At 44.2% G+C, this 61,373-nt stretch overlaps 3 protein-coding genes across 3 annotated transcripts; 1 reads left to right on the top strand and 2 right to left on the bottom strand.

Moving 5' to 3' along the window:
• Positions 1-5,678: 5,678 nt before the first annotated feature.
• wfikkn2a (info WAP, follistatin/kazal, immunoglobulin, kunitz and netrin domain containing 2a) lies at positions 5,679-8,547 on the bottom strand (the record flags this gene model as incomplete). The annotated part of the gene is made up of 3 exons (XM_084189808.1): positions 5,679-6,888; positions 7,314-7,630; positions 8,329-8,547. 3 exons carry the CDS (start codon positions 8,545-8,547, stop codon positions 5,679-5,681), a joined length of 1,746 nt encoding a protein of 581 aa, XP_084045934.1.
• A 14,972-nt stretch (positions 8,548-23,519) lies between these two features.
• On the bottom strand, positions 23,520-29,798 carry ankrd40 (ankyrin repeat domain 40). Its single transcript, XM_084189807.1, has 5 exons — positions 29,574-29,798; positions 29,059-29,207; positions 28,136-28,744; positions 27,639-27,820; positions 23,520-26,534 (listed from the first exon to the last, which is right to left on the bottom strand). Exons 1-5 carry the CDS (start codon positions 29,705-29,707, stop codon positions 26,391-26,393), a joined length of 1,218 nt encoding a protein of 405 aa, XP_084045933.1. The 5' UTR covers positions 29,708-29,798; the 3' UTR covers positions 23,520-26,390.
• A 6,929-nt stretch (positions 29,799-36,727) lies between these two features.
• On the top strand, positions 36,728-50,470 carry luc7l3 (LUC7-like 3 pre-mRNA splicing factor). Its single transcript, XM_084189809.1, has 10 exons — positions 36,728-36,992; positions 40,949-41,055; positions 42,151-42,295; positions 42,451-42,531; positions 42,688-42,792; positions 42,964-43,125; positions 43,358-43,683; positions 47,015-47,175; positions 47,864-48,105; positions 49,813-50,470. Exons 1-9 carry the CDS (start codon positions 36,894-36,896, stop codon positions 48,070-48,072), a joined length of 1,395 nt encoding a protein of 464 aa, XP_084045935.1. The 5' UTR covers positions 36,728-36,893; the 3' UTR covers positions 48,073-48,105; positions 49,813-50,470.
• Positions 50,471-61,373: the final 10,903 nt, after the last annotated feature.

Below are 61,373 nucleotides of genomic sequence, written 5' to 3'. Positions count from 1 at the left end.
ATCAGAGACAACAATACTTCCTGTTTGGACAGAAACAAAGGACCTGATTGGACAATGCTGCCTTATCTAGATTAGGAAAGGAGAGGACAGGAAGGGAACGGAAGGGCAGAAGGAGAAAGGATGCTTTTTGGTATTGATGTGAGTGGAGCTTTCTGCAATAGCTGTTGCTATAATTCATGCTATATCAAAAGGTCCAAAATGCTTGATCTTTACAAGGACTTCTTACAATGTCAAAGATAGAAAATGTCTGCCTGTGATTCAAACATGATTAAATATGTAAAGCGCCAATCAATATTTGTCCGTTGCATCCGAGTCCTCAACATCTGGATGTTCCGGTTTTCAGGGGAAATGGAAAGAGAGCCTGTGACTCGACTTCCGCTGTTGGAAGTTAACAAGGCGACACTCCATCTTAACTCTTCCTCCACATTTACTGGATTGGTTGAACATTGCAGAAGACAACCTCCCCCAACAGTTTTCTTTCTTCTCGTCAAGACCAGTATGTAGGGGATCTAGTTTCAGGCTACGTTAGGCTAGCAGCACATAAACAATAAATAAGTAAGAGAACAATCGTGTACAGGACAGTATTCCTAAGCATAGTTCAGGACACATAAATAAATAACATACCGGTAGATAGACTGCTTGCATATTGTATGTTGCGATAATATAGGAAATATCTGAGGAGAACAGGATGTTCAGTAAATATGGCGCAGCTGTTTTGAGTGTTGGTCCTGTGTGAGAGAACAGTATTTAGTAGCCTATGGATAGATAATATTATACTGCCATCAAGTGGACAAGAGAACTCATTACCAGTTGGCTTGACTGTAGCACAGCTCACAATGTCCGTATCACAATGCAAGCCAATATTTTATATAGAAAGAAGCACCAAACCCAAAGAACAAGTCCGACTAGCTATCTAGAGGTATTTCTATCAATAAAGAGAGAGTGAGAGAGATAGAGATGTCTGATCTCAGTGTTGTGGAGTGCTGGTCTGTTTTGGAGGCCGTCTCAGCTAGCTACATGTGTTGATAGTCATTCCTGCTGTGTGCTCAGCGTCAGCCAAGATCAAACACCTGCATCGGAAGTGGGTCACGCTCTCTCTCTCCCTCTCTCTCCCCCCTCCCCCCTCTCTCTCCCTCCCGCTCCCTCTTTCTCTCTCTCCCTCTCTGGTTCCGTCTCTTGCTCCTCCATCTCTCTCTCTCTTTCTCTCTCTCCCTCTCTCATTCTATATCTTACCCCCTCTCACCCTCTGTCTCTCCCTCTACCCCTCTCTCTTCCCCGCTCTCTCTCTCTCAAGGTCTCAGACTCAGAACTGCCTGGCAACAGAACTCCTCTCACCTTCGACGGATGACATCAACACTTTTCAACAAATGGAACGGTGTGTGTGTGTATGCGTGTGTGTTATGGACCAACTGCAATGGCACCAAAGGGAACATCCAAACCTGATGAGCTAAACACTATTACATTAGGCTGGAGTCTGCTAGGGGGATCCAGAGCAGATCTGATGAGCTAAACACTATTACATTAGGCTGGAGTCTGCTAGGGGGATCCAGAGCAGATTTGACATCTTGAGTTAGGTTTTCTGCTATCACCGTCATTATTATGATGTTGCCAGGATTTCAGAGATCCATTGCTTCATATCATTGCTTTGACATCATTGCATGATACCTCACCATCCCTTCTGGCTGAGCAATTATGACAGAAGGATATATTTGAATATCCTTTGATAGCATGAGTCATGGGATGTAAATATTCCTACACTCATTATGTACGCATCAGTCAGTTTAAGAATCATCAGATGATCCAGGATGGATGTGATTCGTAAAAGATGAGCGAACCACATTGTAACACCTGTAGCAGTTCTGTGTTGTGGCCCTGACATGTAACTCCTCTAAGTCATCAACAGAGGTCAGTGTTTCTACCTAGAGTAAAGGAGAGAAGACAACTGCATTACAGTGTTTATGTTTTTAAAACTGTAGCCTATTCCCAAACACAATAAATATGATCTGTATATTAAGGAATGAGTAAAGGAATGTGTAAAGCATTTTCAGGCTGAAAGTAGAGATGTTCTCATCAGAGCATATAAGACTAGCCTAGTTAGAATGCATCCATCTTCAAAATAATATTTTGCCAGAAATATGTTTTCAAAGTTGCCATGATCACTCAGACTGTTTTTGTTTTGTTTTTTGTTTCCATATCTACCAATAGATGTGTGTGCTTCTAAGCAGAGCTTGTGTTATTATGGTCTGTTTGGTCTGTGGGTTCAAAGTGAACTTGAGCCTGACATCTATGTCTAGTTCCTGACTAGTTCCATACTTAACACTTGTCAACAGCCCTTAATGAAAGTGGTCTTTCCTCCTGGCCTCTTTTTCATTAGCAGCTTAGGGGGTCAGGGGTCGGCCCTGCACTGTGTGTGGGCCCGAGGGGGCAGACGGGTGAGGGGCCCACCCTGGGAAAACCATGTTGACTCTTTATCCTTTATTTCCCTGTCCCTCTTTCTGATCTAGTCCCAGTCACAGTGTCAGGCCCAGATCAAGGCCAAGCCCCAACCCGACTACTACCTACCTCCCAGTCCCAACCCTAACACCAAGTCCAGCCCCCAACCCAAGACTATTACCTACCCCAGCCCCAAACCTAACCCCAACTCCAGCCCCCAACCCTAACCCCAACTCCAGCCCCCAGCCCCCAGCCACAACCCCAACTCCAGCCCCTAACCCCAGACTACTACCTAACCCAACCCTAACACCTACTACCTACCCCAGCACCAACCCTAACCCCAACACCAGCCCACAATCCCAGACTACTACCTACCCCAGTCACAACCCCAACTCCAGCCCCAACCCCAGACTAATAACTACCCCAGCCCCAACCCCAGACTAATACCTACCCCAGCCCCAACCCCAGCTCCAGCCCCCAACTTCAGCCTTTTACCCCAACCTAAGCCCCCAGCCCTACATCCTAGCTCTAGCCCTTTCCCTTTACCCCAGTCCCAGCCCCCAGCTTCCAGCCCTGGCTTAAGCACAGCCAGCCAGCCAAGTCAAAAGTTCAAATTCTGCCTTAAACACAGCCCAGTCTCTGGGCCTGCCACCTCCCCCCCGCGTCGGGTCAGAGCGTGGCTGGAGAGAGAGCGCTGAGATGAGAGAGACAGACTGCAGGGTGCCCATCTGATGGAGAGAGAGAGAGAGAGAGAGAGAGAGAGAGAGAGAGAGAGAGAGAGAGAGAGAGAGAGAGAGAGAGAGAGAGAGAGAGAGAGAGAGGAGAGAGAGAGAGAGAGAGAGAGAGAGAGAGAGAGAGAGCGAGAGCATGCATCACTCCATCCCAACTCCCCTTCGCTTCCCGTCACCGCCCCTTCATCTAACCCCTTACCTCCCCCTCTCCCCACCTCCGCATAGCCCCTTTACACAGATGTGTCCAGCCAAGGGTGAGAGAGAGAGATGGCCTACATCCTCTCCTCCCCCTCTTCTCCCCCTTCCATCAGCCCCTCACACAAGAAAGATCTGAGGGCCAGTGGGTGGTGGATGGTGGGTGGAGGATGGAGTGCCCAGCCAGACCCAGACACAACACAGGGTCGGCCAGGCTGCTCTCCTCTCCGTCCCTCTGGGCTCAGCAGCTCTCCGCAGCTGGGCTGGAATGTGACCTGCTCCAGATTTAATGCCAGACTTGGACCTCCACGTGAAGGGGGGATGAGGAGAGGGGGTGGAGGAAGATAGGGGGCTGGTATAAACCATAAAACGACACGCACACATGCACAATTACACAAGTATGCTTGCATGTGAACATACAAATACACTCAGACAGACAGACAGACAGACAGACAGACAGACAGACAGACAGACAGACAGACAGACAGACAGACAGACAGACAGACAGACAGACAGACAGACAGACAGACAGAGACACAGACAGAGACACAGACAGACAGACAGACAGAGACACAGACACAGACACAGACACAGACACAGACACAGACAGACAGACAGACAGACAGACAGACAGACACAGACAGACAGACAGACAGACAGACACTCAGACAGACAGACAGACAGACAGACAGACAGACAGACAGACAGACAGACAGACAGACAGACAGACAGACAGACAGACAGACAGACAGACACAGACACAGACAGAGACACAGACAGACAGACAGACAGACAGACAGACAGACAGACAGACAGACAGACAGACAGACAGACAGACAGACAGACAGACAGACAGACAGACAGACAGACAGACAGACAGACAGACAGACAGACAGACAGACAGACACAGACAGACAGACAGACAGACAGACAGACAGACAGACAGACAGACAGACAGACAGACAGACAGACAGACAGACAGACAGACAGACAGACAAACAGAGACACAGACTGACAGACAGACAGACAAGCTGACTGACTGACTGACTGACAGACAGACAGACAGAGACACACCACCTGCTGTGCTTTCAGTCATTTTACAGGAATAGAAGCATAGGGCAATACAGAGATAAGAAGTGGATGTTCTTTAAAAGTGTCATTTTTATTTATTTACCATTATGTTATGAACATCCTTATCATTTGGATTTACAAAATAACATAAAATAAGTTTGTCCATTATTGAATTGGACGTATCTCTAAAAAGAGAGGATCAAATATAAATATGATGTTAAGAACAGAAGTTCATATACTGTATAAGCAATCATGAACTACAAAGTTTCTATGAAATCAAAGGGGTTGTTTGATTCCACTAGCTTTACATTACATAATCGTGAGCTCAAGTGCTCAGAATATATATTACAAAACGTCTCTTTCAGGATACCATAGATACTTTAAGTCAACATAATATACCATTCATATTAACCAAGGCACAGAGTTTAGCTATCTGACAGGCATTAGTACATTCATACCGAAATAATAAATTTGAATTTAAAATATTATTCAAAGAGCCTTTTTAGTTCAACTAAAATATTTTACAAAGCCTTATAACATTTCCCAAGGTAAGCGCTTGATATAAGTCCCCACTACAGTACTACATATGGACAATTAGCTCTCCTTTCAGAAAGTGAATCCACATAAAGTATAAGTATATATCTGTTTGTTGTTTTAAAAATATCTTCAGCCATTTACATAGTACCTAGGAGCCCCAACACTTAACGTCCAAACTTCAGAGTAAAGGACAGAGAGAGAGAATCTGTGGAATCAGCGAACAGCAGCCGTCATCTGAGAAAATCATGGAAGGAGAGAGAGAGAAAGAATCTGTGGAATCAGCAAACAGCAGCCGTCATCTGAGAAAGTCATGGATCTTCTAGATATCTACTGTATATGAGGAACATCAGAGTGAAGGAGATAGCCAGTGGAAAAATTGACAAAATGCCTACAAAATGTGACTTCTGTGGAAACTAAAGAGAAAGTCACGGGTAGGGAAACAGCTTGTCGGATCAGTGTATGGTTCAGTCCCTGCCTTGTGGAGAAGGAGAAAGCAATAATCAACAAAAGCCATCATCCGGCTACTAAATGGTAAGAAACTTTGAGAAAGTCCCAGTCTACTCTTCTAGATATCTTCCCTACTGGATAGTGGGGAAATATCAGACAATAGCTACTACTGGATGCTAGAACACTTTGAGAAAGTCTGTTTGCTTTTCTTGATAAACTGTAGAATGCTATTGTACAGGATAGTGGGGGTCTCTCAGAGAGTAACTACTGGTTCGTTGGGAACTCTTTGAGAAAGTCACAGGTCTTCTTCTGAATGACCTCTCGGAGCTTCCTGACCCTGCGTGCTGTGGAGCTCCCCACGAAGCTGTCGGGCTGCAGCACGGCCATGCCATTGTGGACGTCGCCCATGATGATGAGCTGCCCGTTGGCCATGGTGATGTTGGGGCACGGGCAATTCCAGTCCATGTTCATCAAGGTCACCTCCAAAGGTTCCTGGCCGAAGAACTTGAGGCCCATCTTCTCATCCTTTAGGATCTCCTCCACGGTGATCAGGGCGTGGCCCGAGTCCTGTTCTTCGGGTAACTCCGTCACGCGCCCCAGGATGATGAAGTCGCTCTTGCAGAAGCTGGTCACCATCTTGCCCCGCGGTTTACACATCTTACAGTTGTGGTTCTTCGGAAAGGGACACATCTCCTCACAGGCCTCTTTGGATTCAAAGTTGTTTTCATTGCCTCCGCAGCCACCCCAGATGAAGGACTGGCACTGTTTGAGGGTGTTGCTGTAGGCCCAGCGGGGCTCATAGGCCTTACAGGGTCCCTGCAGGCTGGGAAGGGAGCAGGGAGCCGACAGCTCTGCCCCGCACGACAACATGCACGTCTCGTAGCTGTCAAAGTGGTTGCGGTTCTTGTTGCACTGGCTGTAGGTGAAGGTGAAGCAATTGTTCCTCTTGGCTTCGTAGTACCAGCTCATGCTCTCCTCCCCACAGTCGTCACTGTCCGGCCCCTTCAGGCACTCCTCGGCAGGGAAGGGGAACGGGTTGGTGGCATTTCCTACCTCGCCCTCCTTCCGGCCCGTGTCTCTCTGGATCACCGTCAGGGGGTAGTGGGAGGCCACCACCCCCCCCAGGTTCTTGGCCGTGCAGGTGTAGATGCCGGCGTCCTGTTGCTGGGCATTGTAGATGACCAGCTGGCCGATGTTGGTGACCACTACGTTCCCCTGCACGTGATTGGGCCTCATCACCGTGTTCTCCTTGCCCTCCAGCTGCTTCTCCCAGGTCACCTCCGGACTGGGCTTGCCCGACACTTCACACAGAAAGCTGGCCGTCTCGCCCACGAACACAGCCTGCTGGGTGGGGCTGCTGAGCATCATTGGAGGGTGGATGTCGGCTGGGGGGGTGGTCTCCAGGAGGGCAGTGGTTGGCCGCAGGGTGGTCTCCATGGGCAACGGGCTGGTGTTTGGCCAGGTGAGGTGGTACCTGCAGAGGTGATGTCAGATAGAGAAGAATAGATCAGTTACCACAGTAACGTGGGTGTGTGATAGACAAAGGCAAAAACAAGGTTGGTATAAGAAACAAAAATGCATAAAACAAAAGCTAAGTGCAACGCTAGATTGCGGGAGCATTGCTCCCGTGTAACTACAGAGGAATAACGTATGTATGTACCTTGTAGCAGGTCTATACATAAATATCATACAAATACATAAATATAGGATTATTATGTTTACAGTTATAATTCATAATCCCATCTATTCCTTTTCAGTTCCAGTTATTTGCAGGTGACCATAGAGATGGATATCAACATAACAAAGCAGTCATAGTAGAACAAAATAGTAAACATTTCATAACTTTTCTATTAACATGTGATTCATATGGAAGTCTATACATAGATGTTTCCTGTTTACCTGCAGGTGACCACAGAGATAGAGATGCCCTTGGAGCAGGCCTCTGCGTCCATGTAACACTTGTTGTAGTAGGTCATACCGTCTGAGGCGCATGTGAAGTGGGGCTCTCTCTCACAGCGGTCCCGGCACTTACACACGGGCTGGCCCTCCCAGATGTCACACTCGGAGCCCTGCTGCGTACACATTAACTTGTCACATGTGACCCCGGTTGGCATGCCAACCGGCCCCTTCTTGCCCTTAATGTCCATGTAGCGTGCCGCCACACAGCTCTTGTTCCCACACACGTTGTTGCAGCATTTCTCAAAGGTTTCACAGTCCTTGGGAGTGATAGGGGATACATGGGAGGTGTTATGTTAGGATCAGCATGTTTCAGTTCATTGTGCACTCAGGGAACATATAGGATGTTAAGGAACATGAGAGTGATGCATTTTATAATGTAATGAAACAATACTATGCAATGTGAGTTTGGTATTGTTGCCTATCATTTTCACTTGCTTACTTCTCAATATCTCATAATGCAGAGTAATAACAGTTATTAGAGTCAATAGTCATGGGTGGCAAGTAGCCTATCGGTTAAGAGTGTTGGGTCAGTAACTGAAAGGTTGCAGTTTTGAATTACTGAGTTGACTAGGTGAGAAATCTGTTGATGTGCCCTTTAGCAAGGCACTTAACTGTAATTGCTCCTGTAAGTCACTCTGGATAAGAGTGTCTGCTAAATGACAACAAATGTAATATTGTGGGCATATACACCAGTGTCTGCTATTTCCAATAACTGTAGTCTATGAACAAAATATCTGACTGAAGGAGATATTCAATCTAATTCAAAGAGAAATGCATAAATAAACAACAGAGGCAATGTGGTCACCATGGAATTTAATGACCAAAAACAGTGCGCATGTTCCACTTTTCATCCATGAATAAAATTGCAGAAACTTTATGTAGAGAAACTTTTTACAGAATAAAGTGTCCCCTATTTGTCTCCAGCCCGCGAGGAAAACTGGTCCCACAAACTCACCCGGTCAAACTCGCACTCGCGCATGCAGGTGCTCATGGCGTCCACCCACAGGTTGGGGTTCATCTCGTTGGGGCACATGCCCGCGTGAGAGTACACCACTTTGTTGGGCATGGACATTGGCATCGCTTTCACCTTCACACAGCTGTCTATTACCAGGAGCAAGATGTAGCACTGTCCGAAGAGAAACCAGATCCATCGGGGAAACAACATCCACCACATATCCAGCGCGTAACGGGACTTTCACAAGGATCCCGAAGAAATAAAAAAAGATCCGAGGAGCGTCAAAGTTTGCTAAATTTTCCCGATGAGGGCAAAATTGTTAAATGGTCATAAATGACAAAGGCAAGGGGGAAATTAAATGTGATAAAACGGTCAGGATGACGTGTGGTCAGTTGCGGAGTGTTGCTGCAGTGAAGAACTCCGTCAGTCCGCTGGTCAACGTTTAATAGTCTGGAGATATTAGGTGGTATTTGAACCCTATTACTTAAGATCTAACTACATGAATTACAGTGGCTAGTCTACCCCGACAGCAAATCAAAGGCGAGTTACAGTTCTGATGAACATATTAAAAAGTCCACAAATAGTTGAGACCAACAACAGCAGCAGCAGGATCGAGCAGGGACCGCCGGCAAAATACCTGTGCTGTACGCGTCTTGTGCGCGAGGCGCGTGTGACACCTTTTCACCCTTTGTGTAAATAGTTGGACCACCTTTATTGTAGCACACTATGCAGTACTGTAGATGTGGAAAACATACTGTAGGAACATGAAAACGAATTGTATTCATACTGATATAAGTATTTTTATATCAACATAATATGTACTCTTATTTTGATACACATTTAGATATTTGGATAATAATATCTAAACACTTAACTATTTGGATCAATATGGCCTTATTGAACATCATTTCATAGTGCTGTTTTCAACCTTTCCCAGTGGTGGGTTTACATATTCAGAGATCAATTAGTAAAACCATATGGAATTAGCTTAATACATGCATAATACTTGCCTGGGGGAGGCAAAGGGTTGAATTCTAGGAGATCTTTGCTCTGAGACTTCTCTCCTGCTACTGTAGGTCATATGATACTCGGTGGCAGGTAGCCTAGTGGTTAGCGCATTGGGCCACTAACCGAAAGGTCGCTAGTTCAACTCCCAGAGCGGACAAGGTGAAAAATCTTAACCCTAAATTGCTCCAGGGTCGCCATAGACGATGGCTGGCCCCACTCTCCGAGGGTGTCTCAGGGAGAGTTGTGATATGAAAAACACATTTCCTATTCACACATGCATATAATATACACTTGTATGTGTGAAATAGGACAAATATAAGCACCCACCAAATTATGATTACTACTGTAGGTCATACTATACTGTGTGAATGGGTCTCCTGGTGATGGCACCATACCCAGTGATATTCTTCACAGTATTTTGTCACCATGGTTGGGTAGGTTACTTTCTAAATGTAATCTGTTACTAGTTACTGGTCCAACATTTTAATCAGTAACTTAACTTTTGGATTACCCAAACTCAGTAATGTAATCTGATTACTTTCCATTACTTGTGGATGACTTTCCCCTTAAGAGGCATTAGAAGAAGACAAAAAGGATCCATCAAACACATTTGGTGTGTCATCATAGTGGTCTCTGACTTGTGGTCAGACTCGTTCAGCTGGAACAAACTTAAACTTGCACCTTTTTTCAATGCTAAATTGAATGTCATTGAGAAAACAGATAGATGGCATAATGTATTTTTTTCACAAACATCCTCTGAATTTTTAAGTAATCCAAGAAGTAATCATCTCGGTTTTTTCAAAAGTATCTGTAATCTGATTACAATAGTTTTGCTGGTAATGTAATTGATTACAGGTCGATTTTTTTGTAATCAGATTACATGTAATTTACATGTAATAAGTTACTCCCCAACCTTGTTTGTCATCCCGGGGTCAGAGGTTTGTATTGAACACTGGAGAACGCTCACACATCTCCCTACTGGGCCACTGATGAATATGCCTCATGATTATGGAAACTTTAGCAACACTTTAATCCTCTGTCATAAGGCTTGCATAACACTGACAGAACATTGGCATTACATTTTACATTTTAGTAATTTAGCAGATGCTCTTATCCAGAGCGATTTACAGTTAGTGAGTGCATACATTTTCATACTGGCCCCCTGTGGGAAACGAACCCACAACCCTGGCGTTGCAAGCGCCATGCTCTACCAACTGAGCTACAGGGGACATGTTATAAACAGTCAACAGTGGACTATGAAAAAATTTGTATCCAATGTTTGGAAATGTCACAAAGGAATAGCTTACCTTAAAAATAACTCCCTTTCTGCCTAGTTTCCATTGTCATTCTACTATCACTGTTATGAACATTAGTTCCACAGGAGGCTTCTGAGGGGAGGACGGCTCATAACAATGGCTGGAATGGAGTAAATGGAATGGTATCCAACACATGGAACACAATGTGTTTGATGTGTTTGATACCATTCCATTTATTGCTTTCCAGCCATAACTATGAGCCCGTCCTCCCCAATGAAGGTGCCACCAGCTGCCTGTGGTTAGTTCTAAAAGAAAGAGGGTCCAGGATGTTCACTCCTAGAGAGGTACAATAGTATCTTTCCAATACAGTGGGGAATTTTTTTTATTTAGTCAGCCACCAATTGTGCAAGTTCTCCCACTTAAAAAGACGAGAGAGGCCTGTAATTTTCATCATTGGTACACGTCAACTATGACAGACAAATTGAGAGAGAAAAATTCCAGAAAATCACATTGTAGGATTTTTTATGAATTTATTTGCAAATGATGGTGGAAAATAAGTATTTGGTCACCTACAAACAAGCAAGATTTCTGGCTCTCACAGACCTGTAACTTCTTCTTTAAGAGGCTCCTCTGTCCTCCACTAGTTACCTGTATTAATGGCACCTGTTTGAACTTGTTATCAGTATAAAAGACACCTGTCCACAACCTCAAACAGTCACACTCCAAACTCCACTATGGCCAAGACCAAAGAGCTGTCAAAGGACACCAGAAACAAAATTGTAGACCTGCACCAGGCTGGGAAGACTGAATCTGCAATAGGTAAGCAGCTTGGTTTGAAGAAATCAACTGTGGGAGCAATTATTAGGACATGGAAGACATACAAGACCACTGATAATCTCCCTCGATCTGGGGCTCCACGCAAGATCTCACCCCGTGGGGTCAAAATGATCACAAGAACGGTGAGCAAAAATCCCAGAACCACACGGGGGGACCTAGTGAATGACCTGCAGAGAGCTGGGACCAAAGTAACAAAGCCTACCATCAGTAACACACTACGCCGCCAGGGACTCAAATCCTGCAGTGCCAGACGTGTCCCCCTGCTTAAGCCAGTACATGTCCAGGCCCGTCTGAAGTTTGCTAGAGTGCATTTGGATGATCCAGAAGAGGATTGGGAGAATGTCATATGGTCAGATGAAACCAAAATATAACTTTTTGGTAAAAACTCAACTTGTCGTGTTTGGAGGACAAAGAATGCTGAGTTGCATCCAAAGAACACCATACCTACTGTGAAGCATGGGGGTGGAAACATCATGCTTTGGGGCTGTTTTTCTGCAAAGGGACCAGGACGACTGATCCGTGTAAAGGAAAGAATGAATGGGGCCATGTATCGTGAGATTTTGAGTGAAAACCTCCTTCCATCAGCAAGGCCATTGAAGATGAAACGTGGCTGGGTCTTTCAGCATGACAATGATCCCAAACACACCGCCCGGGCAACGAAGGAGTGGCTTCGTAAGAAACATTTCAAGGTCCTGGAGTGGCCTAGCCAGTCTCCAGATCTCAACCCCATAGAAAATCTTGGAGGGAGTTGCCCGGGCGGTACATCACTGTGGGAAACAGGTGCTATACTGGTCTGTGTTGCCCAGCGACAGCCCCAAAACATCACTGCTCTAGAGGAGATCTGCATGGAGGAATGGGCCAAAATACCAGCAACAGTGTGTGAAAACCTTGTGAAGACTTACAGAAAACGTTTGACCCCAACAAAGGGTATATAACAAAGTATTGAGAAACGTTTGTTATTGACCAAATACTTATTTTCCACCATAATTTGCAAATAAATTCATAAAAAATCCTACAATGTGATTTTCAGGATTTATTTTTCTCATTTTGTCTGTCATAGTTGACGTGTACCTATGATGAAAATTACAGGCCTCTCTCATCTTTTTAAGTGGGAGAACTTGCACAATTGGTGGCTGACTAAATACTTTTTTTCCCCACTGTAGCTGTCAACCCAACAGTCTATGGGACATGGATTGAGTGGTCTGCATGTGTAAATCTACATCAGTCTCTCTCCATCCAGTCTCTTTCCAAGTGAAGCCCCTGCTGTGTCTAAGAGGCCCAGGGTTCTACAGCTCTAACCTCAGTCAGGACCTCTGGGAGTGGGAGCCCTCACTGACCCACTGACCAGGCACACTGGCAGACTAGCAACCTGCTGCTCACACACATAAACACACACAATCACACTCATAAATCTGCATACACACACACACTAACACACTAACACACACACTAACGTGCACACGGACATATAGACACACAAACACACACACCAGCATAATCCGAGCAACAGTACAAAGTGACCCCTTTTCTCACAACATACATTCAGACATCTTGGGTTTGATGCCTCACCCCCAGCCTCCCCCTCCAGCCCTCACCCCTGGGAGGTTGAGACCCCAACATTCCCAGCATAGCCAACAAATGAAGGTTTGAAAACATGTCACATATTGAGTAACGATTTCCAGAGAACCCCAGCCAAGCACTCTGACACCCTCCCTGCCTTCAGCCTATATGTCTTGTCTGCAAATAGTCCTTTTGACCTTCTGTGAGCACTTTGCAGCCTCTCTCAACCTTGTCCAAAACAAGCACAATGTTTTTTTGATCACTTATTTAATCTTATCCAAACCCACGCAATTTCACAGTATGGAGACATGATGATAAAAGAGTTGCATAAATATTCTATAAGTTCCTGTGTGTTTTGGTGTTCTTACAAAGGATTCAATTTTCTGTTAAAATAAACAGGGGTGTGAGGTGTTTTCTCATACTGTCTTTCCCTTGTTCTGGAAGTACTCCATAAATCTAAAAGCAAAAAAGCTGAAAGCCATAAACATAATGAAATATAGCTCACTGAAAACCAGCTAAGTAAACTCCCCAAATTGCATGATTTCACAGCAACACAATCACAACCACCACACAAAGCCACAAGTCCCTCTTGTCAACTCCAGCCAATAAGTTCCAAATGGAGTGATGTGTGAAATGTCCTCCTGTCATTCTGACAAACAACCTAAATCTAATAGTGAATTTGTTCCTAATCTGTTCAACATAGATTCCCTTCTCGCCACCTTGCCCTCTCAAATACGGGCACATTTTACACATTTGCCAGGACAAGATTAGATAGTTAATCGTAAATTACAGCAGAGGCTGTCAGAGCCACAATAACGCTCTATAGGGTTATTATAGGGTCACGGGACAAAGGATAGATTAGCATCGAATCAAGAACAGTTAGTTCAGTTCAACCACTAAAACCTCCAATTATTGGCATCTTTGAGTTGCAGTCTCACAGATGGGGATATTGGGATGTGCCAATGTAAGCTTTATGAGGGATGTGAGGGTACATTGATTTGTCCTGTTAAAGCATGAGAGCCAACTGCTAAATCAGGGGTTGATTGGAGCTTAATTGGAATGGGACTATCCTCTGGACGTTTCAGTTGTCTCCTGGTCACCAATGTACTACCACAAACTGTCCATTCCAAGGTAACAGAATTACTCACCAACCCCCCTCCACTCATGCCCGACTCCATCTCTGATTAGGGTGCTGAGGGTGACTTCCACACAGGGTGTTTGGCAGGATAGACGTTGCCCGGTCCAGGGGCAGTTGAACCGGGCCTGTTTGGGACCTCCTCTGCCTGTCGCCCCCCCCCACATACACATACTTGACGGGCTCAGGGGAGGCTGGGCTGTTGCTGCTGCTGATCTGACAAGGCAAGGCCAACATCTAAGCTGTCTCACACACTCTCCCTAATCAATGTCACAAGGTGTGTTTAGCAGTTGCACCAGCACAGTCAACCACAGCAGACCAGACTAGGACCAGACCAGGGCTCAACACTCAACATCTTCCTTCTTCAAATCAGCATCATTATCTGGACCTGATCAAACATGACAGATCAAACGTCACAGACATGACACAATCTGTTTTTTGAGCCTAGATGCCTGGGACATTTTTTCTAGTGAATGGGCACAACTTACAAGGAAAAATAGTTGATTGTGAATTGGGTAGAAATTAAGCACCAATTAAGTACCATAGCAATGTTCTGTAGGGTTGCCATGACCAAATGAGGATAGGTTGGCATTAGACTAACTGCTACTGCTACTGATTGACTCTAGGTCATCTGGGGCAGCATCTAAGCTGTCTCATACTCCTTTATAAATGTTGTTAATCAAAATGAACCTGGTCAAGGAGTGCCTCTGTCACAAGCCGGGCTAGAACTCCGGTCTCAGATGTGGAAAGCTGGGGGTACTACCCCTTAGCCACAGAGGAGGTGTTGTAGGACCCAAATGAAACACCCAAGGCAATACTCCAGGTAAGTTGATTTAATGTTCCAAAACAGGAGGCAAAACAAAACAACTCCACGAGGGGAGAAAAACAAACTAAAGATAACTTCGAACAGCTTACTAGGACAGACACGGTGGGACAAAGCAGGAGACACATAGTCAGGACGCAATAACCAAGTGAGAAACAAGGGGAAAACACACAGCTAAAATACTAAAGGGAAAACAAGGCACAGGTGACCTGGATCAAACTAATGAGGACACACGAGGAAGAACTAAGGCAGAGGGGAACACAGCTGACCTCTAGAGGCCCGGAGACAAACAGGAGAAGCAGGAAGCTGACAGGACCCCCTCCTCTAGGAACGACTCCTGACGTTCCTTCCAGAACACCCTGGCCCCCGGGTGCGAAAATCTCGGATCAACCCTGGGTCCAGGATGTCCCTGGCTGGAACCCAGGAGCGCTCCTCTGGCCCGTAGCCCTCCCAGTCCACCAGATACTGCAGAGAGTTCTGGACCCTCCGGGAGTCCAGTATCCGGCGGACTGTGTAGGCTGGCTGGCCGTCAATGATCCTGGGAGGTGGCGGGGGTCTGCGTGGGGGGGCAAAGGGAGAAGACAAGACAGGTTTAATAAGTGAAACATGGAAAGTGGGGTTAATTCTAAGGGAACGAGGGAGAACCAAACGATAAGACACAGGGTTAACCTTTCTAGCAATGCGGAAAGGGCCGATGTATCTCTGGGAAAGCTTCTTGGACTCGACCCGGAGGGGCAGGTTCTTGGTGGCCAACCAAACTCTCTGACCAGCTCGGAAACTAGGGGCCGTCCGGCGGTGGCGATTAGCCTGACTTTGGTATCTCTGGGAGGTCCGAAGGAGGGCACGCCTGGCCTTCTTCCAGGTCCGCCTACAGCGTTGGACAAAGCGCTGGGCCGAGGGAACACCAACTTGCGCCTCCTCCTCTGGAAATAATGGAGGGTTGTAACCGAACTGGCATTCGAAGGGGGACAATCCGGTGGCTGAGGACTGGAGGGTGTTGTGGGCATATTCAGCCCAAATGATATAGGTGGCCCAAGACGTGGGATTACTGGCCGCCATACACCGCAGGGTGGTCTCCAGATCCTGATTAATCCGTTCCGTTTGACCATTAGACTCTGGATGGAACCCTGACGATAGGCTGGCTGTGGCCCCAACAAGCCTGCAGAAGGCCCCCCAAAACCGGGACGAGAATTGGGGACCTCGGTCAGAGACCACGTCCAGGGGAATACCAAATATCCGGAAGACATGGTTCATGAGGAGCTCAGCAGTCTCCTTAGCCGAGGGCAGCTTGGGCAGGGGAATAAACCGGGCAGCCTTAGAGAAACGGTCTACCACCACTAGGATGACGGTGTTGCCCTGGGATAGAGGAAGTCCCGTAACAAAGTCCAGAGACAGGTGTGACCATGGCCTTCGAGGAACAGGTAAGGGATGGAGCAGTCCCTGGGGTCGCTGGCGTGTCGACTTTCCCTGGTTGCACACCGGGCAGGCCTCCACATAGACCTGCACGTCCTTCTTGATGGACGGCCACCAAAACCGCCGTCGGAGGAACTCCAGTGTGCGAGCACTGCCTGGATGGCATGTCAAGGGCGACTCATGACCCCACTGCAAGACGCGGGCCCGAACAGAGAGAGGAACGTACAGGCGACCGGCAGGACCACCGCCTGGATCGGGCTCATGGACAAGAGCTTCTCGTACCCCTCTTTCTAGTTCCCACTGAAGAGGTGCGACGATCCTAGACCTCGGAATAATCGATGCCAAGGGCTTCTCTCGTACCTCGGGAGAATAGACTCGAGACAGGGCATCCGGCTTGACGTTCTTGGTGCCAGGTCGGTAAGACAGGAGGAACTGGAATCGATCGAAGAAAAGGGACCATCGTGCTTGCCGAGGGTTCATCCGCTTAGCCTGTTGGAGATATTCCAGGTTCTTGTGGTCTGTGAGAACCTGGAAAGGGTGCTGAGCCCCCTCAAGCCAATGGCGCCACTCCTCCAAGGCCAGTTTTACCGCAAGCAACTCTAGATCCCCCACGTGGTAGTTGCGCTCGGCCTCAGACAGGCGGCGAGACATGAAGGCACAAGGGTGTAATCTCCCATCCGCACCCCTCTGTGACAGGACGGCTCCCACCCCCACCTCTGAGGCGTCCACCTCCACCACGAAAGGTCTTTCTGGGTCAGGGGTCACCAGAATCGGAGCAGAAGTGAAGCGGCGCTTGAGATCCTCGAAGGCCCCTGCTGCTTCCGGACCCCAGTGAATCCTGGTCCCTCCTCCCTTGGTAAGCGTCGTCAAGGGGGCTACCACCGAGCTGAAATTCTTGATGAACTTCCGATAGAAGTTAGAAAAGCCAATGAACCGTTGAACCTCCTTGACCGTGGCAGGTGTGGGCCAATCGTGGACCGCCTTGACCTTCTTGGGATCCATCTCTAGGTGCCCAGGAGTGACAATAAACCCGAGAAACTGAGTCTGAGAAACATGAAATTCACACTTCTCAGGCTTAACGTAGAGGTGATTGTCAAGGAGCCTCTGGAGAACCCGGCTAACATGCCCCTCATGCTCCTTCAGTGACCTCGAGAAGATGAGGATATCGTCCAGGTACACGAAAACGAACAGATTAAGCATATCCCGGAGAACATCATTAATCAGGGCTTGGAATACTGCGGGGGCATTGGTGAGCCCGAACGGCATCACCCGATATTCATAGTGCCCCGTGGGCGTGTTGAACGCCGTCTTCCATTCGTCTCCTTGCCGGATCCGCACGAGATGGTAAGCATTGCGGAGATCCAGCTTAGTAAAAATGGAAGCCCCTTGAAGCAGCTCAAAAGCAGTGGCCATGAGAGGAAGGGGGTATCGATTCCGAACCGTGATCTTGTTGAGTCCCCGGTAATCAATACAAGGCCTAAGACCCCCGTCTTTCTTTTCAACAAAAAAGAAGCCCGCCCCAGCCGGGGAAGTAGAGGCATAGATGAGGCCGGCTGCCAAGGACTCCTTAATGTAGGTGTCCATAGCTGCGTGCTCGGGGGAGGACAAGGAAAAGATCCGACCTCTAGGAGGGCAGCACCCAGGGAGTAGATCAATGGCACAGTCATACGTGCGATGCGGCGGTAAGGCAGTAGCCCGGGCCTTGCTGAACACTGCCTTGAACCGATGGTAAACACTGGGGACTCGGGAGACGTCAACAGACTCTTGAAACTGGGTACTAGGGGCTGAGGGACTCTGAAGCATGCAGGTGAGTTGGCAAGTGGGACCCCAGCTTAGAATGGTGCCAGTAGGCCAGTCGATCTGGGGATTATGTCTGCATAGCCAAGGGTGACCCAGGATAATAGGATACTCGGGAGAGTCAATAAGATAGAAGGTCTCCTCCTGCTGGTGTTGAGAGATGGTAAGTCGCAGGGACTGAGTCGCCTCGGTAACCTTTCCTGGTTCCAGAGGTCTGCCATCTAAGGCTGTAACGGCCTGGGGTTGAGGAAGTAGTTGGGTAGGGATCTTAAGTTCCTTAGCCAAGGTTACATCCAGGAAATCACCTGCGGCACCGGAATCGATCATAGCCTGGACCCGATGCTGGTGGCCCCCCCAGGACAGAGTGGCTGGAATAGCCAGGACAGCGTTAGTAGGAGGCGCTCTAATTCTCCCCATCACAGCCCTCCTGTAGCTGGGCGGGGACAGGCGTTTCCCGAAAGCTCGGGGCAAGTGGAGCGGAAGTGGCCGGCAACCCCGCAGTAGAGGCACCGACGCTCCCTCATGCGACGTTCCCTTTCGTTGGGAGAAAGCCTGGAACGGCCTAACTGCATGCTCTCCGGGGAATCCTGGAGCAGTTCAGGAGCCGGGGAAGCTCTGAATGACGGAGTCCAAACAGGAGAAACAGAGCTGCTCAGAGGAACTTGGGACTGAGACACCTGACGGCGAGCCGTTCTCCGCTCTCTTAGACGATTGTCCAGGCGGATGGCCAAGGCTATGAGGGACTCGAGATCTCCAGCTGGTTCCCGGGTGGCTAACTCATCTTGAAGGGGCTCAGATAACCCTCCCTGAAAGCAGACCCTCAGCGCTTCATCATTCCATCCGCTCCTTGCTGCTATGGTCCGGAACTCAATGGCAAAATCTGCCGTGCTTCGGGGGCCCTGACGGAGAGACAGTAGGCGCTTGGAAGCCTCCCGCCCACTGACAGGATGATCGAACACCCGCTTGAACTCTTCTACAAATGCAGCGTGGGAGTCACAACAGGCCTCCTGGGACTGCCACACCGCAGAAGCCCAGGCGAGCGCCTTGTCTGAAAGAAGGGTAATGATGTAGGCAATCTTGGAACGGTCTGTGGGAAAACTTGAGGGTTGGAGCTCGAAGGTGAGGGAGCATTGGGTGAGGAAACCCTGGCAAGAGCTTGGATCCCCAGAAAAGGGCTTGGGAGGTGGTAGTCGGGGCTCCGCCAACCGAGAAGGCCGGTCGTCACTGGGGGGTGACCTGGGGGAAGGGAGAGGACCAGGGAGGCGTTCAAAGAGCTGGCGGAGGGAACTCATCATTTCGGCCAGGAGTTGAGAATGACTAGCCATCAGCTCCTCTTGTCGGCTGAGAACGGCTTCATGGCGCTGGAAAGAAGCCTCATGTCGAGTGATCACCGCCAACAGGTCCTGGGAACTGAGTGTTTCTGGGTCCATGAGTGACTTGGTTATTCTGTCACAAGCCGGGCTAGAACTCCGGTCTCAGATGTGGAAAGCTGGGGGTACTACCCCTTAGCCACAGAGGAGGTGTTGTAGGACCCAAATGAAACACCCAAGGCAATACTCCAGGTAAGTTGATTTAATGTTCCAAAACAGGAGGCAAAACAAAACAACTCCACGAGGGGAGAAAAACAAACTAAAGATAACTTCGAACAGCTTACTAGGACAGACACGGTGGGACAAAGCAGGAGACACATAGTCAGGACGCAATAACCAAGTGAGAAACAAGGGGAAAACACACAGCTAAAATACTAAAGGGAAAACAAGGCACAGGTGACCTGGATCAAACTAATGAGGACACACGAGGAAGAACTAAGGCAGAGGGGAACACAGCTGACCTCTAGAGGCCCGGAGACAAACAGGAGAAGCAGGAAGCTGACAGCCTCAGTTAAGGGCTGTTCAAGGGCTTCAGTGCCTACACCGACTTTTAATTGAGCATCTAATTCTATGATTTTTATCCACCATCAACCAGATGATGACCTGTCACCAAACTATACAAAAGGGTTCTTCGGCTGTCCCCATAGGAAAACCCTTTTTGGTTCCAGGTAGAACTCTTTTGGGTTCCATGTAGAACCCTCTGTGTAAAGGGTTCTACCTGGAACCAAAATGGTTCTACCTGGAACCAAAAAGGGTTCTTCAAAGGGTTCTCCTACGGTTACAGCCGAAGAACCCTTTTACATTCTAGATAGCACCTTTTTTTCTAAGAGTATAGCGATGCAATGCAGTAATACCTGATCATCTCCTTGAAGCTATGACCAGTATAGCACCTGTTTCCCACAGTGATGTACCAGTCCTCAGAATTACACAGTAGGTTTAGTGAGGCATAGAATGTGCCAGAAATGTTTTTCCATTCCTGGCTTTTTTCTTTTTACAGTGGGTTTACAATGTTGTACGTGCATTTGTGCAACAGCTAAGTAGCTCTGTGCTTTATCCCTCGGTGAAGGGCACGAATTGCACGGAAATCATGGTCCAGGGCCACAGTCCAAACCCATCGCCTGAGGTACCTGCGAGTAATGTCGCCCTTTGCCTCCGTTCCTGCGGGGAACATATCCAAAATGTTTGACCCTAAATGCTCTTAGGAGCATTGGTCACGGAAGAGCTAGCCACTGGCTTTGCAGATGGTTCTGTCCGGGTTGGGACTGGGGGCTGTTAAAAAAAATCAATAAAGGTGTTATTACTGGTTCTAATCTTATTAAGGTGTCTGACACCAAGACAAAGGAGAGGAACGTGTCCAGCCTCAGCAGCAGCCTAAACTGATTTCTAGACCCTGACCCAGAGAGGAGGCCCGACACATTGTGGTTAGACACGGCACACGCGCACACACATGCGCGCACACACACACGTACACACACACACACACACACAGAGCATGTATGAAGGTCAAATACCCAGGTACATAGGCTTAACTACATGCGCGCACACACACTCACACAAACACCAGCCCGCCCTGACCCAGAGAGAAGGCCAAACAGACAGCGGTTAGACATGTAGCAAACAATCACACATACAGAGACCGACTTACCTACGCACATACACACACCTACAAGCACATGTAAGCACACAAATATCACTCGGTTAAGTGTCACTATTCAGCCAGTTGGTATTATGCAACAAGTGCCTTGATCTTGTATCAGTGGATCAGGCCTTAAAACATCTGTTGACCACATGAGGAATATTTTCATTCGTTTTCCAACCAGCTTGTGCACTTCACACATATTTGGGGGCAGTGTGGCGATAGCTTACTCACTGTTTGTGTTCTTTAAATTAGGAAGAGAACATAATAACATTCTTGCACTCTTAAACATGGGCTTTTATAGTACATGTCAACACTTATACAGACAGGGTACAGCATGTACAGGGTCAAGAGTGTGTGGACAGGCTGAAAACACAGCTGTACACAACTAGCTGAATCAGGAACAGCCAGTAAAGACATCGGACATCTGCTCCTGTCACCTGTAGGATTTCTGCTCCTGTCACCTGTAGGATTTCTGCTCCTGTCACCTGTAGGATTTCTGCTCGTCACCTGTAGGATTTCTGCTCTTGTAACCTGTAGGATTTCTGCCCCAAGTCACATAAGGCTGTTCAGTTCTTGCTTTTTGTTATGAGATTCCACTCCGACTAAAGCAGCTGTGTTATTTTGAGACCCTTCTCCCACCTGTACTAGAGGAAGCAGCTATGTTGTGTCGAGGACCCTTAGGTCAATCTACGCATCAATCTACACATCCATTCATCCTCTAGACTTCACCAGTGAGACTGCAGAGAGGAATAAGGTATACCTGCCACTGAGCCACGGTAGGAATTAAAACAATTCCCACTTGTTTCTGGTTACCAAAGTCACCAAAAGCCACATTTCTAGATAAAGGGACCTTGAAAAAACTTTCAGTAGCGTTAGTGAAGCCTCACTTTAATTATGCGCGCACTCCCGTCTGAGATTTAACTGTTTCTGCCAGTCTTAGGTTCAAACACTCCTATAAGGCTTGGTTAATGTTGAGATAGCCTCCTAGCCAAGTATAAACCACTCTGTGCTAGTGGAGGGATTTGTTAGATGTGTATATTTGCTTTTTGTATAGATGTAAATATTTGGACATTGTGTATGATTGAATGTATGGCACAGAGTTGCTGCCCATGCTGCCTTTTCCTACCAATAGAGGACCGAATGGAAACTGTTGACTTCTTTGTGTATATAATCCTCTACAATTTTGGTATATGTATCTGTTGCAACATTTGAATGTATTTTTTAATTGTTAAATAAAATCAAATACTTTTTTTTTTTTTTTTACCAAACTGCCACTGTCATTGGACTGGAGAAAATAGGAGAGATTTGGAGTGGTTGATGACTAGGCTGTTTAAAGTTGAACCAATTAATTCCTTTTTGACCCCTAAATTGTGTGTGAATTAAAGTGATTTATGTGCTTCTGTAGGTTTTCTACCTTCGTCTGAGACCACACTGAACTAGTCTTCTTCTCAACCCATCTGCATAAAAGCTTAAACCAGACAGAACCATGTTTTCAGAGGTATCTAAACTATACACTGAGTGTACAAAACATTAGGAACACCTGCTATTTCCATGACATAGACTGACCAGGTGAAAGCTATGATCCCTTATTGATGTCACTTGTTAAATCCACTTCAAATCAGTGTAGATGAAAGGGAGGAGACGGGTTAAAGAAGGATCTTTAAGCCTTGAGACGTGGATTGTGTATGTGAGCATTGAGAGGGTGAAAGGGCAAGACAAAATACTGAAGTGCCTTAGAACAGGGTATGGTAGTAGGTGCTTGGCGCACCGGTTTGAGTGGGTCAAGAACTGCAACGCCGCTGGGTTTTTCACGCACAACAGTTTCCCGTGTGTATCAAAAATGGTCCACAACCCGAAGGACATCCAGCCTTCTTGACACAACTGTGGGAAGCATTGGAGTCAACATGGGCCAGCATTGTGTGTGGAAAGCTTTTCACCTTGTAGAGTCCACGCCCCGACGAATTGAGGCTGTCCTGAGGGCAAAAAGGGGTGCAACACAATATTAGGAAGGTGTACCTAATTTTATGTACACTCAGTGTATCCTATTGTAATAACACACACCGACTCCCAAATCAATCTAGTTAAACAGTTTTAAAGCTTCATATAATCGTGCTTTTTGGATGAAAGGTAATCATGTTTCATTTTAAATGATTTACCTTGGGAGGAGAGCCAGGCAGTGAACAGTTACACCACTGAATTGGCATGGTTGATTCATGTCAACACTGACTTGTCTATCCCCTCTAGTGGATGTTAGCAGAAACAGATGAGGTTTCATTTCAGTTCTCTGCCATATTCATAATTACCATCTCATCCTTTGATATAACAACCAATTTCAGAGAAAAGGAAAGATTGATCAAGTAATCCACCATGCTTTATCAAAGAACAGGTACAGGTCTTCACAATCAAACAAGTTAAACAGTGCCTATAAGGAATTTATCAAAGGTACACAGGACATATAAAAATATCAGACTCTGAATGCATAGGTTAAGTTAGACTGTATTCTTCCTCTAGAACATGAGCAATCAATCAGTACAATTTTAGTCTTCCATTCGCACAGAACCAGTAACAATTCTGGAACATTCTAGAAGACTGTAGGTCTAGAACACCGGGCACAAAATGGCCGTAGGCATTTCAAACACCATCGCCCAGCTTCTTCAACCAAGTACCTCTCACTCTCGTGGCACATCATCACTTATAAAGCATTAAAAAGTTAGGAACACCAAATTCTCTCTTGATAGTCCATTTGACATGTTCAAGTTAGTCTTTCTTATTGTATTTCTTCAACATTTACACTAAACTCATTCCCAACACAGCAGATACTGTGGCTTTGCACTTGGTTTCATCCTAGCTGCAACATACCTTCACTTTCCCCCCCATTGATAAACGCTTTCCATACTTGTAGGCATCGATACAAACGAAAGAAATTGCTCGTTAAAAAAGGAAATTACCAATTAATAAAAAATATAGAATCAATAACATACTAAGACAGTCAGAGCTTAAGGTATACATTTGAACGGTAAACAATTAACAGCTTTGTTAGTAACTGACTTGATTGTTTATAAACTTCTGCAGTGGGGCACTGACTGTACCGTTGAACTGAATGTAACTAGCATGAAGAACTGATAGGACATGTTAGGGTCTTAGTCTTCTATGAGCAAATGTGTTTGTCATTAAGCAGTAATCTTTTCAATCAATGTACTCGGATTCAGCTTCAATACTAACATTTGCATTCTTGTGTATGAATCATCATTTATACTCAAACAAATAAGTAGCAAACACCATAACTTGACAAAAGTAAAATGTCAGTAGGTTAAACACGGGGACCCCTCAAGAACGAACATTTGATCTCTAGCTAGCTTACATGTTAATGTAGGTTATATGTTTAAACGTTCTGACAGAGCAGTATGAATTTGTGTATTATGACAAATGCACTGTACAATAGAACCAACGGCTTGGGGAGAATTGCTTGGGGAAAGTGTTATGGAAGCACTCAAACATAACAGCTGTGTCACAAACTTATGAAACGCAAACAATCCTTTCAAACTATCCTTTGCTACATCATTCAGTTCGTTCCGAAAAACAAAACAAAAACACATTTTATACAGCAATTCAAAAATAGAAGGACATTTATGATTGATAAATCTATTGTGGAGAACCAGACTATTTTTCTGTCTAGGTTTGTATTTGGTTTTGATCTAATCACAGTAAATGGAAATATCTTAAGTGAAGCAATCCAAAAATGGTTTAACATCCTCATTTTAGGGGAACCTCCACTTGTGCTGGGAATATACTTCCCCTAAAGTGCACCTAGCGGTTTCTGCTTAAATCAATAATACCTTAACTCTATAGGAACTGCCTACGATTCATTTCATTCACAGTTGAAAGTGTCAGTTGAATATTATACCCAATAACTGTTACATTAAAAATAACCCCTCACACACAAACATTCAACCAAATTGTAGAAAATATAAATATTGCCCCTGCACCAAATACATGTCAATCTCAATTAGTTTTGTTCCGTTTCAGCAAGTAAACGTTGTATAATAAAAAATAAAAATTGTTTGTTTATCATAGAGCAGGAGCAATGAATAATGTTTCCACATTGGGTGTTTGATTGAAATCCAGACGGTGTCTGTGGAGCTAGCTAACCATAGCATCTGTTAGAAGGCTGTTATCTTCCACCTAACAAAGACAGTTCTTTAAGAAACAGAGCCACTGTCTTAACAATATGGATGAAACTTGAAGCATCTGTTTGCTTACTGAGCACATAACAACAAACAGTTCAACAAAACTAACACAAACTTCTCAACTGGCAAGAGACAGCACTCACACCCACTCCCTCTTAGATTACTGAACCTCAGTAGCACAAAGCAACATCTCTATAAATAGCTCCATCAGGCATCCACCTAAGAACAAATAAACAGGGTAGTGTGATAACGTGGGCAACCATTTGGAAATATCACTGAAGTGTGGGAGTATGACTGAGTATGACTGAGTGTGTGTGTGTGTATACAGTCTGCAGAATGTGTGTGAATGCCAGTTGGAACGTCAGCAGCCACCTGTTATGTCCACCAAAGCAAGCGGCAGTACTGCATGTTGCTGTGTGCAAGTCAGCTGTGTCGCAACATTGTACTAAGCTGCCCATGTTGGACTGATAAGAGCAGTAGGCCTATATCAGAAGAGCTGTTCAAATGGCCTCTACTCTTATCAACCCCCTCATCATCCATGAGCCAAGTCCACAGTACATATATGACTAATGCCCAGTACAAAGGGATCCATGTACAGTACATAAGTTAAGCCATCTTGGAAGACTGTCACTGTCCCTCAACGCCAATGTTCCACTGTAGCCCGACACAACAAACTAGAGAGGGATGAGAGAGAGTGGGACAGGGGGAAGAGAGGAGGGGAGAGCGAGGGAAGGAGGCCCAAATTCTTCAGTATATAACTGAGGACATGATGCATGAGTAATCGGTTAGCGAGTGCTGCATGGGGACACAGACTGGCAGGGAGCAAGGCAAAGAGAGGCATGGCGAGGAGGACGACCACATTACCTAGCTAACACAACGGGATTTTGAAACAAACCTCAATAACGCTGGCTGAACGACACCGAATCATACTGCAATGAAATTGACTAAACGATAGTAGCTATTACGGCCAATAGAGAGTTAGTAGGGTCCACATGGACATCAGCGTCTGTCTGTGTGTCTGTTAGTCCTGTTGATCTCTAGTAGGTGAGTCTGGAGGCCTTCATGTTGTAGCAGGGTCTGTCGGTGAGGCCTCCCGCCCCAGAGAGGAGTGCCAGGCCCTCAGCCTTCTCCAGCACCACCTCTAACTCCTGGAAGTCCTGCAGCCGAGCCACGTCTTTGTCCTGGGAATAATAAAGTTACATTCAATAAAACAAATCTTTATTGTCCCCAAAAGGGCCAATTGTTTGTAGTGATTACGGTACAAAAACGAGTACATACATCGTTCATCACACACACGACTGACAGACATTAGGTGGGAGGATATAAGAGAAGTAATCTCTTCTAGAGTAAGTGTGTGTGTGTGTTTTGTAGGTCGCAGTCTTAGTCAGCAGTTGTTCTGGGATTACATAATGTGACAATAGCTCCCTTCATAACTGGATGGGTGACATTGTTTTCATATCAAATCCACCCATACATGGCAAGATGAGACTACTGTGTGCCATTGAACACAATGTAGCTCAAATCAATGAACTTGCAAACTGCATAATCAACCCAAAAGTTCAAAACCATTGTGACAACGTACATTTTCTCCACACACTGTGTGGCCCTAACTCATAAGAAAAGAATAGAGCTGTACACACACTCTCGCTCTCATGCATATGATTTATTAAAATGGTAATAATGGGTGACCATCATTCCATCATCAAGCTGCAGTCATCAGGGTTTCTAATCTTACAGCACACAGTGGTGCTCCAACCTAACAGAACAGTGTGGTGCTCCAACCTAACAGAACAGTGTGGTGCTCCAACCTAACAGAACAGTGTGGTGCTCCAACCTAACAGAACAGTGTGGTGCTCCAACCTAACAGAAGTGTGGTGCTCCAACCTAACAAAACAGTGTGGTGCTCCAACCTAACAGAACAGTGTGGTGCTCCAACCTAACAGAACAGTGTGGTGCTCCAACCTAACAGAACAGTGTGGTGCTCCAACCTAACAGAACAGTGTGGTGCTCCAACCTAACCTAACAGAACAGTGAACTGTTGGGCCTATGAAGTGTGTGTCTAGGAGTGTTCCTGTCTGCCCTGCATCTTTCATTAGTGGTGCCTGGCCCTGCCCTACCCTGGCCTGCTCGCTCCATTGAGCTGGTTAGTGGAGTGGAAAGGTAGCTGCAGCCTCAGGGTTCACAGTGCTACTGCTCAACCACTAGAGTTAGAAGCAGCCAGTTTGAGTACCAGAGCCACCTACAACATCACCCTGGTGATGTGTTTGTTACTGCCATTCCCATACCTTTCTGAGCATGGTGTTGGGCAGCTTGCGGATCTTCTCCACGTGTTCGGCGCTTATGTCCAGCTCGCGGCAGCACACCCGGAGCAGCGAGCGGTAGGTCAGCTCCTGTCTGTCCAGCTCTACCTCGATGAAGTCGTTCTCCCGCGCATTGGGGTTCTGGATGCGCACCTTTAGGACCAGTTCTGGGAGAGAGAGACAGAAACACCAATGAGATAAAGTTAGCTACTTCAGTGTGTGTGATGCAGTAGAAAGAACACTCAGTATCTGGGGCACATTCAGGCACACACAGGGGGAGAAAGCATTGGATAGTGGGTCTGAAAGTGCAGAGTGGCGATAAAACAGGCTCAACACGCAATGGGATTAGCTCCAAAAAGGCTCTGCTGTTGTTGACTCAAATCAATGCTTGATCGAACACCACAACATTAGAGACAAACACACGTCACACAACATCAACAGCACAACATCAAAAGCAAGTGCAGTGTGGGGACCGTCCTTACCTTGCACGTTGACAGGGAAGGTACTGGTAAAGAAGAAAGGCTGGAAGGCAGGCATGTTACCCCCAGCCCCCTGGCCACAGTTGAGCTGCTGAGGGATGGACTGCTGCCGGGTCATGGATGGGTTAGCGTTAGCCACCTGGGCCTGGCTGCTACTGCTGGTGGTGCTGGGGCTGGGGGAGGGCAGGGGAGGAGAGCACACAGGCCCATTATGGGCCACCGAGTGTGGGTATTCCCCATGGTTGACCAGGTGGGGCTCCATGGAGAGGTCCATAGGCAGGCCTCCGTTGACGGTGAGAGACGAGGCAGGGCTCGGCGACACTCCGTTCTGCTCTGCCATTGGAATGAAGGCCCCCTCCCTCGGGCTCGGGGTGTCAGAGAGTAGGCTCTGCGGTTGCTGAGGCAGCTGTTGCTCGTGGGTGGGCGACAGGGAAGCTGGGTCGCTGTGTGGGTCCTCTGATGAGTGGTCTCCATTGCCATTTTGGGTCAACTGTGCCAATATCAGCTCAGCCTTGTTGTCCATCTTACTATACATGAATGGCGGGTTGGACAGGTAGTTTGGGATGATTGGCAACTCAGGCTCCTTGATTTCAGGCACTTCCTCCTCCTCAACTGTGAAAATATACATAAGACACTACATTTAACTGAGGAGAACCTTGAACATTGACATGGCCTGAGCATACTGTGAAAACCAAAACATAGCAGGTCCTGGTAGAGCCTCCATCTAAGATCATTACCCAAATTGTGACCCTAACTATGAGCAGGTAAAACACAAATAACTGGCTTAAGGTTAGTGCTTAGGGGTGAATAGTAATTATACCCAAAATACAGCTATTATACAGATATTACATGAGAATGTTTAAGAGGATTTTAACACAAAAACAGTAATAACTGGTGGAGTGGTGAAGTGATGACGGGTCATTTACCTCCTAACAGTCTTCTGATTTCAGGCTTAGAGGTCAGCTGGACAGCCAGCTCATCTTTAGCTGTGAGGATCTCTTGGTCAGCTCCAGAGTTCAGCAGGTACGACACAACCTGTTTGTGGTTTCTCTTGCATGCCCAATGCAAACATGTCCTGAATAGGAGACAATGAATAAAGTAAGTCAATGATCTGCTCTGGGATGATTCATAATGTTGAAGAAAGATTGAATGAGCCATCATCATTTTTATTGTCGTCATACTTGAGAACCCACGCGGGGGTATATTTGCATCACTTGCAGTTAAAGGAGATTGCCATCTAGCCCTAATTGGATAACACACTATTCTTCTTAGGCCAGCATGAAATTGTGACAGTAGACATGCCATTGCATTGCACGTTGTCAACATTGCGCAGGCAGCATTTTATCACCAACAATCAATCGATCAATAATCACCTTACATGTTATTTATCAACTTGTGTTTAAGTTTAATATATATAAATATTGGTATTAGACACACTTACCATCCGTTTATTTCGTTTTGAGAGTTGACATTTACTCCGCTTTCCACTAAAATCCGCACCTCATCGATGTCTCCAATCGCAGACGCCTCTCTTAAGCGCTCCTGCAATTCCTTATCCAAAGATGTCGTTGACATTTTGTACAAATGATTAGCTAACTTAACGAGATCATGGGAGACAATAATGACTTTACAGGTCGTAAGAGGGTGACGCCTTTGTCTGGAAATAGCTGCTTAATTGCACTAAAAATAGACGGGGAGTGTTGTTAGCTAACAAGCTAACTGACTAGATAGCTAGCTTTACAGGAGGCTAGCTACTAGGCTCGCGCAAGATTGTTGATGTCCATAAGCTTTGCAGGACATAAGCTTTGCAGGAACAATATTTATCAGGTCAGCGGTTAGTTTAATGTAATATGTTCTTGTTGCACCGGCTTGTCAACTCTTTTAAATTCGTTTTGGAATTAAAAGTCCATTACATTGTAGCTGTGTTGCGTAAAGGCTCCGACGGTGCGCTGTCAACTATTCCTCCCATCTCGGGGGACAGATTTGAGTGTAACAACAGTGGGAAGAAAGTTATTTGTTCCCCCTTGCAAATAAGATTTTAGCTTTTAATTAGCTCTTGTAATAATGAATGTTACAATAACCCATGTGTTGACATTTATTTACCTTGCACATACACTGCCATGTTTAAATGTTCAACTTACCCTGTTTTGTGCAATATGTCTATTTATGCTCCTTTTGGAGTCAACAATGAGTTAGTTGTCCAACAGGTCTAGTTACAGATTTTCTGGACAAGATTCCGAAAATATCTGGTGTGTTTGTGTGTTGAAAAGTACACAAATTGTGGACTGGAAACAGTATTTACTGAGAGCACCTACAGTACCCTTGCTTGTTCATTCCCACAAGTAAATAATTTTCTTCCTCTAAACCTTCTTGAGGATTCCCTTGAAATCGTCTATATTGTCTTCAACCAAAATCATCATTCAAATTTGTCAGAGACTCAGAACTTTATAGCTTGACACCACAGTAGACTTTGACCTCATCAACTTAGTAGCATTATAAGCAGGGGTGAAAGTCACTGATTTACAGTTATACCTTTTTCTAACTTATGGTCAATCAACTTTATTTGATTTCAAACTGATTTTGTGTATCAGAAAGTATGTAATGTGGGGGACCTAGCCCAATAATCAACTAAAGGAGCCAAACATTACTCCTTATAGTCCAAGGACCTTATTTGTTCTGTTTAAAGGCGAATTGGCTCTGGAAGTCAAAGCAGTCAAATACTCCCATCTAAACGTGAATCGACTCTCAATTGCGGTACAGTTCTAGAATCATAAATCCCTCTACTTTCGTATAACATCAAAATAATTTCCCAACATGAAAAATACACAGTTACTGTGGGGATCTATTTTCTTATAACTAGATGTGATGCCTAGCTTAGAAAGAATACATTAATGATTAAACATAATAGGTTTGTGCTGTACTGATATAGATTGTTTAATATAACAAGCTGTGATTAATGTGAGGAACCGTTAGGGGGTAGGCTGAGACAGGCTTGTGACTCACACACACAGGCTCTTTGTTAAACCGCTCAAGGACATGTGTTCTGCTACAAAGAAGGACAAACTATGTCTGAGGTTGCTGACTCGAGACAAGTTGTAAAGATAACAACTAATGCCTGGCAACAGTGAAGCGCCAAGGGGCTGGGACCAGCCTGTGCGCCATCGATAGGTTGGGTAAGTTTAAACCACACCCAGCCTCTACTCTGACAGGCCCAGCAGGGAGCGGGAACTATCTCTGTCAGAGTATTTAAAGAAGAACTTATAACAAAAGCTCAGTTCTCTGTCTGCCCTGCATGGTTTTTCAGTGGGCCCATATATACGAACATCATATTTACCATTCAAGTGTTTGCATTAATTAAAATACTAGTCTATTTTAGAAGACGTGTATTGACCTCTTTTTGTTCCTATACCAGATTTGAATTTACGCAATTTAACAATTGGTGACCGCCGACGTGATCTGGTAGAGGGACTTCGCTGGGTATTGTCCGGCCGATTGGACATTGCTGTCGTTGGACGGTGTGTTTCACAAAGAGTCCGGACAACTAAAAACAGGTAAGCAGACACCTATTGTTATATAACTAAAGTTCTGCACATTGGCTTTATCCAAATTAATTTTGTGAAACACCTGTTTGATGTAAGTGAACTAAATTATGAATTATTATACGAATTATTATGAGTAGATAAGCACCATATTGTGACATGCAAACCTGTGGTGAATGTGATGTTAAACCATGGTACCATAGAGTATTGTTCCACCGGCAAGGTCCGTAACTACGAGGGTACGGCTAGGTTCGGGGAAAATACTGAAATCTATCGGCAAGGTCCGTAACTACGAGGGTACGGCTAGGTTCGAAGATACAGGGAATAATTGAATTAGTAATTGCTATCGGCAAGGTCCGTAACTACGAGGGTACGACTAGGTTCGAAGAATTACACCGGCAAGGTCCGTAACTACGAGGGTACGGCTAGGTTCGGGAAATTTTAGATAAATACTAGCGACTGGCAAGGTCCGTAACTACGAGGGTACGGCTAGGTTCAGCTGAGTATTTTTTAGATAGGGAGGAGGATAGTAGGCGAGGTTGAATTTGACAATATAAAGGTAAAGATAATGAATAGTCAATATAACTAAATTGAAATGTATTGAACTGATATAATTAAACTGTAACGTTGGTGTTTGAAATAACATAATACTGGTTTTAAAGAAGAAATTAAGTTGAAATTTGATATCTTATTCAATTTAACGTTGGATGTTCAACACAACATGATATTGGCTTGATGTGATTAAGTTCCCAAATATAAATGTTTTATGTTTGACGCCACATTAATTTAACGTTTGATGTTTGACCCTGCAAAATACTGGTTAAATAATTTGACTGAAATAATTTGGTTTATCGTTGAAATATAAATATGCACCGACTTTAACTAATTAGGTGGGAATAACGTGATTTAAATAAATAGACTAACGTACTTTAAATAAAGGACGAATATTACGTTAAAACGAAAAACGGACAAAACTTGTTCGGAGAGGAAACAGGAGGGAGAACCGTGTAGGGGTAAATTTAAAGAAGCAGTGAGAGAGAGAGAGAGAGAGAGTAGGAGGGGGCCAGTACCCACTGATAGCCTTACCTAATCTATTGGCAGGGAATGAAAGAGGCCCCAGCAACCTTAGAATGAGGTGAGAGCTAGTGCGGTTTTCATTTGGTGACGTCACTTGCTCTATGAACTGGAAGTATATACTTTGAAAGGATCGCGGAATGTGTGGGGTGACTGGCAATGTATGTAGAGGGTCCCTGGTTCGAACCCAGGTAGGGACAGTGGGTAAAGCTTTCGCATTGGGGCTATAGACCTAGATTACTACGTGGATTGAGAAATGTGAAAGGTTGAATTAGATAGCTTAAGTAGAAGTATTCTAGAAAGGTCTATGAAAATATGTTACAAGGTCCCCGCGCCTCCCCCGTTGTGTAGGAAGGAGCAAGGGGAGGGGTGAGAGATAGTTCAAATGATAGGAATATCATTAAATGTATGCTTATCAACGATAGCAAGTATTTGTTTTATTAATTAGGGCCTAATCAGAGAGAACAGTTAAAGAAATTGAATAGCGAACTGAAATGGCGATAGAGCTGTGAAAATTGAGTTGAGGACAAAGGAGAATAATTTATGGCTCTGGTTAGCGAAAAAAATAAATAAAAATAGAGACAGTCCAGCGAGTTAGATTGAGCTGTAAGATTTCACGTAGAGGTCTAAATACTTGACTGGAAGGCAGTGCTTTGATAAATTCTAATTGTTATTACTTTATTCGATAGGTTGCTTAACACCAGTGGTGTATGCAAATAGTTGGTGAATTCTAGAACGATAATTTATTTTCGTTACGGGGACCAGGGGATGCAAGTAGCTTTAGCTTTTATGCTGAGGGAATAGCACCAACCTATAGTGGGTTCTAGATTTGTTAAATAAACAAACTTATATTTTAAACTAAAGTAATGCAATAGGCTACAATTATAACATTATCAGAAAAAGGCACAATTTAATGTGAAATAGTTATTACAATTATTATTAATAGTTATTACAGTTATTATCATTGATCCAGTAATGATAGAAGGATAGTAGAGGAAAGGCAAGGGATTAAATCTCATTTAGGGAAAGAGGAAGAGTATGAAGATATATTTGGGAGAAAATACCATTAACTGAGGGATATACAACGTTTAGCTGAAAAAGACAACAGAAATAATTTACCTTACACCCTAATATAGACATTAGACCACACCAGAAGTAGAGATGGCAGGATCACCAGTAGCAGTCATGAAGAGAAGGTTCCCAGAAAATAGTGAAGATATTGATAATATCTCTAACAAATGAGAAAAAGGACCAGAAAGATAGTAACTAAATGGCCAAAGGAGGGAACATTTGATGTAACCGTGATTGTATTGGCTAAAAAATGAAAATATGACATTTACAGGGGGGACAGGAACAATAGAAGGGGAGACAGATTTTCCTAGGGGGTTGATCAAATAATTGATAATGGATAATTTGAGATGAGATCACATGTAGCAGATTTAGGGTAATCAATTAAATAATAATTGTATACCCGAGGAATTTTGAGTGGTTTTATGGATTACTTATGAGGAATTAGATTGATACAAACAATTATTGATGGGTTAGGACTGGGGATATCTGTATCATGTTTTGTGTGTACTACCATCTTTAGATTACTGATGGTAATTGAAGGTTAACAAAATGTATAACCAGGAGAAAGAGATTAGCTTATCTCATTGGAATGTTGCCCAGGGTTAGGGGGAGCAGTAGTGAAGTTAGGCAGTATTTAAAAATAAGGGATGGCAATTGGATGATAAATTACCAATATTACCTAAGTGATTGTTTAGGTAGGTGGTAATATTGACACATGGGCAAAACATGTGTCAAAAGGGGGATGGTAGGAGATGGTAGGATTAAATAATAAATATATACGAAGGAGGGGACAAAATACTTTAAAAAAAATAATAATAATGCAGTCAGAAATAGAAATTGAGAGCTGAACACGTGTGAAGATAGTTTATTAACCACACCCGTATGTCAGAGGTTTTGTGCCCCACAGGTGAACTAAAGGAGAAGGTGACCCACTCTATCTAACCAGGTGACTGGTGAGCATCCAGACCCTAAAGAAGAAAAACTGGAAGCAGGCCTGTTGGGAAGGGCCCTATCAGGTTATATTGGTCACTGCCTTTGCCATTAGAATAGCAGAAAGAGCAACCTGGGTCCACGTTACCCACTGCAAAAAGGTAAGAACACATGCAAGCACCACTGAACACATGCAGAGTTAGAGAGAAGAACTGGACCAATAGGGTCTGGGGATCACCTCTGTTAACGAAGATCTCCTACCCCGACCTATCATCACTGTAGTGTGTTCTCAGGGTGTGAGTATGGGGTAGTATCAAGCAGAAAGACTGAGGACAGGAGAGGGTTGGCGGTTTTTGGGAATATGGATGACTTGAGTTGCATCATAATCTCGGTAATGGTCTTGATATGTCAAGATCCACCACCAATTGTGCTATGCCCTTACCATTGTTAAGAAGTAAAAGAGAAGAGAAGTGACCCGACATACTGACCGTCAAGGACGAGTGGCCTACAAAATGGGAGTCAGAGAAGGGCAGACTGTCAGATTCAAAATAAGGGTTAGGGACGTAGCCAACGGGTGGGGTACATGTCAATAAGCAAATTGGGATTCTAAAATCCCATTATATTCGTGTTCGGCCCCCACGGCGGATTGTTCCTAGACTCAAGTGTTTAAACACACTTGGGGATGGGGATATGAGACTGAGGGGGACTGAACATCCAGATGGGGGGTAAAGAGAAACAAAGACATCACCAATTATCAATTGGAGATAGTAGTAATGTGATGGACTTAAGTTCGGAAGCACAGGAGAGAATTTTGAACCTTACAGCCCCTGTAACCGATGTGTGGTGGGCGTGTGCCAGTAAAGGCAGTATAAGGCAGAGAATTCCAAAAGGGTGGCTAGATACGTGCGCCCTGGTTCTACTGGTTCAGCTAGTTAGAATTAGTCACCAGGAACCAAGGATTAAACAGATGTAGGAGGAGTTTTAACAAGAAGGAGAATAGCCCTATTTAGATGGATGCGATTGGGATGCCAAGGGGGTTATCGGATGGATACCGAGCTATGAAACAATTAGGGGAAGGGTTTACTACCACGTTCTTTTGATGGGAGACAGGCAGATAGGTTGGGTAAGTTTAAACCACACCCAGCCTCTACTTTGACAGGCCCAGCAGGGAGCGGGAACTATCTCTGTCAGAGTATTTAAAGAAGAACTTATAACAAAAGCTCAGTTCTCTGTCTGCCCTTCATGGTTTTTCAGTGGGCCCGTATATATGAACATCATATTTACCATTCAAGTGTTTGCATTAATTAAAATACTAGTCTATTTTAGAAGACGTGTATTGACCTCTTTTTGTTCCTATACCAGATTTGAATTTACGCAATTTAACATTACTGTAAACTTGTTTTAACTGGGTAATACAGGTGTTAGGAGATGCAGATAACTAATTAGCACAAGTAGTTTACTCTGGCCTTGTTCGAGAGGTTCAAAACCGCAATGTATCAGGGGTAAATTGTGACTGACTGATCTACAAAAAATAATGAATCCTTATTTATGATGTAAGGTGATTTGTAGATCAGTCAGTCGGCAGTCCCCTGCAGTTATTTTGATGCTCTCCAACACGGCTTCTGTCTTCCATCTGTTTTTGTAAACAAGTGCTGAAACATGGACAAATGGCCTTGTGTGAACCTTAACCCTAACCCGATAAAGGTGCGTATCAATTTAACCTTTTCATATATATATATATATATATATATATATACTGTATTTATTGCTGATATGAAAGATAATGTCCTTATGCTTCTATAACCTTACTGCAAGAGATGCATGTTAATGTTCAGACCAAGCGTCAGGCTCTTAACCAGACACCCCCGTACAGAATACGACTTCGCCCAATAACTCTTACGTGAGAGTAATGATCAAGGCCTAGTGGGGGACCATAAGTGGATGCTACAGGACATCCCAGAAGAGGGTGGCGTCATTTTTCACACAGCGGCGGTTTCAGGTTCCGCACAGTGGGGTAGCGACTGTTGCTGAATGCGAACGGCTGCCATTTTGATCTGAAATAACTAGGATCTGTATTTCTTTGGTGCAATAATAAATGGTTTAAGTTTAGCAGAAAAATAGCCTTTCGCTTTGAGTTTTGAGGCAAAATGCTTTCCGCAGCCCAGTTACTCGATGAGTTGATGGGTCGAGACAGAAACTTGGCCCCCGACGAGAAACGATGCAATGTACGCTGGGACCACGAGACCGTAAGTTAGCCACTTTGTTAGCTTTAGCCAGCTCGCTTGCTAGCTCGCTGGAAACAATTTCGTCCGGTTCTTGTTTTCAGTGAGTCGCTTGATAGGTAGCCAGCTGTGTGTGTGTGTGTGTGGTTAAACTTGATAGCTGGCTAACTACATGATGCTCGCTAACTAACAGCACCCTAGCTAGCTATAAACTAACGACCGCTAGGGCCGGGTGTTAGCTAGGTAACGCGTTAGCTTCTATGGAGTACAGCATGTTCCTCCCCGGCCCAACCCCCTGGCTTACGAAGCTGCTTTCAACATTAAACGATCAACTCTGACCCTATACTGTAACTAACTTGATATATAGTAGTTAATTAGCAACTTCACAAACGATAACATACTAGTTTGCTAACGACGGCTAGCTAATTTAGTTCATGGTCCACTGACAACTCGGCTAGCTAGCTTGCTAAATAAAAACAAGTCGGTAACGTTATTTGCAGACAACACCAACAGAATGGGACAACCGTGGCTTGCACAATGGAGACAAACTAGCTAGCTAGTAGCGTTGCTGTGAATTTCGACGTCAATACAATATTGACATTTATAATAATACATAATATTTGTATTGTCGCAAAGTTAGACATTTGCTAGTTTAGTAATTTTATGCTATGTTTCTGGCAATGTAGCTAGTTAGCTAATCAAGTTGCATTACTGAGAGTCAAATCACATTTTATTGGTCGCATACACATATTTAGCAGATGTTATTGCGGGTGTAGCGAAACGCTTGTGTTCCTAGCTCCAACAGTGCAGTAATATCAAATAATACATCGCACGGGGGGCCAGTATGAAAAATGTATGCACTCACTAATTGTAAATCGCTCTTGATAAGAGAGTCTGCTAAATGACTAAAATGTCAATTGGATCACTAAAAAAATATAAGTAAATAATATATACACTACCGGTCAAAAGTTTTAGAACACCTACTCATTCAAGGGTTTTTCTTTATTTTTTAAAACTATTTTCTACATTGTAGAATAATAGTGAAGACATCAAAACTATGAAATAACACATATGGAATCAGGTAGTAAACAAAACTGTTAAGCAAATCAAAATATATTTGAGATTCTTCAAAGTAGCCACTCTTTGCCTTGATGACAGCTTTGCACACTCTTGGCATTCTCTCAATAAGCATCATGAGGTAGTCACCTGGAATGCATTTCAATGAACAGGTGTGCCTTCATAAAAGTTAATTTGTGGAATTTATTTCCTTCTTAATGCGTTTGAGCCTATCAATTGTGTTGTGACAAGGTAGGGGTGGTATACAGAAGATATCCTTATTTGGTAAAAGACCAAGTCCATATTATGGCAAGAACAGCTCAAATAAGCAAAGAGAAACGACAGTCCATCATTACTTTAAGACATGAAGGTCAGTCAATCCGGAACATTTCAAGAACTTTGAAAATTCTTCAAGTGTAGTTGCAAAAACCATCAAGTGCTATGATGAACTGGCTCTCATGAGGACCGCAACAGGAAAGGAAGACCCAGAGTTAACTCTTCTGCAGAGGATAAGTTAGTTAACTGCACCTCAGACTGCAGCCCAAATAAATGCTTCACAGAGTTCAAGTAACAGACACATCTCAACATCAACTGTTCAGAGGAGACTTTATGGTCGTATTGCTGCAAAGAAACCACTACTAAAGGACACCAATAAGAAGAAGAGACTTGCTTGGGCCGAGAAACACGAGCAATGGACATTAGACCAGTGGGAATCTGTCCTTTTGGTCTGAGTCCAAATTTGAGATTTTTAGTTCCAACCGCTGTCTTTCTGAGATGCAGAGTAGGTGAACGGATGATCTCCGCATGTGTTGTTCCTACCATGAAGCGTGGAGGTGCTTTGCTGGTGACACTGTCAGTGATTTATTTAGAATTCAAGGCACACTTAGCCAGCATGGCTACCACAGCATTCTGCAGCGATACACCATCCCATCTGGTTTGGGCTTAGTGGGACTATCATTTGTTTTTCAACAGGACAATGACCCAACACACCTCCAGGCTGTGTAAGGGCTATTTTATGAAGAAGGGGAGTGATGGAGTACTGCATCAGATGACCTGGCCTCCACAATCACCTGACCTCAACCCAATTGAGAGTGAAGGAAAAGCAGCCAACAAGTGCTCAGCATATGTGGGAACTCCTTCAAGACTGTTGGAAAAGCATTCCAGGTGAAGCTGGTTGAGAGAATGCCAAGAGTGTGCAAAGCTCTCTTCAAGGCAAGGGTGGCTACTTTGAAGAATCTCAAATATAAAATATATTTTGATTTGTTTAACACTTATTTGGTTACTACATGATTCCATGTGTTATTTCATAGTTTTGATGTCTTCACTATTATTCTACAATGTAAAAAATAAAGAAAAACCTTTGAATAAGTAGGTGTATCCAAACTTTTGACTGGCACTGTGTATATACACACAGTGCATTCGGAAAGTGTTCAGTCCCCTTGACCTTTTCCACATTTTGTTAGGTAAATTGTTTCCCCCCCTCAATCTACACACAATACCCCATGACAAGCAAAAACGGGTTTAAAAGTTTAGCAAATTCATACAAAATAAAACGGAAATATCACATTTACATAAGTATTCAGACCCTTTACTCAGTACTTTGAAGCACCTTTGGCAGCGATTACAGCCTTGAGTCTTGGGTATGACGCTACAAGCTTGGCACACCTGTATTTGGGGAGTTTCTCCCATTCTTCTCTGCAGATCCTCTCAAGCTCTGTCAGGTTGGATGTGGAGCGTCGCTGCACAGCTATTTTCAGGTCTCTCCAGAGATGTGCCATGTTTCCTGCAGACGTGGCTTTACATTCAGGCCAAAGTGTTCAATCTTGGTTTCATCAGACCAGATAATCTTGTTTCTGAGGGTCCTTTAGGTGCCTTTTGACAAACTCCAAGCGGGCTGTCATTTGCCTTTTACTTAGGAGTGGCTTCCGTCTGGCCACTACCATAAAGGCCTGATTGGTGGAGTGCTTCAGAGATGGTTGTCCTTCTAGAAGCTTCTGGGCCTCTGTCAGAGTGACCATTGGGTTCTTGGTCACCTCCCTGACCAAGGCCCTTCTCCCCCGATTGCTCAGTTTTGGCCGGGCGGCCAGCTCTAGGAAGAGTCTTGGTGGTTCCAAACTGTGTTCTTGGGGACCTTCAATGCTGCAGACATTTTTTGGTACACTTCCCCAGATCTCTGCCGCGACACAATCCTGTCTCGGAGCTCTACGGACAATTCCTTTGGCCTCATGGTTTGGTTTTTGCTCTGACATCTACTGTCAACTGTGGGACCTTATATAGACAGGTGTGTGCCTTTCCAAATAATGTCCAATCAATTGAATTTAATACAGGTGGACTCCAATCAAGTTGTAGAAACATCTCAAGTATGATCAATGGAAACAGGATGCACCTGAGCTCAATTTCAAGTTAGGGTCTGAATACCTATGTAAATAAGTATTTAATTATTATTTTTATACATTCGCTAACATTTCTAGACCTGTTTTCGCTTCGTCATTATGGGGTATTGTGTGTAGATTGATGAGAAAATTAATTTAATCAATTTTAGAATAAGGCTGTAATGTAACGAAGTGGAAAAAGTCAAGTGGTCTGAATACTTTCCGAATGCACGGTGTGTGTATGTATGTATGTATGTATGTATGTATAATGGCTCAAATGGTTACCGCCAAAAATATTAAGATTGGCATTATTACCAAAGCAAAGGTCACTAGCTACTAATCTTGTTCATCAGCGAGATTAGGCTAATCAATGTTTGAAGAAGCATGTTTGATAGAAGATCCATGTTGCATTCCCCAACCAGTTTGCAAGCAACATTTTTGGAAGTCCCGACATAGACAAGGTTTTGGGTTTTGTGGCTTCTGTATTTCCCAAAGTTAATCAACTGTTGGCTTACTAATGACGTGGCTTATCGTTTCTCCCTTCCCTTGCAGACCTGTAAATACTATCTCTGCGGATTCTGCCCTGCAGAATTATTCACAAATACCAGGTCTGACTTGGGTCCCTGTGAAAAAATCCATGATGAAAACCTTAGGAAAATGTAAGTCGCACACTGTATAAACGCCCAGTAATTGGGTAAACCACCAACGTTTCGGCATCACTGTGCCTTCTTCAGGGTAATGTCATGAATGCTTGAACCAGGTTATGTAGACAAATCAGTGCAATTAGTGCAACCAATGACCACAGTGAGGGGTGTGTCATAATTATTAGGTTGATTTAGAATGAATTGAGTAAAACTGTTAAGACAATAGTTTACAGCATATTGAATATATTAGGCTATTGTTATCCATTAGCATCAACAAACATTGTGTTATTTAATTTCACATTTTAATTGTTTCCAATTTCATTACATTTTTGTTACATATAATCTTTTGGTTCAACCATAATGCATCATCAACAGGGGGAACATATTGGGTATGCGGATAAGCTGTAGAAAGAATATAGTCATAAGACTTGTTCATAGAAAACAGTTAGTCAGCACCTCTACTCTAAATATTTTTCTCTGGGTGTGAGCCAGCTCATGCTTTTGTGTGTTATAATTAAGCAATAAGGCCTGAGGGGGTGTGGTATATGGCCAATATACCACGGCTTCTTCTGCACAACGCGGAGTGCCTGGATACAGCCCTTAGCCATGGTATATTGGCCATATACCACACCCCCTCAGGCCTTATTAATATTATAAACTGGTTACCAATGTAATTAGAAAAATAAACAGATAATTTTGCATTATACCCATGGTATATTTAAGCAATAAGGCCTGGGGAGATGTGGTATATGGCCAATATACCACGGATAACGGCTGTTCTTCTGCACTACACAACGCGGAGTGCCTGGATACAGCCCATAGCTGTGGTATATTGGCCATATACCACAATCCCCCAAGATGCCTTATTGCTATTATAAACTGGTTACCAACATAATTTCAGCAGTAAAAATACATTTTTGTCATACCCATGGTATATTGTCTAATATTCCACGGCTTTCAGCCAATCGGCATCCAGGACCCAAATGACCCGGTTTATAATAATGTATTTCATATAAGCTATTAGGTAATTAACCTAATATCACATGTGTATATAGCATATAACATGGAATAACAGGTGTATAACTCCCTTTTCATCCCTATGTGCTCCAGGTATGAGAAGAGCTCCCGGTTCATGAAGGAGGGCTATGAGAGGGACTTCCTGCGCTACCTGCAGTCTCTCCTGGCCGAGGTGGAGAGGAGGATCCGTAGGGGCCACGCCCGTCTGGCTCTGTCACAGGCCCAGCAGGCCGCAGGAGTAAGAATACATATAGATATACTTAGTCAATGCCCATAGGTTTGCCACTATAGAGAACACAGAACTCAACATGGAAACCTAGGACAACCCTTGTAGTCGGTTTGTCATGTTCATCAATGTTAGCTTTATGCTGACTGGACCTTCTCTTTCTGCAGCAGGGGCCTGGTGGTCCTGTGGGGAAGAACGAGGAGAAAGCTACAGTCCTGACAGAGAAGATTGAGGACCTAGTCATGCAGGTGAGCTGCCTGGGTTTACCAAAACATTACATTCCACCGTGGAGCACAATTACATGGATCCTACATGCATCCATCATATGAAGGCCTACATTCATTCAGGACACATACTCTGGAGTAAGTTGTTTTCTCTGTAAACAAAGTATGTGCTGTGTTCAGATCGAGGAGTTGGGCTCTGAGGGCAGAGTGGAGGAGGCCCAGGGGATGATGAAACTGGTGGAACAGTTAAAGGACGAGAGAGAGCTGCTCAGCTCCACCCCCTCGGTGAGTTACTCCCGGTTCCTTTTCACTCCGTCAGCATTGAGATCAACTCTGTTATCTATTTAGTAAGCCTTTTGTATGAATTCAATACCCTGGACTAAACCTGGGGATGAATACCTTTTTGGTTGAAGGTGCTGTACTTGTAAAACTAAAAGTCATCCTGATTGATTCCAGACGATTGAGACCTTTGCGGCCCAGGAGAAACAGATGGAGGTGTGTGAGGTGTGCGGGGCGTTCCTCATTGTGGGAGACGCCCAGTCCCGGGTGGACGACCACCTGATGGGCAAGCAGCACATGGGCTACGCCAAGATCAAGTCCACCGTGGAGGAGCTCAAGGTAAGTCCTTAGGTTTGAAGGATTGTTCACTCCGAAGTCAATGTTTGATTGACTCAAAAGTGTGTATTGTCAAGATTCCATATATGCCATTTGTTTTACTGTATGGCTTAAAACCCATCATTTTGACTGTTACTGATTTGAAAGACCAGTATGTTGCTGATGCAGAAAAACAAATTCAGTCATGTAATTGAATTGTTGGTGATAAGTCATGTATGAATGATTTTCTGTTCAGGAGAAATTACATCGGCGATCCGAAGACCCAGCGGGAGAAGAAAAGGGAGAGCTAGAAAGCAAGGACTGGGAGCGTGAGAGGGAGGAGAGGGAGTCTAAGCGCAAGTTGGAGGAGGAGGAGAAAGAAAAGGAGAAGGAGAAAGAGCGCGAGAAGGAGAAGGAGAAAGAGAGGGAGCGAGTGAAGGAGCGGGAGCGAGAGAGGGAGAAGAGAGGGAGGAGGAGCCACTCGAACAGCCGCCACTCCAGCCGAGCGTCGGACCGTAAGAGGAGTCGGTCCCGGGAACGCCGGCGGTCCAGGAGCAAGGAGAAGGAGCGCAAACGCAGCAGGTACTGTACTGTACTGTATGGAATGTAGACTAGAACAGTATGGAACGTAGACTAGAACAGTATGGAACGTAGACTAGAACAGTATGGCACGTAGACTAGAACAGTATGGAACGTAGACTAGAACAGTATGGAACGTAGACTAGAACAGTATGGCACGTAGACTAGAACAGTATGGAACGTAGACTAGAACAGTATGGAACGTAGACTAGAACAGTATGGAACGTAGACTAGAACAGTATGGCACGTAGACTAGAACAGTATGGAACGTAGACTAGAACAGTATGGAACGTAGACTAGAACAGTATGGCACGTAGACTAGAACAGTATGGAACGTAGACTAGAACAGTATGGAACGTAGACTAGAACAGTATGGAACATAGACTAGAACAGTATGGCACGTAGACTAGAACAGTATGGAACGTAGACTAGAACAGTATGGAACGTAGACTAGTCTTATGGCTGATTCACACTATAGTCCCAACCCCCAACTGTACTGTGCTGGCTCGTACATTTTCCTTTCAAATGGTCTTTTCCAGCACGGTCCCAGCAAGTATGGTTGATGCTTAACCCATAAGAGTCTAAGCCGGGGGGGTCTACTAAGCTATATGGAATTGTGTTAAGAAGGTCATACCAAGGATCAGTTTGCTATTTGATTTTTAAGACCCCTTGAAGTATCAAACTTTTTTTTATTAAAAACATATTTGATGAATTGTTTTTGGCCCTTACTGCTAATAGCCCATACAAACACATTGAATAACAGATTCACTACATGGAACAACAAATAGTCCCAAAAAACCATCTAAAATAAGTTTGTTCTGAAGTGTCTGTCCTACATCTGAGAGATATAAGAAAGATCAGGGGATATATATATATATATACAGTGGGGAGAACAAGTATGTGATACACTGCCGATTTTGCAGGTTTTCCTACTTACAAAGCATGTAGAGGTATGTAGTTTTTATCATAGGTACACTTCAACTGTGAGAGACGGAATCTAAAACAAAAATCCAGAAAATCACATTGTATGATTTTTAAGTAATTAATTTGCATTTTATTGCATGACATAAGTATTTGATACATCAGAAAAGCAGAACTTAATATTTGGTACAGAAACCTTTGTTTGCAATTACAGAGATCATACGTTTCCTGTAGGTCTTGACCAGGTTTGCACACACTGCAGCAGGGATTTTGGCCCACTCCTCCATACAAACCTTCTCCAGATCCTTCAGGTTTCGGGGCTGTCGCTGGGCAATACGGACTTTCAGCTTCCTCCAAAGATTTTCTATTGGGTTCAGGTCTGGAGACTGGCTAGGCCACTCCAGGACCTTGATATGCTTCTTACAGAGCCACTCCTTAGTTGCCCTGGCTGTGTGTTTCGGGTCGTTGTCATGATGGAAGACCCAGCCACGACCCATCTTCAATGCTCTTATTGAGGGAAGGAGGTTATTGGTCAAGATCTCGCGATACATGGCGCCATCCATCCTCCCCTCAATACGGTGCAGTCGTCCTGTCCCCTTTGCAGAAAAGCATCCCCAAAGAATGATGTTTCCACCTCCATGCTTCACGGTTGGGATGGTGTTCTTGGGGTTGTACTCATCCTTCTTCTTCCTCCAAACACGGTGAGTGGAGTTTAGACCAAAAAGCTCTATTTTTGTCTCATCAGACCACATGACCTTCTCCCATTCCTCCTCTGGATCATCCAGATGGTCATTGGCAAACTTCAGACGGGCCTGGACATGCGCTGGCTTGAGCAGGGGGACCTTGCGTGCGCTGCAGGATTTTAATCCATGACGGCGTAGTGTGTTACTAATGGTTTTCTTTGAGACTGTGGTCCCAGCTCTCTTCAGGTCATTGACCAGGTCCTGCCGTGTAGTTCTGGGCTGATCCCTCACCTTCCTCATGATCATTGATGCCCCATGAGGTGAGATCTTGCATGGAGCCCCAGACCGAGGGTGATTGACCGTCATCTTGAACTTCTTCCATTTTCTAATAATTGCGCCAACAGTTGTTGCCTTCTCACCAAGCTGCTTGCCTATTGTCCTGTAGCCCATCCCAGCCTTGTGCAGGTCTACAATTTTATCCCTGATGTCCTTACACAGCTCTCTGGTCTTGGCCATTGTGGAGAGGTTGGAGTCTGTTTGATTGAGTGTGTGGACAGGTGTCTTTTATACAGGTAACGAGTTCAAACAGGTGCAGTTAATACAGGTAATTGGTGGAGAACAGGAGGGCTTCTTAAAGAAAAACGAACAGGTCTGTGAGAGCCGGAATTCTTACTGCTTGGTAGGTGATCAAATACTTATGTCATGCAATAAAATGCAAATTAATTACTTAAAAATCATTCAATGTGATTTTCTGGATTTTTGTTTTAGATTCCGACTCTCAGACCTCTATATGCTTTGTAATTAGGAAAACCTGCAAAATCGGCAGTGTATCAAATACTTGTTATCCCCACTGTGTGTGTGTGTGTATATATATATATATATATATAATATATATATATATATATAAATAAATAATAATATGCCATTTAGCAGACGCTTTTATCCAAAGCGACTTACAGTCATGCGTGCATAATTTTTTTTGTGTATGGGTGGTCCCGGGGATCGAACCCACTACCTTGGCGTTACAAGCGCCGTGCTCTACCAGCTGAGCTACATATATATATATATATATATATTTTTTAATTGTATTTAAACCTTATCTTTGTTAAGTGGCAGTCTTCATATATACTTCCATTAATTTTTTCAACTGGTACCGGTGGTCCTTCAGACGAGTCTTGTGAGGCCTGTGGGCGTCCTAGAGCAAAACAACTGACATGTTCGTGAGAGTCTCACCTTTACATATTAGTGTGTAGCCCAAACTGTTCGGACGTGACAGACCGAAGTTGGCAGATCGGCTGTACCGACTTCAGACGAGTCCCAATACGCTTGTGGTGATCGTGCGAATCTCATCTTTCCATAGAGGGTTCACAATAGTTTGTAGGACAAACCGTTCGGACGCAACAGACGATTTTGTGAGAAGACCGATTTTCGGGATGTCTCATGGTCTGACAAACACCGCTCTAGCTCTGTCACCTTTCACCGCGGATGCAGTGGATTGAGACGCATCCAATGCAAAAAACATATCTCTAGCTAAAACTGACATATTTTTATGGAGGGGCTCGGACATCGACCTTAGGGGGTTAACCAGCCCAGTCCAGCTCTGCCTGGCCCTATAATGTTAATCAGGGATCACAGTTCATTTGTTCGTGAAAAACTCTCACTCGTTGAATGTTCCACTGCTCTGCTCTTGAGTGTGTCGTGGATGAACATGTTCCTGTGTTTTTCCAAAGGAGCCGGGACAGGGACCGGGAGAGGCGGCGCAGCCGGGAGCGTTCGGACAGGAAACGGCGCTCCCGCAGCCGGGAGAGGAAGAGGTCCCGCAGCTCGGAGCGCAAGTCTCACCGCCACCGGAGCCGCAGCCGGGAAAAGGACAGGACGTCCAGAGACAAAGGTGAGACATGGGACAAGTTTCCTGCAGCAATAGCAGCGGGTTTTCTGAATCTAAAAGGGGCTTAAGTGGTGGGCGTGGTCCGTCCGTCGGCGTGGCTGAATTTTTGGAGAACATTTTAGAGGCGGTGTAGAGAAATGTTTGCATTTTTTTGCAGTTTTACACATTTCTCCATTGAGCTGAGAAAACATGTTTCCGTTTTAAAGCGAATTTCCTGCAATTCTATGCATTTTGCCATTGCTAATGCTGTGTTCTTTTACTGAAACATAAAAAAATCAATACTACTAAATTCCGTTTTGGGGGAATTTTCATTTCTCCCCGACTGTCTAGCTTTTATTTAGGTGATTATTAGATCTCAAAGATTATAAAAAAATATATATCCATTATTTATTCTACATACTTTATCTGGTTTGTCGTTTTAAGTTTACACTGAAAGCGGTTTTCGATCCCTAAAATTTATAAAATAAAGAAACATTATATATACTTTTCTACACTGTTTGGACTTAGGTGGCCTGAAAAAAATCCCTGAATAGACCTTATACCCATGTTTGGTTTAGTGACTCCACACATGTGATTGATGCAACAACATTTGGACCATAAATGATCCCTACCGAATTCACAAGTGTGATCTCAAGTGTGTCCCATTCTAGAAGTCTTTGTCATGACTTGATGTTTCATACCTCCCTCCCAGAGCGTAAGGAGCCGGAGGAGAGGAGGAGCAGCTCCAAGAAGGACGAGGTCTTAGATGATGACAAGCCTTCCTCTGACGTGGCCAAGGCTGAGCCCATGGAGGCTGAGGCTCCTGCTCCTGCCTCCACTCTGGGCCTGGCCCTTCTGGCCAGGGTCAACGGGGCTGCGCAAGACGACCTCCATTCTGAAGGTGACACTCAGTCCAATTAAAACTGATCTGATAGGACCTCAGATCAGGCTCAGGTAAGTGCGCCCTCCCCCGCCACCCTGGCTCTCAAAACACACACCCCTCCCCCATCTTCCCTCTCAAACCTCCCTCTCCTGTTCTCCTCTCCCTTCGTTTACTTTCAGTTCTATTGCCTTTTGATTTGTATGTTGTATCTTTATCCTGTTGTTTTGGATATAGTGCATCGTAAGTATGCACTGAAGCTGGAACTAGACCGATGATGAGAGAAGAAGGTAGAAACAGAGGTCACAAAGCCCAGAGGGAAAGACCAGTGTAGCCCTGAAAAACATACCTGGAGGTACCCCTCGTTTTGTATCGGTTATATATATGCATACATATTATTATATATCTCTATTTTGTCTTTTGGACAAAATCTCTTCCAAATTTAAATCCAAGCATTTTTTTCTGCCTGTATTGCCTATTGTATATATTTTTCTCTTCAGTGATGGTGGCAGTAACCATATGTCTTACCTTTTCATTTGTCTACTTGCGTAGCCTATATTGAACGTTTTAAACTGACTGTCTATATATGTGGACATGTATCCACACATAAACACACAGCATTTTACAGATACTTTAAAAGTAAAGTGAAGCTATATATGAAAGAATCCGTATTATTTCTTTGACCTACTGAATGCACAGTCTAAAACCCTTTTTTCTCCCACTGCCATGGATATTGTGTTCTATATACAGCTCTCTGTTCTTTGATATGCATTGCATTGTAACACAGTGTGTTGGTTAGCATTGGGCTGATGGAAGGGTAGGGGTTAATGAATGATTGCAGCTGACTTCCATACCTCACACAGCGTTGGTGTTGAGTGAGTGAGCGACCTCATGAAAGAAAAAGGCAAATTAATAAACCCTCAAGGATCAAACTGTCAAACTATACAGGTACTCACCCAGGTACTCCTTTCTCTACCCACATCAATTTCTACTGAATGCTGTTGCCTGTGAGCCTACTGCTCTTTATTATGACTAAAGCTTGATGTGTATTGTTTTTGTTTCTCCTTTGTTTATTTTTATTAGTCTTTTAAAAGTGTTTTTGTGCAGTATTTATTATCAGGAAGTGATAATGATGATAAGGGGTACAGGTCAACTTGTTTGATATCCCCCAGCTGTCTAGTTTAATTAGATGTGATACTTATTACTGAACCTGCCTTTCAAGACTTCATTGACTTTGAAAGTGTACCAATTTATATTATTTACATGCTGTTGATTGAAAACACTTAATTTTGACCCATGTTTGATATCGATGGTTATATCGATCGTCCAACTAACATTCCTCAGTTTAGGTTTGTCTACCGTTCACTTTATGGTAAAGGGGATATCAAGCAGGTTCCATAATCTCAAAATAGGATGGTTAAAACTTTAAAGTAGGGTTCTATTGCCTTATACTGTTTCCCAAACCGAGTGTGAAGAGCAGGGCGGCCATCATCATCCAATGTCCACTAACATTAAAGAGCTGTTGGAGAAACGTCCACAAAATGCCAGGATGTTTCCTGCACCAGAAATGCAATTTAGTTTTCCCAACGTTTGCTAGTGTTAGTTTTAGTCTATTTTCCAGTTCGTTAGTTTACAGTTACCATTCCTCTATGTGACCTGTTTGTAGGGGGATTTCTATGAATGAGAAGGATGTATAGTTGATAGCAGCTAGTGGCTGCTACAAGCTTTGTTACCAGGATCTTTGCTAATGTGTCACCTCTTTGGCCGTTTGTGCACCCCAGGGGACGCTGGGAAATCTGGAGGAGGAAGATCTGAAGACCACCTGTCGCTCCACTGAACCTGTCTCTGCGCTGCTTAAAACAAGGTGAACCACAGATGTAGTGGCTTATTAAAAAAACAGTGACATCTAAATCACAGCAAAAGACAAACGTGTGTAAAGTTTCCCTCTGTTGTACTCTTATTTTTCTGGGAAGATCACAGTTTTAGCGCAGGACCAGACAGTCTTCATTCAGTTTGTTGTATTTCTTTCATTCATCATTTCTGATATAAAGGACCTTGTCTAGTAGCTGCTGAGGTAGAATGGTAAATTAAGGCTTTTATCTATACATGTTATCTTCTGTTTCTCTTGCAGTTTTTGTGACAAATAAAAACCGTGCTTGTTTTGGTTTAATGTCAGGTTTCCACTCTCAGTTTTACTTTTTTGGGAAAATCAGTTGGAAAATCGGTTCGAGAAGTGTTTGTACAATGTTAGTCAAGGGCGTCTCTCTCCTCTCTTTTTCTCTCGTCTCTCTCTCCTTCCTACCCACCAGATCTCACACCCACTGACTGATCTCTATCCCCTTACTGTAAAATATAGTGAGATTTAATTGAGCCTTTGTTTTTGTTTTGATTTTAAAACATGTATTCATCTTGATCAATAAAAAGAAAGCTTGAACGATGTCTGTGGATTTGGTTGACTCTCTTGTGTTAGGAGTGCTGATCTAGGATCAGTTTTGCCTTTTTAATCATAAATAAGAGGTTGGAACTGATCCCAACAGATCAGTATTTCTACTCTGAGAAGCTTTGTGAATACAGACCCCTGCTCATTAGAATCTACTTCAGAGGATGCGCCGCACTGGCTCTGTATTTTCATTAATCAACAGTAGCCGACTCTCACTCCATCTGTCTCTCACTTGCTCTCACACTCTTTGGGGCGGCAGGTAGCCTAGTGGTTAAGCAATTGACTAGGTATTCCCTTTCTACCATCCAGCATCAGAATATGAGCTAGATAACTGAGGGAGTTTGGTCTGATTATGGTCCTAATATGGATGCCGTACCAGCCTCTCGCTCTTCCCTGGATCACACTTTAGGGCCGACCTGAACCCTATTGTGCAGGCTCAGATTGTCTTTTCACACTGTCCTTTCTAGCACTGTTCCAGCAACTATGGTGAATGTGTAGCCAGGCCAGCCCAGTAGTCTACAGTTTGGCTTGTCTCAGTCTGGCCTTTTTATTAGTGTGATTTAGGCTTTTCCGTCTCAGAACTGACCTTTTCAACCCAGCAGGCACTTGGACAACGCAGCAGGTGTTTCCAGACCTCATCAGAGCAGTATAATTAAGGGTGGTGGGGTCAGTGTACAGGCTGGTTTGTGACTGCCTCCCGTGGCTGGTCTGAGCACTGGAGCCCAGCCAAATGCTTAAGGATTAGTGCCAAGGTCTACTAAGTGATTGTACTGGGTATAAACTGCACCTGCCTCTTCCAGAGGGGAATTGAGTCCAGGGCTTGGAGTTTTCCCAGGCCGGGTCTCGTGGTCAGGAGGAACGTCTTAGCCCGACTGATGATAAATCGTGATTAGGGCCAAAAGGTTTCCCTAACCAAGTGACTTGCAGGCCATAATGTTTTTATTAAAACATTCAAAACCGTACCTAATAACACTATCATTAAACACCGACAGCAATAATTTTATCACAGAGACAAGGGCCGGAATCCAATATATATATACATACATACAGTTGAAGTCGGAAGTTTACGTACACTTAGTTTGGAGTAATTAAAACTTGTTTTTCAAACACTCCACATATTTCTTGTTAACAAACTATAGTTTTGGCAAGTCGGTTAGGACATCTACTTTGTGCATGACACAAGTAATTTTTCCAACAATTGTTTACAGACAGATTATTTCACTTATAATTCACTGTATCACAATTCCAGTGGGTCAGAAGTTTACATACACTAAGTTGACTGTGCCTTTAAACTGCTTGGAGAATTCCAGAAAATGATGTCATGGCTTTAGAAGCTTCTGATAGGCTAATTGACATCATTTGAGTCAATTGGAGGTGTCCCTGTGGATGTATTTCAAGGCCTACCTTCAAACTCAGTGCCTCTTTGCTTGACATCATTGGAAAATCAAAACAAATCAGCCAAGACCTCAGAAAAAAAATGGTAGACCTCCACAAGTCTGGTTCATCCTTGGGATGAGGTACCACGTTCATCTGTACCACGTTCATCTGTACAAACAATAGTACGCAAGTATAAACACCATGGGACCACGCAGCCGTCATACCACTCAGGAAGGGGACGCGTTCCGTCTCCTAGAGATGAACGTACTTTGGTGCGTAAAGTGCAAATCAATCCCAGAACAACGGCAAAGGACCTTGTGAAGATGCTGGAGGAAACAGGTACAAAAGTATATATCCACAGTAAAACAAGTCCTATATCGACATAACCTGAAAGGCCGCTCAGCAAGGAAGAAGCCACTGCTCCAAAACCGCCATAAAAAAGCCAGACTACGGTTTGCAACTGCACATGGGGACAAAGATTGTACTTTTTGGAAAATGTCCTCTGGTCTGATGAAACAAAAATAGAACTGTTTGGCCATAATGACCATCGTTATGTTTAGAGGAAAAAGGGGGTACCTTGCAAGCCGCAGAACACCATCCCAACCGTGAAGCACGGGGGTGGCAGCATCATGCTGTGGGGGTGCTTTGCTGCAGGAGGGACTGGTGCACTTCACAAAATAGATGGCATCATGAGGAAGGAAAATTAGGTGAATATATATTGAAGCAACATCTCAAGACATCAGTCAGGAAGTTCAAGCTTGGTCGCAAATGGGTCTTCCAAATGGACAATGACCCCAAGCATACTTCCAAAGTTGTGGCAAAATGGCTTAAGGACAACAAAGTCAAGGTATTGGAGTGGTTATCACAAAGCCCTGACCTCAATCCTATAGAACATTTGTGGGCAGAACTGAAAAAGCGTGTGCGAGCAAGGAGGCCTACAAACCTGACTCAGTTACACCAGCTCTGTCAGGAGGAATGGGCCAAAATTCACCCAACTTATTGTGGGAAGCTTGTGGAATGCTACCCGAAACCTTTGACCCAAGTTAAACAATTTAAAGGCAATGCTACCAAATACTAATTGAGTATATGTAAACTTCTAACCCACTGGGAATGTGATGAATGAAATAAAAGCTTAAATAAATAATTCTCTCTACTATTATTCTGATATTTCACATTCTTAAAATAAACTGGTGATCCTAACTGACCTAAGACAGAATTTTACTAGGATTAAATGTCAGGAATTGTGGTAAACTGAGTTTAAATGTATTTGGCTAAGGTGTATGTAAACTTCCGACTTCAACCGTACATACACCAAGCCCCCCCCCCCACACACACACTTCGGAGGACACATCTTTTTTTATTTACAGCTTTTCTGCTACATATACATTCATTTTACACATACATTGTACATATACATTTGCCATATATTTTTCAATTGTGCTATGATGTTTTACATACATTTTCAACCTTTCTAATTGTATAGTATCCACAGATTGTGAGCCAAAGATGAAAACCTTTCCTACGAGTATTATATAATTTATTGACTCACTATGGCTTTCCAAATCACCCAACACTTATATTTATAAGATTAATTTTAAGTGAATGTTGTGATTTTTTTAACCATTCCTGAACCTGTATCCAGAAACAAGCTACATAGGGGCAATACCAGAATAAATGATCTAGTGATTGTCTCTTCGCAGCAAAATCTACAGAGCGGAGATTGTTGTTTGCCCCATATATCTATAGCATTCTGTTGGTGGCAAGAATTTTGTATGATTTAAATGGAAAAACCTGAAGTGTTTAATCAAGTGTTTTTTGTATCAGTTCATAAACCATGTGCCATGGAATCGGTACATCGAAAACCTCTTCCCATTTATTTTTGCAATGTGCCTTTTAAAGGCAATGTATTCTAGGTAAACACTGCAGATGCGGCTTGGATTGCGTCCCGGCCAAGGTTGTAAAATTGAATACTGAAATGTCTTGGTAAAGCTCCCATGCAGGTTCTGTCAGTCTGGCCCTACTTCATTGGCCGTGGTCCACAGAGTTAAAAGCTATGGCTGACTTTCCCCTGCTGCAGCACAGTAGAAGTGGTGATGAGAGCAGGTGTGCTGCAGTTTGGAACAGAACGTCCGTATCAGTGGTGGTCAGTGCCGTTTATGATGTTGGATGACTGTCATTCAAATTCCATTCACCCAGGTCAATGTGACATCGATAGGTTTAGGCTACTACATGATACTAACATTTTCCCTGAACCCATCATGAGGTTGCTACAACCTAGCCTATTAATTAAAGTTGACAACGTAGGTGCACACAGGTCGAGAGAAAAATGTGAGATGACAGTGACACATTCAATACCGCCTTGAGTTTATCTAGGGTGTAATAATTAGAAACGAGAGTTTCTATTGGACAAATTTGGGTATTTATATCCCTGTTTCGTTTACTTCCGTTAGCCAGCTAGCTAACATAGCATCCCTCTTTTTGAGCCAGGTGTTTGAGTAACTAAACTAGTAACATAGCATCCCTCTGTTTGAGCCAGGTGTTTGAGCCACTAAACTAGTAACATAGCATCCCTCTGTTTGAGCCAGGTGTTTGAGCCACTAAACTAGTAACATAGCATCCCTCTGTTTGAGCCAGGTGTTTGAGCCACTAAACTAGTAACATAGCATCCCTCTGTTTGAGCCAGGCGTTTGAGCCACTAAACTAGTAACATAGCATCCCTCTGTTTGAGCCAGGTGTTTGAGCCACTAAACTAGCCAGCTGCATTTGCTCGCTAAGTAAGTGAAACTGAAAGTGAAAAGAAGACACTTGCTTCTCCTTCATTTTTGAATAAATGAATTTGTTGAAAACTGTTTAAACTATTGTCTTTCTCTTTGAGTCAACTACTCACCACATTTTATGCACTGCAGCGCTAGCTTAGCTAGCTGTAGCTTATGCTTTCAGTACTAGATTCATTCTCTGATCCTTTGATTGGGTGGACAACATGTCAGTTCATGCTGCAAAAGCTCTGATAGGTTGGAGGACGTCCTCCGGAAGTTGTCATAATTATTGTGTAAGTCTATGGAACGGGTTGAGAACCAAGAGCCTCCTAGGTTTTGTATTGAAGTCAATGTACCAAGAGGATCACGGGATGCTAGTTGTCCTCCGATTACACCATGGTGCTAACCTACAGAGTGATGTTGAGGCTACTGTAGACCTTCATTGCAAAACGGTGTGTTTTAATCAATTATTTGGTGACGTGAATATATTTAGTGTAGCTTTATCTAAAAAGGATAACTTTTTCATTTTTATGAAATTCACTGAGGAGGATGGTCAGTATCTCTTTCAACTTGCTCTGGATAAGAGCGTCTGCTAAATGACGTAAATGTAAATGTAACTTGTTTCACTGCTTTTACCTCAGTAGAGTATGAGTAAATAGTATTTAAATCCTGTTTTTGTGGTCAGATCACTGTTCTCCAGAAAAACAAGGTTAAAAGCAAAGGACCAAATTGCATTGCTGTTGTAAAACAGCCTACATGTAAATGTGATGTCACAAAAAGTTTTACCAGCCCAGATGCTCCAATGCAACGTCATGATTTGTGTTGTCTTCCTGTTTGAAGTAGTCATGTATGTACTGGTTGTATTACCCAATATTTGCAGCAGGGGCCAGTGTGTAACTGTCAGTGCTGTGTCACTTTCACCCCAAAGGCTTTAGATGTGCCTGAACACGAGAGGGGAGTGTGTGTGTCTGCTCTAGTGTGTGTCACACAGACACTTACACACACACTGGAGCATTGAGAATGAGAGCACTGGCATTTAACCAGTGTCACACACAGACTAGTGTATGTCAATAGCTTGGTATTTTTCACACCTCAACCTTTCTGCATGTAATTAGGACTCTGGTATTTCCTCAGGGAGAGGGGCAGAATGAAGGGAATGAAAGAACAGAGAAATAAAAGAGGGAGAGGGGACAGTCATGAACAAGTGAAAATGACAGGGAGCAATAGAAAGACAGAGTTGGAGAGAGTCAGCTGGATGTGAGGCATAAATAACATCAATAATTAGGTCTGAGGGACCACACCTGTGTTCAAACAGCCACTCAATTAACTAGCCAATCAGGAGACATAGAACCAATTAACACGGAAGAGGTGCAATTGACATTGTAGCTATAATATTGCACCGAATTATGAATGGTTAACATGATAGGGAACATACGTTAATTAAAACAATCTCCTTGTAGTGAAGGGCTCACTCTTTCACACTTAGTACTGTAACGCATGGTGGATAGAGCATGAAAGTACACTCTCTCACCCTCTCTGTCTCTCTCGCACACACACACACACACACACACACACACACACACACACACACACACAAATGGCCATTATCACCTTCATTATTACCACTTATTACCATTAGTACTGTAACATAATGGTGGAGTGAGACTTAGAGCAGCAGAGTGAGAGTCCTCAGGACACCAGGTGATGGTAAGTGGCTGTAGGTGATGTTTACTGTACTGTACCTCTGTCATAGTAACACTGTAACACACAGCACTTTCAGAGCTCGGCAGAGGAGACTGGTTGCAGAGGAGACTGGTTGCAGAGGAGACTGGTTGCAGAGAAAACTGGTTGCAGAGGAGACTGGTTGCAGAGGAGACTGGTTGCAGAGAAAACTGGTTGCAGAGGAGACTGGTTGCAGAGAAAACTGGTTGCAGAGGAGACTGGTTACAGAGGAGACTGGTTGCAGAGGAGACTGGTTGCAGAGGAGACTGGTTGCAGAGGATACTGGTTGCAGAGGAGACTGGTTACAGAGGAGACTGGTTACAGATGAGACTGGTTATAGAGGAGACTGGTTACAGAGGAGACTGGTTTCAGAGGTTAGATAAGAGTGTGTGGTACTGTTACTACTGCTCTTTTCTGAATCCCCCTCCATGCACCCCCCCCCCTCTCTCTCTTTCTCCCTCCCTCCTTCCCTCTAAGCAGATGGCCCCTCCACAGGAATCAGGCCCCACACAGGCTCCGAGTAACAGCCCAGCAGCTCTCTGTTTCTCTCCCCTCCCTCCCTCTCTTTCTTTTTTTCATTCGCTCTCTTTCTCTCTGTGTGTGTGTTTTTGCTGTGTATGCAGTCCTGCCTGCCTAGCCATAGCTCCAGAGCCAGGAGCTGCGGAAGCAGAGAGGGAGGAGAGGCAGACAGTGAGTGGAATCCAACCCAGCTTCAAAGCCTCATCTTGGGCTTGGTGCTCAGGATGACATCCTCCCTCCGGCCGCCTCCACTCCTCTCACAGAGCACGAGAGAGAGAGGGATGGAGAGAAAGAATGAACGAGTGATGAAAGGAATTAAGGGGGTGAAGAGAAGGGAGACACACATTTGAGAGAATGAGAGTTGGATGGAGAGAATTCAGGACTGACAATGAAAGGATGACTGCCTCCATCCCTCTCAAAAAGCAAAGGGAGAGGAGAGAGGGATGTGGAGAAAGAAATGGAGAGAGGATGTCCTCACTTCCACCCACCTCATCAGGAGAGGAGAAGATAGAGGGATGGAATGAGGTGGAGAGGAAAAGGAGAAATGCAGAAAGAGGATACAGAGAGATAGATACAAATTATATGCAACTACTTCAGAAACACAAACTGATTGCCCCGCATGTAACATTTTTTAGAAAAGGACAGAGATTAGGGAGATGGAAAAAGACAAGAGGGGAGTGGAGAGGGAATGATAAGTGGGTTGAACCACCTGCTCTCAGGCAGGGAGGCCTAGCTGTGTTTATGTGTAAATGGTTGGATGTGTTATTCAGGTGAAATCTATTTCACCTCACCAGAGAGGCTACTGACACACACACCACCAAGGAGCTGCCCAATCATCCTCCGCCAGCGCAGGGAACACTGTCTCCATGGCAACCCCTCAAACTGACCTCCCATAATCTGTACCATAACAACCAGCCGGTGCAAAAACCGAAACATGGCGGCAAAATAAAAATAGTACAAACACTAGTCTCCCCCTCTCATTCTCTCACTGAGGCAGAATGATATGTGGAAAATAACTAGGAAAGAATGCACATTGTTAAGCCCACTGGGTAGGTTAAGTGCGGTGCTGACAGAAAAAGTTATCCCAAACTAAATTCACTGCAGCATATCTGGAGTTATGTGTCCAAATTACCACACCTCACTGCAGGTAGGAGCAGAGTAGTAAAGTGTTATCGAAATGAAGTTTTAAGTGTCACTGCTCTATTTCTATGGTTACCGCAGCATTTCTGTACTTCATACGAGTCAGAGGTTGTCTGTGATATTCAACCAAAAGTCATAACCAGATAATGTATACATACTGTCCATGCATCTATTTTTAACACAAGCCATGGAATGCTTCACATCACCTTTTGAATGACAACACTGCAGTCTAATGAACAGTGTCATATCCAGAAGTCGAAACCAGACAATTTATGAATAGCCTACTGTCCATACCCTGACAGGCTTCTCATTACACATGGTTGATTGATGGGATATAACCATAACTCTCTCAGCTGTGAATCAGGATTGATGATCCCCTCCAGGGTCATGACTATTGATCACCCATCACCTCTGGTGGTCACTGATTGATATCTGGACAATCCAATTAGTCAATATTGATATGAGATTCTTCGAGCAAACCATTAGAGCAGGGGTCGGCAACAACCATCATCCCGAGTGATCTGTTTTTGGCCCTCCAAAGTTTTTGGAGATTTTAGTTTTTGATAAAAAAGACTGTAAAATCACCAGGAATTCAGCAAAAAATGAGTTTATTTTAGAAAATCTGTTCCCAAGTATTCCCACGAATTAAAAAAGAGACGTGATCGTGTCTCAATGTAATCAAGGTATGAAATTATTGTTATTTTCAAATACAACCTATTTTTGGGCTTAGTTGTGGTCAATTTGCAGTGTACAAATTATTATAATTATGTTCCGGCCCCCGACCATCCGCTCCGACAAAGGTCAACCTGCGGCTGAATCTTGCCTACCTCTGCATTAGAGGTTAGGTTACACACAAACCATTAGAGGTTAGGTTACACACCAAACCATGAGAGATTAGGTTACACACCAAACTATTAGAGGTTAGGTTACAAACCAAACCATTAGAGGTTACTGTAGGTTACACACCAATTGATATTCAGTATGCAACACATTCATGCTGGTGTTAGCTAAGCTCCAATCAATAATTAGGGGTTATTCAAAGTGCTGTTAGGTGTGATTCATATCTGGATGTCATTTTTCACACCATATAATACCAACAGTGTTCCTCTATCTAGAAGCGATATGCACCATGAGATATAAAGACTGAGATATACAGTAGCATATCGTCCATTTCATCACCTTGTGTTTAATTTATATGATGTCATATAATTTATGATGACTAAAATTTTAACACACTTTCTAGCAAAGTAATGGGATTTATTTTAGAGGAGACCGGGTCGAAGGTGTTTACGATTGTTCATGACGGCGCTCATGTATTTCACATGTGCTCTCCACACTCCCCACACGTCTTTCTCTCGCAACCTCCTCTCCTCCTCCCACAGGCGACACACTTTCATCTCATTAATTATTCATGATCTGATTAACTAGAAGCCTCATCATCATTGTGGTCACTGGAAATTCCCCGTTCCAGTTCAAACATAAAACATTAGTTTTCATTTTTCTTCTGGATTGCGGATGAGAGATAATATTAGCGCACCCAAGGGAGGTTGGCGTTGCTTGGGGGAATGCAACAGCATAACAAGATAACAAGATAAAGAATTACGAGGGACATCAAAGTGCCAGGGAAATGAATGCTGAACGGTAGTGCAGCTTGACACAATACTAGGATGAGTTTTCAAAGAGCAGCTCAGTGTACCTAGAAGGTTGGGGCGGTGGTAGTGTACATCACTGCTGAGCAGAACGTTACATGTAAGATACATATACACCAACACGTGTTACATGGGAAACCATGGTGAGGCCAAGCATAACATGTCACTGCATAGCTATGGAAAATGGTTCATGATATACACACATTTAGGTGTGATTCTACGTGGATGTCTTCCTTTAGAAGCTATATTTACATTTCAGTCATTTAGCAGACGCTCTTATCCAGAGCAACTTACAGGAGCAATTAGGGTTAAGTGCCTTGCACAGGTTTACTCGCACACACACACACACACACACACACACACACACACACACACACACACACACACACACACACACACACACACACACACACACACACACACACACACACACACACACACACACACACACACACAGAGAGAGAGAGAGAGAGAGCTCTAGCACATCCCAGTAAAACCAGCACAGCAAAACACCGTAATGAGTCCCAGCGCTACATAAAGCTAGGATATGAGGATGAATCCACAGTATGCCAAGCTCATACAGTCCATCTATATACATGATACTCTCCCTCCACTCCGCGCATGGCCCTGCATGTCTCAGGCATGTTTTGCTCTAGAGCGAGGACTGGAGGTGTAAATCTTTGAAAGACTAATCCTCTCAGACCTTTCCCCTGGTCTAGCAGGCTACTGCTGTCTGCATGAGCAATACATCTGCACTCTACACACATCGACCCATGCTGTGTGTGAAGACTGGGTGAGGGGGGTTACACACACGCATAAATGAATGCATGCACACACAAACACCACCAGGCACTAATACACTGTACCCAAAAACAAAGTAAATGGGTGGGAGGTCTAGGTGGGAAGCAGAAGGTGGTAGAGGAGTTATGGGGTGGAGGATTAGCTGGAGGTGGGAGAGGTGTTATGGGGTGGAGAACCAGATAGCCTCTTATCGATCTGGGGCTTCAATAGCCTCCATTGATCTTCTCATCCTGGAGCAGAGATCAGTCACCAGGGCTGGCTCCAGTCATAAGCGACGTAAGCGTGTGAAATGCTAACGCTCTATTACTGCTTAGAATTACATAGAGCTTACTGCACTTTTATCCCTTAAACAACACCTTTTTAAGACTGTTAGAAAGCCAGTTTTAGATGTATAAGTCTGTTTTAGACCTGATAAAGATGCTTTTAGACCTACAAGCACAGAGTTTGAGACCATGTGTCTGGTTCCTCAGTTACCACCTACCCCTCCTCTAATGGTCGTTCCTGTGTCCATAGAGGACCTGTACTGAAGGTCTGTGCTCCCAGTCTACCGCTGTATGTGTGTGCGTGTGTGTCATCTTCCATTGATGAACTGAATCTGTTGCGGCCAGAGTCGGAGTAAGTGATGCTAATTGGACAAAGGGAGTGTGTGTGTGTGTGTGTCATTCCGTAATAAAGAGCACCAGGGCGATGACAGGGCACTGTGTGTGTGCTCCACTCCTGGTTGGCATTTGTTGATTTGCTGCGGTCGGTCGGTAATGAACAACTGACTGATGTAATTATGTAAATCACCAGCTCATCCGAGAAAGGAAATTACAGGCAAGACTGGACAGACAGCAGGTCTCACCCTCACTGGTGTAGTCATCTACTGGGGTACTCATCACTTACTAATAATACACAGACAGACAGAGAGGGGAGAGAGAGAGAGAGAGAGAGAGAGA

Source organism: Coregonus lavaretus (genome assembly GCF_964263955.1).
Source record: "Coregonus lavaretus genome assembly, contig: HAP1_SCAFFOLD_3557, whole genome shotgun sequence".
NCBI classification, from domain to species: domain Eukaryota; kingdom Metazoa; phylum Chordata; class Actinopteri; order Salmoniformes; family Salmonidae; genus Coregonus; species Coregonus lavaretus.
This window is presented reverse-complemented; position numbering and strand designations above follow the sequence as displayed.

What these genes read in the sequence shown, in the direction of transcription:
- ankrd40 (XM_084189807.1), bottom strand. Translation starts at nt 29,707, where the DNA reads ATGTCAACGACATCTTTGGATAAGGAATTGCAGGAGCGCTTAAGAGAG. An exon ending in AATCAGAAGACTGTTAGGAG is followed by an intron (nt 28,745 to 29,058) that starts GTAAATGACCCG and finishes ATATTTTCACAG; the next exon opens with TTGAGGAGGAGGAAGTGCCT. An exon ending in CTTCCCTGTCAACGTGCAAG is followed by an intron (nt 27,821 to 28,135) that starts GTAAGGACGGTC and finishes TCTCTCTCCCAG; the next exon opens with AACTGGTCCTAAAGGTGCGC.
- luc7l3 (XM_084189809.1), top strand. Translation starts at nt 36,894, where the DNA reads ATGCTTTCCGCAGCCCAGTTACTCGATGAGTTGATGGGTCGAGACAGA. An exon ending in TACGCTGGGACCACGAGACC is followed by an intron (nt 36,993 to 40,948) that starts GTAAGTTAGCCA and finishes CTTCCCTTGCAG; the next exon opens with ACCTGTAAATACTATCTCTG. An exon ending in AAGGAGCGCAAACGCAGCAG is followed by an intron (nt 43,684 to 47,014) that starts GTACTGTACTGT and finishes GTTTTTCCAAAG; the next exon opens with GAGCCGGGACAGGGACCGGG.